The following is a 72,089-nucleotide window of genomic DNA, read 5'->3' on the forward strand; positions in this document are numbered from 1 at the left end:
TATAAGATACTTATTCAGCTCTTATTCATGCTTATGTTAAACATGTGGGAATAGCTGAAGTGCGACGCAAGTAAAACGTTAGTACGTCTTTTGAATATCCTTTTATACATATACATTTGTTTAGTGGAATATTGGCTTTTTAATTGAGGGAAACATGTCTTGTCCAGCTCATTTGTAGAACAATCTTGATTAGTCGAATGAGAATCTTTGGAAACGTTTAATAAGTGGCGATTCAACTTTTGTTCATTCTAATGCATAACGTTGAACATTGATCTAAGTTTGTGTTAAAAAAGCACCTTCTCAGCTCTTTATAGAGCAAATTTTTTATTCAGCTGCCATTACCATTATTGAACAATAATTAAACATGCATGCTTGTTTGTGGCTGTGAATTGTTAGTTGGGTATGCAACATGCTTTTTAATCTATCCATGTAAAACTTAGTTCTGCAGGTGGGGAAGATTTTATGTTATCTACTGGTAACATCAACCATAGAAACCGAGTAGAAACATGCCAAGAAAGTGAAGTGAACGTCATCACTAACAAAAATGTGATCAGCGCCATTCATATGTCAAGCTAGTTTTTCGAACAATAACAATAGGCCTATTCACATGACGTCTCAAATCAGCTGATCGGGAAGCACTTTGACAGTTCGTCTATGAAAATGACAGGCCCGTGTTAGCACCGGTCCTCCACTGATGTAAACAAATGCATAGACGGATCTGTCACATGAAAAGGCCTATGAGCGGCTCGCCAGACAACGTCATCCGAACGTCTCGTAGAATGGCTTTTACCCGCATTATAGTTATAGTTGACAGTCGTATATCCACCCTGGGACGAACTGAAGCTGCTTCAATTTTGCTTGGTTTGTGGTTCCGTGTGGGGTCAACGTTTTTCTTACCCTTTTGTACGAACCTTGGAATTGATTTTTTGGATGCGGTCGTCGCCCATTTTCTCACCCCTTGTTAAAATGTCATAGCCATCGCCGAGTTTGCTGCTGTCGTATCCGTGAAGTGAAAATATTATGGATCGAGATAAATTTGGTCAAATTCAGTGAATTTTCGCGTAAAAGTGGATTAAAAGGTTACATATATTGATCATAACGTGTAATTAGTTCAAAGACAGCGACAGGAATTGATAAATTACGTTGAATTTTATGTAAGGATTGTCATTTTTTTTTCCTTTCTAAGTGCACTGGTTTCTGGAAAATACAAACCATTCAAGATGGATGACGAATCAGTAGTATAATTAATGTTATTTTCCCGTTTTTCGTTTGTTTTCGTGACATAAAATATATTGTTGGACTTTTAAATTGAATTTCATTGTTACTTCTTAAATTTCACCGATCCAATTAACGGTACTCTCTTCTATGTGCCGCAAGTGTGCATTTAAATTGCTTTTCTCCTTAATTTTCCGTCGCGTTTGATTTCTACGCATTTCAAAGTGCAGTTTTCATTTACAGCTGGCAGATGATTGTTAATAAACTGAAATTCATGTTAAATCTCGGCTTTTATCCTATAAAGTATGTAACATCGGGCATATTCATACGTGATTTTTCATTTATTTTATATTTTTTGCATTATGGAAACACACACATTACACTTGACATCCATAAACAATACCAATACATTCTAAATGGTGCGTAATCAACTCGTAAATATTTATTTACACATCCCAATGATTAGATCATACACCGCAATTTTGTCTCTCTAGTGACACCCACAACATCAATGTCTGAAACAAAAAAAAAACCAAGGGTGGAACTGGCGGCTCTTTATTGCTACCCCGACGTGTCGCTGGCAAGGGTGGAACTGGCGGCTCTTTATTGCTACCCCGACGTGTCGCTGGTTCTAAAATGTAAACAACCATACAAAATAACGACCAAACAATGGTGACGGCGTAATCAATTTTCTCGCAAACATCTTTTTTTGGGAATTTAGCAGAATTTTCTGATTAAATTGCCAACAGCGCACTGCTGTAGCACGTAGCAAATAACTGCTTGCAAACAATTTCTTTCAAGCGCATTGATTACCTGTAATTTTGCGAAGAATGATTTTTACTTTTCCGCGTTAAGCCTTAAAACTGGTTCTGGACTTAGGTTGGCGGCTTTTCAATTTTACTCCCAGTTGACAGCCGCCCTCCACCCTTGGTCGCTGGTTCTAAAATGTAAACAACCATACAAAATAACGACCAAACAATGGTGACGGCGTAATCAATTTTCTCGCAAACATCTTTTTTTGGGAATTTAGCAGAATTTTCTGATTAAATTGCCAACAGCGCACTGCTGTAGCACGTAGCAAATAACTGCTTGCAAACAATTTCTTTCAAGCGCATTGATTACCTGTAATTTTGCGAAGAATGATTTTTACTTTTCCGCGTTAAGCCTTAAAACTGGTTCTGGACTTAGGTTGGCGGCTTTTCAATTTTACTCCCAGTTGACAGCCGCCCTCCACCCTTGAAAAAAACACGTTCCTTGAATCAAACTGAATTCTTTTTTTCTTTTTCTGATTGCAGGTTGAAATTTTAACTTGTGTAGAGTGTTTGGTGATCTATACAAAGATGCCATCAGTGAAAAGTGTGTGCTGATATAAAATAGCAGTAAATGCAGTATATTCATAAAAAGTGCAAGAATACATCAAAAGACATTCCAAATAATCCCAGTCATAAAATCATACAAAAAATAAGTGAGCAAGGATGGCCTATCATAAGCCAACGGATATCGATGGATTCATCACACAGATGGCCAAAGCGGACATGCGAGTAAAAGCACAACTTGCGGAAGATCTTGTGCTATATCTCAACGATTCGGAGAACTCGATAGAATGCGTTGATCTAGGACTTCTCATAGATGGATTAATCCCCTGGATGATAGGAAGTCATTTCAAGGTATGGAGTTATCTTATATTCTCTCATCACTTTTGGTTGTACATTTGTGCCGTGTTGTTTATGCTTTACCTCTAACTGCATGCTTGGGTGGTGCCGATCCTAGTCTACCTTCCATCTGTCTGTTCGAACGATACACTGACTTATTAATTCCAAAGCAATTCAGATTTAGGGCGTTGGCCAAAGCATCTGTTTGAAGTTATCATCGAAATATATGATGCGCTATGGTAATATTTAGAAAGGTCAGACAAACGTCCATTCTTAGAGGAAAACGGGTTGAGGTGGACCACACCTTCAGTTTGGCATGAAAATGACTTTCCTTGAAAAATATTGCTGATTATTCTACTTAGCTGCACTATTTATTGTCAGTTCGAAGCATTTTCAGTGATGTGCTTGGTGATGTTAATTTGATTGATTTGAATAATATTGGGCTAAACATGTACATACATACTTTTGGCATGTAAGCTCATTTTACTACCGTATTTCAGAAGGTATGGTCGACGAACCGTCTCATGACGAAAAGAACAAAACGACTGAAAATATATAAGTTCTAGCATAACTTATGATCTTGCTCTAAAAGCCATTGGTAACCGAGAATGTAGCTTGTTGTTACTGAACATACAAATGGAGTTCCACATTATTTAACAACAGAGATTTATCGAATAGCATTATTCGGCTTTCGGCCGAATACCGAATAGTTGAAATGTCATTATTCGGCCAAACGAATATTGGGCCGAATAACCACTCAATATTCGGTCAAATAAAACCATTAAATTTATTCGAATAACACCCATATGTTCGTTCAATTTCACGAAAACAACATTTTTCATATTAACTGAAACAAAAAAGCTAGTATTTTTTCAATAGGGAAAGCTTTCACGGTGAAGAATTGATTGGAATAATCGTGAGCTTTCAAACCCATTTGGAAAAATTGCAAAAATTGTAAGTTCTGAGGATTTCTATTTCTTAAGTTAGGGAGTTGTATCTTATTGATGGCATTTTTATCCATTTTATTTTTTAAGAAACTAGTGAAATACGTCGCTTGATTCCTCATAGAACTTCTGGAAGTGCTTTATATAATATAGGAGCAAATATACCACAGAAAGAATGTGAATGGTGTCGTAAAAATATCAAAAGTGAGGAAAGTCCCAAGATAATTGATGTAGTTTAACCCGTATAGGCCTGAGTGAAAGCAAAAATACTAAATCCCTCACCGCTCAGCGAATACTAAACGGATTCAAATAATATTTTGTCAGTATACTGGCCCACATATCTAGTTCCTTAAAGTGGCCAAGGGATCTCGGGAATGTTCCTGTGATCGGAGATATTCTGGTGGATCACTGGGTCAAGTCGGGTAAAAAAGGACTATTCTTTGGGACACGCCAAGTTGTCTTTATTTATTTGCAATGGCAATCATTTTCATTTGCATAAATCATTAAGATCTGATATTGAACATTATAAATGAAGAGGTAAGCACCGTTTAGAATGTACTGGATGTGACCACTCGGGCTTAATGCCCTAAAGAACCGGCTATAGATTTGTTGGATACTTAACCATTTCAATTCTCTAACAATAGAGATTAAACATAATAATTTACTGAAATACGTTCCCATGGGCTTGACACATATGTTTAGATACAAATTGGCCAGTTTGTCGTAAATTTGAGGCATCCTGGGGATCCATAATTGTTATTTCAAGGGTCAAACAAATGCAGGACACAAGGTTATCCAATTCAATCGTTTCTCTACAGGTTTACGCTGATGCGTTTTTCTTAAAATTCCTTGATATAGTGGCCACATTATAGCCGATTCAGGCTATTATCTGTAACTTAAAATTTTCCTACCTCCAGGGGCACAGAAGTACAGCACCCTTTTCAGCCGACCTGACCCAGTAACCCACCTGAATAACTCCGGACACATGAACATTCCCGAAATCCTTTGGCCACTTTTAGAAACTAGATATGTGTGCCAGTATACTGACAAAAAATTATTTAAATCCGTTAAGTCCTCGCTGAGCGGTGAGAGTTTTAGTAATTTTTCTTTCACTCAGGCCTATACGGGTTAAAGGAGTATATATTTACAAGCTGTACCTTACAACCCATGCAAGATGAAATGATTTGCGGAGAATGGCTTATGTATTAAGCAGTCTAGTCACCGTAATTCCGAAGAACGAATTTCGCACCACCAATAGGAAAATTCAATGTACATTACTTGAATGAATTAATTGATTTTTTTTTTAATTTTCCTTCGTGTGAAACATAATGTTTTATTACAATTTAGCTTGTTTTGTTATTATTCGGTAACTATTTCGGCAAACCGAATATTCGGCAAAATCAAAATAATCGAGATATTCGGACCGAATATTTGGCCAGCCGTATATTCGATACATCTCTATTTAACAATGCTACGATAAAAAAAATGCTCTTTAAAACACATAGCAATATAATTTTTGATGACATGAATAATTTTGTCAAATGAGCAGCATAATTACGCAAGAGCTGTACTTTTGATCCTATAGTTTTTATGTGTCTTTGCTTTTTTGCTTTTCTTATGATATTTTGCTGTTTTTGTTATGCGATACATAACCGTCAAACGGGGGAACTTGCAACGCTTTTACACTTCAATCATCTATAACCAAGATCTAAGTAACACCTTAAATTATAAATTCCTTCTAAAATTTTTAATGGAATAAGATGATAAAGGCTTGAATCGACTAAGTCTTCCATATCGAAAATCCGGAAATAGATTTTTTTCTAAATGCCTTGCTGCGCCTTGTCCTCGATAGCTTTTTACAACAAAATGTCGAAATTTTCATATGTCGCACTCGATGAGTAACTGATGAGTCCATGGACCAATGCACGAGTTCACTAATTTGACGTTTGAGCGATGCCGAATTCACTTGTTGCCATCGTCACGTAAATAACACGGCACCGCTCAAACGTCAAATAGTGAACTCGTGCATCGGTCCATGATGGTAGTTCACGGTGTATTTTTGACAGTTCACGTTTTCCAGAACGCTTTTTTGAGCGTGTGCTTCCAAACAAGCACAATTATCATGGTTGAATAATCATAGCAGAGTGTCTCAAAAGTTAAACTGTTTGTAAAGCGCCTTCAATTCAAACGTCTGTGTAATGAACGCGATAGAGGCTTATGAAAACAAATGTTTGGAAGGAGCTTAGGGCAGATTGAAAGTCCCAGTATCGCGACAAAAAAAATATAAATAAAAAATAAGCTGGCGGTAGAAGAATCAATGACTGTGAATGATAATTAAGCTAAAGTATGATTAATGAAGACATTCAAATATTAGGTGATTAATGATTTGTTTGTGATTAGACAACACAAGGTCTATTATGATTATTGATTCCTTGTGTCAAATTTGATCGAAATTTTCAATTTCAAAATAATGATTCTCAGTCGTCTTGTAAGGCTAGAGAATCCATCATTCTGATCAAAAAAATAAAAACCAGTGTTTTCGTTCAAATTCACAAGAATATGGTTATTTTCCTCTTAACAAAATTACGTCAATATTTCAGATTCAGAATGTTTCTAGTTTTTAGAACAAGAAAATTTAGTAGGTAATAAAATATGAGATCGCTGTAATTTTTTAATGTAAACGCCATTTTTATAAAACTTACGTGTGGAATGGACAATAATGCAGCCAAAAAATAATTCAAAATTGCTTTCGCGAGGTGCGTATTAGTATCACATAGTAACAGAATCAACCAAAATATTCAGCCTCTTCTAACTTTCAGTCTAATGTACGATTTTTTTTCAATGCATCATTTTTCCTCCCAAGCCCCTTATTGTTTTTAAAATAAAAATTGAAAATATTTGTTTTGAATTGTACCAATACTTGTTATTGTTTGAATTATATTACGAAACATACAAATACTTGAATTAAAAAAAAAAACAACATTATTTTTAACATTATCTTTCTTTACCACAAAAAGTGTGTACTTTGGGTAACCTTAGTCTCTTATTGTTTCACAAATACTTCAAACTGATAAACGAAATCATTCTCTCATATTTTCAGATTGCTCAACGTGCATTGGAGGCATTCACAGAACTGATCGTGCGCCTTGGTCAAGACTTTAACGCGTATACCTCAACAATCCTGCCACATGTTGTGGATCGATTAGGAGACAGTCGTGATACTGTTCGAGAGAAAGCACAGTTGCTGTTGCATAAGCTGATGGAATGTCGAGTGGTTTCACCACAGTCATTACTTGATAAGTTGACTGTTTGCTTCAAACATAAGAATGCTAAAGTTAGGGAGGAGTTTTTGCAAACCATTGTCAACGCTCTTAATGAATATGGCACTCAATCATTGTCTGTAAAAACGTACATACAGCCCATTGTCTTACTTCTTGGAGATCCGGCTCCTACTGTAAGAGATGCAGCAGTGCAAACATTGGTTGAAATCTACAAGCATGTCGGCGATAAACTACGGATCGATCTACGGAAAAGAGACGTGCCGGCTGCAAAGTTTATCATTCTTGAACAAAAATTTGACGAAACGAAAAACGATGGATTACTTCTCCCTTCAGCAATCAGTTCAGCCAATACGAATGATGATGTGGACAACGCCATTGTTGCAAGACCAACCAGACTGGTAAAGAGAACTCCATCAGCAACTCCACGCAAACCGCTATTCGAAACGCAAGGATCGGGGGATTTGTTAGCAGCTGGTGCTGTATCAGTGGAAATATTTGAAAATTCGTTCGAAAATGTCCCTCAATTGACAATATTTTCACAACGAGATATGGATGAACATATGAAATCCATTAATACAATTGTAGGTGACAAAAATATGGACTGGGAAAAGCGAGTCGATGCGCTGAAAAAAATACGATCTCTTCTAATGATCAACGTGCAAAATTCGCCAACATTCACTCAACAGCTTAAAGACTTGTCAATTGCATTCCTTGACATACTGAAAGAACTGAGATCACAAGTTATTCGGGAAGCCTGCATAACTTTGGCTTATATGAGCAAGCTACTGAAAAATCGATTAGATCAGTTTGTGATATACATTTTGCAAGAGTTAATAAATTTAATACAAAACTCTGCGAAAGTCATATCATCGGCAGGAATAATCGCCCTCAAATATGTGATCAAGCATACACATGCTCCAAAAATAGTGCCAATAATCACTCAGAATCTCATGCAATCCAAGTCGAAGGATATCCGCAGTACATTGTGCGAAATAATGATCCTGCTGTTCGACGAATGGCCAACAAAAACATTGGAAAAAAATAGTTCACTACTTAGAGATGCTCTACGCAAAGGAATATCGGATGCAGATAGTGAAGCAAGGAGGCATAGTCGATGGTAGATAATATAATATAATCAAATAATTCATTTAAACATGATTCGTTTTTCGTTTCAGCGCCTTCTGGAGTTTTCGACGGCATTTTCCGGACCTTGCTGATAATTTGTATTCATCGTTAGACCCCGCAACGCAACGTATGATGGAGAGAGACCGAGATAATTTGGGAACAAATGGTACCAATTCTATGAGTGTTAGTTTACGAGGCAGCAATAGTAGCTTGAATTCTGTCCCTGGTGGCGTGATAAGTATGTGTTTAGTTTCTGTCCTGCATTTATAACGTGTGTATTTGTTGGTGCTCGTGTCTTAAAAAAGCTAACAAATCTAACGTCAACATTCATATTTCTATATTTTGAGTAACAGTTTATGTTTGTCGTGATGTTTAATAGAATTATCCTATTTTGTATTTTCTTTGTTACTCTATGCTAACCTCCAGAACGTAGACAATCTTCAGGACTGAGAAGTCCCGCTTCTACACAACCCCCAGGTAATTATTTTGTTTAAACAATGATAATCCGACTGTGCAGAAGCTTGCCAAATACCACATAGCTTGTTCTACATTTTTTGCGAGTAATGTACCATCCAAACGATGAGAAATTCATGAAACCTAGTCAAATATGAAATTGTTTTTACCTTCTTACGCACGCTTACTTTCGGAAATGGTTTCGTACAATACTTGGCAATTTCGGAACAGGCAATGCAACAAGTGTTAGTACCGAAAACCTTTCATGTGGGCAATCCAGTTCTTCAAAGTTGCTAAGAACTCCGTCGCTACCTAGGACATATTCACGTAATCGTAGTGGAATTCCAGTTGCGCATCGAGATAATACAGTGCCAGCGAGAGGTGTTTTTTATTGAATTTATATTTTTATTGTAAATTACACTGCTTCATTAAATTGCAATATAATTGGTGTGCAATCACCCTTTTTCAAAATCCTAATTCCGTTCACACAATTCAAAAATTGCGGCTAGAACGGAAACATGCGCAATAAAAATGTGATTGTATTAGCAGATTAGATTAGTACCTGTAATATTATTTATTATTAGTACCTATAATTAGTTTTTTTAATGGTCTTAATTCCAATAATCTTTTTGACGGTTCTTAATTCCATTCCTTAGTTCGTTTTGTATGCACGGAATTATGAACTGTAAAGGGTCTTGTCGCACATGCCGTGGTTCCAGAACATCATCCACACGGAAGTTTAACCCTCTCTTTCCCATGACAGTGATTTTTTTTTGCCGATTTTGTGATCGAAATAGAATAGCGTCTAAACCGTTGGTTTTAGCGAAAAAGTTTGTTCAGGGAAGTTTCTTGATTTGTAAAAGTGCTTCTTTTGATACTAGCCCACCTGGCGGCTAAAAGTGAGATAAAAAAATATTTTTTTTATCTGTCTTCAGCAAAGTTGTAACACATGTTAATTCAAGACACTGTCGAAGACACCAAATTTCTATCTCTTATACATTACAATATATGTCATTTTTTCTTAAAATGACCCTTGAAAATCAAAATTTTAGTATAGCTTTTTTCTAACATTTTTGAAATTTTTTGTGCCTTCTACAAAGTTGTTCAACTACCAAAAATACATGTTTTTGCTGAACATTGCAACTTGCTATCTCTTATGGTAAAATAGTTATTTTTAAATAATCGATTTTTATGGGGCTTTTTTGGACTAATAGCATTAGTTTGGACGCAAATTGACGCACTTAGCGATTTGTGATTTTGAAAGGGCTATTTTATGACTTTCAAATGACACTAGGAACTTTTGGCCAGAAGCGGTCTATTGATTGTTTTGTTTTAACTAGTTAAACCATAAAAATGCATTTAATTGCAGTTTCACGACTTTTTTCTCATTTTCATTGCGTTATTTCATATGACACATGCTGCATTTGGTACATTATGGTCATTTTCATTATTTTTAATTTATTCCCTCACCTACAGACTTCATTTAGCATGGAAATGTTTTTCTTTTTTATTTTTGTTTTGGTCATAACGTTTGACCCAACTTTTTACTCTCCATAGAGCGTTACGTAATTTGTGAACGATGTCATTTGTTTGTCACGCAACTTTTATTTTTGTTGCTACCATGTAATGTCATTGTTCCTTTCAAAATCTCGCGACACGCAACATAGCTAATAAAAATCGTTTTCGTATTATACAAATTCTTCTATTCTATTTGTTCCTACACAAAATTTAAATTCGTATTCTATTTGTTCCTACACAAAATTTAAACAAAACTTATCGTGAATAACATGTGTTCGAGCCCAGCAGGGTGGGTCGAAAGGCAGCGGACTGTAAAACACTATGGGGGGAACACGGCGGAACAAAACACTTCGCGGCGAAAGGATCACTTCCGCGGGAGGATTGGCAAGGGCCAACTTTTCTTCGGGTGCGAATGAATTGAACGCGAACGGCTACGCTAACAACTATTAACTTTATTCTCTACTTTACATTTGCGATTAATAATTTCACTTCTGGTGCGCAAACGATGCGTACTCGGCGTCGGGTGAAAATTGACTGATGCAGCCGTTGGGACTGCGGTTGGCTTGAGCAGAAAGTGGTGGGAAAATGTAACCGACATACGTTTCGGTGTCGACCACGCTGGCGAACGCGTGTCGCTCACTGATTGGCAATAGGGTGGTGATGGGTATGCATGGGAATAGGGTGGTGCATGATTTGCGCTTCCGTCGGGAGACGGAACATACACCCCCCGTTGAGGGTACTCAACAATCCTTACGTATCGGTTGGTCGGAACCAGGCTGGTTGTCCTCGATAGGTAGCACTGACAGCCTGTTGATTGGGCGGCGGAAGGTGGAACCACTGTGGTAGACGTCGACAGCTCGGACTAAGCCATCGTCACCAGGGTAGACCGCTGTAACACGGCCCATCTTCCAGTAGAGCGGAGGTTGATTTCGATCGTGGAGTAGAACTACCATGCCCTTCCTAATGTTGGGCACAGTTCGGAGATTCTTCTTCCTTGGCTGCAGCGTGTTGAGGTATTCCCGGCTCCAGGCGCGCCAGAAATGTTCTCGCATGAGCTGGAGATGCTGCCATCGAGTCAAGCGGGTTGCGTTGACATTCTCTAGGGAAGGCTCGGCCATGGCGGTGAGCGGACGGCCGATAAGATAGTGGGCCGGTGTAATCACCAGCGGGTCCGCAGGGTCGTTAGAGATGGTGAACAGTGGTCGAGAGTTGAGTACCGCCTCGATCTCAACCAAGACGGTGGTTAGCTCCTCAAACGTTAGCTTGACGTTGCCGACGATGCGCTTGAGATGGGTCTTCGCAGATTTTACTGCGGCCTCCCAGAGGCCGCCGAACTCCGGTGCATCCGGCGGGATGAAATGCCACTCAATCTCACGGGAGCGGCAGAAGTCTTCGATGGTCGATACTGATTGTTGGTCTTGGAATTGTCGGTATAGCTCGTTCAACTCGTGGTGGGCTCCTCGGAAATTGGTGGCGTTATCCGAGTGGAGCTGTTGAACCATGCCTCGTCGTCCGATAAAACGCTTAAGGGACGCCAGGAAAGCATCGGTGCTCAAGTCCGACACTGCTTCCAGGTGGACAGCCTTGGTAGTCATGCACACGTAGACGGAGACGTATGCCTTGATTAACGCTGGACGGCGCGCTCCTTGCTTGATGATGAACGGGCCGGCGTAATCTACGCCGGTGACGGCGAACGGAGGTGATGGTACAACTCTGGCAGCAGGCAGGTTACCCATTAGCTGGCTGTTGTTGCTTGGGTTGACTCGGAAGCATCTCACACATGTACGGGTGATCGAACGAATGGTGGAACGAGCATTCAGGAGCCAGTAACGTTGGCGCAGGGCGTTCATCAGGCCGGTCTGCCCGACGTGAAGCAGTTCGATGTGCATCTGTTGCACCAACAGGCGTACAACCGGATCCTTATCCGGCAAGATGATGGGATGACGATTCTCGAAGGGTAGCAGCGAGCGATCCAAACGGCCGCCCACTCTCAATAGGCCATCAGAGTAAATCGGACGAAGGTTGGCGAGTCTCTTACAGGGTTCGTTGGCTTTCACTCGCTTAATCTCGTCCGCCAAATGAACGAGTTGGATTACGTGGAGGATGGCTTCAGTTGACCGACGAAGTTCACCAACGGTCAGATGCCGGCTTGATACGCGCTGATTGCGAGGGTTTCGGCAGTTGTTGACGAATCGCAGCACGTACCCCATGATACGTTGAATAGTTCGGAAGCTACTGAACCTGGAGAAAAATGGAAACGGTTCGATACTTACAGCCGGACTGGCTATCACTCCTTTGAGTTCGGGCAACTGATCGTCTGGAACGAACTGGGGCAAGTCGACGTCGTAGTCCACCTTTTGGAGAAAGTCAGGGCCATTCCACCAAAGCTGATTGTTCTTCAGTGCTTCGGGTAATTGGCCTCGGGAAACGATGTCAGCGGGGTTTTGCAGGGACCGGACGTACTCCCATCTGTAGTCTCCGGTATTCTCTTGGATTACAGCGATTCGATTTCGTACGAACAGCTGTAGTTGGTTGAGCGGCTTTCGTATCCAGGCCAGGACAATCGTACTATCGCACCACAGCACAATTTCCCGGAACGTCATGTCCAGGGCTGGTAACACCTTTTGCACCAACCGGGTGAGCAGGAGAGCGGCGCACAACTCTTTCCGAGGAATGGAAAGGTCATGCAGAGGAGCCAACTTGGACTTACTGGTGAGGAGTCGTAGTTTCGCCGAACCGTCGGCAAACAAGCTTCGCAGATAGACACAGGCCCCGTACGCCACGGTGGAGGCATCGGAGAACCCGTGCAGCTCATACGCAATCACTTCATTGAAGGTTACGCATCTCGGGATATCGATTTGGTGCAAATGTGACAACGATGTTTGCAATTCTTGCCACTCTTGTTCTGTTGCTTCGTCGACCGGATCGTCCCAGCCGATCTTGAGCTGCCACAGTCGCTGTGCCAGGAGCTTCGCCAATACTATGACCGGCGACACCAAACCCAAAGGGTCGAAGAACTTGGCGATATCCGAATACATCATTCTCTTCGTCACGCGTTGCTGGTCGGCTGCTGTCGTGGCCTTCGGATGGTTGGCGATGAACAAGGTATCAGCACTCGGGTCCCAGAGCAAACCGAGCACCTTGATGGCTTCGTTCACTCCTCGTTCTTCCAATGGCTTCTTCTGCTCGCGATCTTCTTCGGGGATGTGCTCGAGAAATTCTTCGGAGTTCGAGCACCACTTGTGGATGGGGAATCCTCCAAGCTCCAGGAGTTGCTTCAGTTGTTGTTGGGCCTCGATGGCCTCTTCCACCGAGTCTGCGCCGGAGAGCACATCGTCCATATACGTTTCTTCCTTCACGATACGAGAGGCGATTGGGAAGACATCGCCATCTTCTTCCACCAACTGCACCAAGCACCTGGTAGCTAGGAATGGTGCCGATGCGGTACCGTAAGTAACGGTAGACAACTCTAGGACCCGCAGCGGTTGCAACGGGTGAGGTCTCCAAAAGATTCGCAGGAAACGATGGTCTTGCTTCGCATGCAGTACCTGGCGGTACATTTTGGATACGTCTCCGGAGAACGCTATCTTGAACTTCCGGAAGCGCAGGACGATGAAATGCAGATCGTTTTGAACTACAGGTCCTACCTGCAGCACTTCGTTTAGGGACAGCTCGGATGCTGAAGACTTGGCGCTGGCGTCGAATACGACACGACATTTCGTGCTCGAGCTGGAAGGTCGTAACACCGCGTGATGCGGCATGTAGTACGCTAGCTGATTTGGAGAGTCATCGGTTTCACGGACTTCGTGGCAGTGTCCAAGAGCTTCGTACTCCCGGAGGAACTCCACGTACTGCGCCTGCAGTTCAGGGTTGCGAACAAGTCTCTTCTCCAGCATCAGGAACCTCTTGAGTGCTAGAGCGCGGCAGTCGTCTAGCTGGTTGATGTTCTGCTTGAACGGTAGCTTCACGATGAATCGTCCATCTTCATCTCGCTGATAGGTAGACAAGAAGTGGGCTTCACAGGCCAACTCCTCGGACGAAAGCTTGGGAACGTCTGGCACTTCCTCGATTTGCCAGAACTGCTGCATCATTCGCTCGACCTCTTCAACGGTAGCGTGGTTAGATTGCTGGACGGAAACGTTGGTGACTTGAGGCTCGACGATGACGCCGCAAACGATCCACCCAAAGTGAGTGTCTCGCAACATCGGAAGGTTGTCCGCAAGATTCAGCTGACTCGGTTTCAAAATGTCGAAGAATAGTTCCGCGCCGATTAGTAGATCCACCTTGTCGGGTGTGTGGAACTCAGGATCGGCCAGAACCACTCCGTTAGGAATGTCCCAGTGGTTGATGTTGATCTTGGACGATGGAATCGTGCCCGTCACTTTCGGTGTCACTAGGCACTCCAGGCTGGCTTGAAAGCTGGACACTCGGGATCGAATTCTCAGGGTTACCTTGTCGCGGGCCAGAGTGCGCAAGGCGTTGATACCAGTAATCGGGACGTTAGCTGGCTTCTTCGGTAAACCTAGTCGATTTGCTAATTCTTCGGTCACAAAATTTACCTGAGAGCCGCTGTCCAGCAGGACACGACATGGGAATGGCTGATTTCGCTTGTCAAACACCTGCACCACTGCGGTAAGCAGCAGTACCGTCTTGGACGACTGGGCGAAGTTCGACGAACAGGTAGTGGACACAGGCTGGCCCACAGGAGGATTCATCTGCCCCGACTTCGGTTGTTCCGGAGCAGCCGGAACCGGTGGTAGGTTTACCACGGACTCCACGGGAAGGGAAACGTTCGACTTCGTCACTTGGATGGGTGCCCCATCATCATGGAGCAGCGTGTGGTGCCGGCGTTGGCACTTGCGGCACGACTTATCGGATGGACACTCTCGGGAGCGGTGCCCTTTACGCAGGCAGTTGAAGCAAACTCCTGCAGCTCGAACCTTCTCTTGCTTCTGGGAGGCACTCAGCTTGTCCAATGCGGTGCACTGGATGTTCCGATGATCACCACCACAAATCTCGCACGCTTGCGAAATAGTAGTGGAAACTGCATGGCTCTTCTGGGATTGCTTCAAAAGTTGCTGGAATTGCCTCGGCTTCACTGTGGGGTTCGTCGTTGGAAACGCTGCATCGCAGTTTTCCAGGATCTGACACCTGGACTTCAGGAAATCGATGGTCTGCGAGTACTTGGGAAGCTGTCCTTTCTTCTGGGTACTTTCCCAGGCCTTCCGGGTTGACTTGTCCAGCGCTGAGATGATCAGATACACGATGATGTGTTCCGATACTCCGGTCATTTCCTGCTCGAGGTAGCGGAGGCTCTCGACATGACGGGTGGCTTCATTCAGGAGCGCTCGAAGCTCTTTGTGGGTCTCCGAGGTCATCTTCTTGAGGGACAACAACCCACGGATGTGAGTTTCCACAATCACGCGTTCATTCTCGAAGCGGTCCGTCAGAATTTCCCAGGCATGATCGTAATCTCCTTCACTGAGGACTTTGGTATCCAGGACACCTGCTGCCTCGCCAATGAGCGCCTTGTCGAGGTGATAGAGTTTAATGGCATCACTATCCCCTGAATTCTCCATCAAATCTTGGAAGATGGCCTTGAACTTAGGCCAGGCGGCATAGCTCCCATCGAACGTCGGAATAGGTGCCTTCAATGGTTGCTGTTGGATGACCACTTGAGGCGCTGTTGCACTGGTTGGAGGGACAGCAGCTGGCTTTGCTGCCAAAATCAGCGCTTCGACGACGTTGGACGCAGCATAGTGCATCTCCTCGTAATCCGCGTATTCATTTTCTTGCTCCTCCAACGCTTCATCCGGTACCAATCCCACTATGTTGGTATGGAGTTGACTAAACTCGGCGTAGGTGGCGGAAAGTCCTTTGGAAAGCACATTCAGTTGTGCCAATCCAATTTCTTGATTGCTGGCCAGCGTCCGGTTAATTCTTACCAGCTTCATCCTCACTTGGTTGCGCTGCCTTACGGCCTTCTCGAACTCCTTCTTGGTTTCTGGATCCATTCCTGCTTCCCACTCAGCGAATCCGTAAAACGATCCGGAAGTATCGGCAACGGATACCGAATCTTGGCTCTGCTGCTGCTGATTAGCGTTCTTTTCTTCGGCTTGCTTCGACCGCGTCACAGGCGGCATTTAGCACTGTTTTTCTTCGCGCTCTTCTTATTCAGGATCACGCACAGTTCAAACACTTTCGGACGCGTTTCGAAATTTAACTCGTCGCGAAAACACTTTTACGCAGCGCACCAATTTGTGCACACTTTTTCTCGAACGCGCGAAAACTTTTCGGTCGAAACTTGCGACGCAGTTTTTCAGTTCAAAGTTTTTGCTCGGGCACTCACAGCAGAGGGAGCAAACTTGTTTTGGTTCACTTTCCACTTTGTTCCAATTTCGCGTAGCTCGTCTCGCACAAACACGTTTGGACATGCACAGCGTGTGCAAACTTTTTCACTTTCGCACGCCGACGACGCGGGCGGACGACGGCTCGATCCGGCTGGATCGTCACAACACTTTTTCTTCGCTTGCGCCACTCGGGCGGCGGCACAATGCAGGAGGGATTTTCACGGGTTTTTCTTCTCCGGATTTACCACTCGGCCGGCGGTCAAATCCGGCAGAATCTTCACAAGAAATCACTACACGGCACTAGTGATCCGGTTCGGAACGGACCAGATGTTCGAGCCCAGCAGGGTGGGTCGAAAGGCAGCGGACTGTAAAACACTATGGGGGGAACACGGCGGAACAAAACACTTCGCGGCGAAAGGATCACTTCCGCGGGAGGATTGGCAAGGGCCAACTTTTCTTCGGGTGCGAATGAATTGAACGCGAACGGCTACGCTAACAACTATTAACTTTATTCTCTACTTTACATTTGCGATTAATAATTTCACTTCTGGTGCGCAAACGATGCGTACTCGGCGTCGGGTGAAAATTGACTGATGCAGCCGTTGGGACTGCGGTTGGCTTGAGCAGAAAGTGGTGGGAAAATGTAACCGACATACGTTTCGGTGTCGACCACGCTGGCGAACGCGTGTCGCTCACTGATTGGCAATAGGGTGGTGATGGGTATGCATGGGAATAGGGTGGTGCATGATTTGCGCTTCCGTCGGGAGACGGAACAACATGTGTGCCGACATTTCACTTATACTAATGCAGACAAAGTATTTGCTGATTTAAAATAAAACTGTACCAGTGAGCCTGCACATGAATCAGAACTTTAACTTCAGTGCATGTTTTTGAATTCTGTTATAACCAGGGCAGTTGAATGTCATGAATATCAAGTGACTTTGACATTTGAATATTGCTAATATCATCCTATCCTGTGGAAAAAGTCATCGGAAGATGTTTTTCCCTGTGACTTTTTCCGAATTACTATTGATTGGCAATATTTGCTGATGCTAAATTTCAAGTGGAAACGTGCTATAAGCATTTTAATTTTTCAAAAATTTTGACATTTGACAGAACTGGTCATAACTGTTAAAAACGCCGTGAATTTAGTGAGAGCTGATGAAAAATGTCTGGTTTAACAAATACAACTATAAATTGAATTATAAATTAGTTGTACCATTCCTTATTGCAATGATTAATCATTTTTATTTGTTTGTTTAATTTGTTTACCGGCAAAACAGACCGATGCTTGAAGTAGAAGGGAACGTGGAAAAGAAAGCAGTGAGGATTGTTTATCAGCCATGTTGCGTATCGCGAGATTTTGAAATGAGCAAGTTTGTTACGCTCTTCCACTAACAAATAATAGTTGCATGACAAACAAATGGCATCGTTCACAAATTACGTAACGCTCTATGAAGATGCAAAAGTTGGTGAAACGTTATGACTCAAACAATAATAAAAAAGAAAAACATTCCCATGCCAAATGAAGTCTGTAGTTGAGGGAGTTAATAAAAATATATTGAAAATGACCATAACGTATCAAATGCAACATGTTTCATATGAAATAACGTAATGAAAACGATAAAATGTCGTGAAACCGCAATTAAATGCATTTTTATGGTTTAAATAGTTAAAACATAACAATCAATAGACCGCTTCTGGCCAAAAGTTCTTAGTGTCATTTGAAAGTCATAAAATAGCCCTTTCAAAATCGCAAATCGCCAAGTGCGTCAATCTGCGTCCAAACTAATGCTTTTAGTACAAAAAAGCCCCATAAAAATCGATTATTTAAAAATAACTATTTTGCACTAAGAGATAGCAAGTTGCAATGTTCAGCAAAAACTTGTATTTTTGGTAGTAGAACAACTTTGTAGAAGGCACAAAAAATGTCAAAAATGTTAGAAAAAAGTTATACTAAAATTTTGATTTGATTGATTGATTTGACTTTATTAACGAGATTTTTAGCCCTGGGCTAGTTCATCTCGGGACCAACGGCTTTACTTCCCTTCCGAAGGAAGTCGTCACTATAACTTTTTACGTCATAAATGACTATGTCGGGGATGGGATTCGATCCCAGGTCCTCGGCGTGAGTAAAATTTTGATTTTTAAGGGTCATTTTAAGAAAAAAAAAATACATATCTTGTAATGTATAAGAGATAGAAATTTGGTGTCTTCGACAAAGTGTCTTGATTTAACATGTGCTACAACTTTGCTGAAGACACCGACCGTCTATCTTCAACAGATAAAAAATATATTAGTTTATCTCACTTTTAGGTGATTTAATCACCTGACCGCTAGTATCAAAAGAAGCGCTTTTACAAATCAAGAAACTTCCCTGAACAAACTTTTTCGCTAAAACCAACGGTTTAGACGCTATTCTATTTCGATCACAAAATCGACAAAAAAAATCACTGTGCCATGGTAGCACAGGTGATCCACCGATTTTCAACGAACGCGGGCTAAACCGAATTGGTACGAGTAGCTCAATAATAATTGAAATAAATTTATACGCTCATTTGTCTTATCAAACATCGAAATAAGTGACCTAAAGGTCAAACTATTGAAAAACAATCAACTAACTATTGAAAAACAATCATTTTTTTATTGTGGTTTTGAATAATATAGCTTATTTGAAACAACTTTTGTTCAAGCACTTATTTTTGAAACGCGATTTTGATAGCTAAATTGTCGAATAAAGCTGTGGGAAAAAAGGGTTAAATTATCCCTTTTTATTTGATGCTAAATCAGAAATGATCTGTCATAAAATTCCATACATACGCGGCATGTTGCGCTTTAAAAAGTTTGCCTGGAATTGGGGCACATCACAGTAGATCAATTTATCTTGGCACCAAAAGGAAGGAGCCAGTCATTTTGTTTTGTTCCTGTTTGAAAAAACGAAGTTCTTGTATAAAACACAGTGTAGTAGTTAAACAATCAATTTTATGATAGTGTATTGCTTTGTAGGTTTTCGAAAACATGTAATTTAAAACAGAAACTCCGGGAAATGGATTTTCGGGACATATTTTTCCGATAAATGAAACACAACTAAACAATGCAGTGTAAACGTAAAGATTTGCTGTTCATTTTGCTTGGCTACAACGTTGTTTAGATTTTCATCAAACTTTGTTCTTCTTATGTGTTATATGTGGTTTCTTATTCTATGTCCAAATGTTTTGTGTCCAACATTTCACATTAAAATACACATGAATCATAAATGTATCAATTATAGTTATTGTGCGATGATTGTGAATGATTGGATTCATATTTTGTGAATTATAAAGTTTTCATTAGTTGAATATTGAACTCGCCAAGGGCGAAAAGCTACTATAATGAAGTAAATAGAATTATTGCATTTACCTCTACTTATACTTGGTACAACATTATAACTTTGTCTCTTATTTTGATGTTTTGTTTATTCTGAGTTAAATGTGTACATTTTAAACAAGACATCCACATTACATTACATTAAAACTTTTGATTTTTTTTCTTACACTACAGTTTGAACAACACACTTTTTAAAATACCAAAAAAAAAAACGCTGTATACATACAGTGTCAAGCATGTCGTAAGACAATAATTTAACTTAACACGTTAAAGGAGTACATTTTTTTTTTGAATAATGTTATGTGTTATACAATGTAATGAATGCTCAAAGCCTTGTACTAAAAATATATAAATTTCTTTCAATTTAGCTGGCTTACGTAGCGTTTCTGCGGTTGATACTGCTGCAGCCCAACGAGCTCGTGCAAGAGCCCAGTACTCCAATATGGCACGTATGAAAATATCATCAGGATCAGCATCATTGCGTAAGTACATTCGATTTATGATTTTATTGTTGTTGTAAGTAAATGTAACATTAAATTCGACGGTTATTGCATTGAATTCGTGAAGAACAAATTCACAATTGAATTTCACATTAAGGCGAAGTAGACCGTCATTGAAATTTGTACGTGTCGTTGATGATTGTTGCTAATTCATCTTACAATTTCGAATAATTAAAAAATAGTAAGTTTTGCACTGACATAGCTGTAAAAGTATCAGCATAATTTCTGCATATAAGCGCATACAGTGATACTTTTTCAAATCAATATGAACTATGAGAGATAAGTTTTTATTATTTTGGAATTGTAAGCTGTTAAGTCAGCATGGCTGCCAAAAAGAATGGCAAGCTACTTAGTCTCAATAAAGACAAAAAATGCTTCCATAAGCTTGAAAAAGAAACCAATTGGAATTAATATTATTAAAATCAACATGTATGGTTCAACAATTCGGTAGAGTTTGAGATGATAGTTTGAACTGCAAAATTTGATCCAATAAATCAAATCATTATTTAAATGTGCAGTCCGCCTAATGATGCACATCACAAAATAGTTGCTTTCAAACTAAATAATAATAATTCTTTTTTATCTTTATCTATTCATATATTCATCTACCACGCAGAAGGCCAATACGCTCAGCAAGGTAAGTATTGGAAAACAATATTTTCAACATATTCTCATTTCTATTTTTAAGACTATTAGACGAAAAAACGAGCATCTGTTTGAGCTTTGTGTTAGTTTTAAATACCGCAGTCTGTCCTAGTTTTGTGCTTTAAAATATAGTATACACGCTCCCCACCAAGAGTATGAAATCGCTTGCAATACCGTTAGACCGATTTCACACTTTCGAAAATTTAAATACCTATACTTACGCATTAGAAGTACTTACCTACCCAAACCCCCTATTGTGCGATTATCTTATTATCCCAAATGGTGAATGAATCCAAAAAAAAGGCAAAAAACATAAAAGGATCAATTAATTGCAAATCAAATTTAGTTTAATATTTTTGCAGTTTTGCCATTAAAATTTACAGAGCTTTGTTTAACTATTTTTGGTGGAATAATGGAAACTTAAAAATGTATGACTCAATATAGCAGAGATTGATAAAACTCAGTGATAGATGTATCGTTTGTTAGTTCTGCTTTCGTTTTCATTGAAGGCCTTCTTTCCGCCCAATAATTATGATTGTTTTGTTTTTATTTCAGCGCGGGCTAAAAAGATACCACTTTCGAACACTCCACAGCAGCCTCCAACTCCTGATCGAAAAATTCGCTCTAGATCTGGCGTTTCCCAGTCTCAACGTAAACATAAATGTTAATATATTATTAAGGTGTATATGTCTTATAATTCCATTTTGTTTTCAGCAACTTCGAGAAGTACATCCCCCTCAAGTAAACTGCGTGACAACTTTGGCATTGCTTCAATTTATAAACAGACCGGTACTATTCCAAAGAAACATTCTGGCATTCCTCGCTCTTTGGTTAATTCACGTGAAACAAGTCCTACAAGGTGAGTTAAACATTACGAAAGAAACATAAAAATCAAATCAAGAATCAAGTAAATAAAAATCAATGAATTATATTTCCCATTTGTATATTTTTCCAGAGGAACACAATTTGGATCGCTGCGCCGTAACGCATACGGAACAAATAGTCCCAGAAGATTAGATAGACCTCCGGTGAATCCAGCTCGTCCTGTTTTAGCACAGAAGATATTACAACAAAGCAGAGAAGCCGAGAGTGCTTTAGCAGACGCACTTTCGCCGGATGATCATGATATATCTACGGACTTTTCTCGTTTAGGACTGCATAGGAAAATATCACGTGACGAATCGGATGAAAGTGAAGCCTCATCTGTTTGTTCTGAGAGAAGTTTTGACTCCTACAGAAGAGGAAATGATGTATGTATAATTGTTTAAATTTGTTATCCTTGTCCCTTTTTTAATAGACTGTTTTCAATATTATTCCATTTTTGTGTAATTTTGCCTTTCGTAAAAATGCACTTTTCAAGAATTAATGCCCTTCGAAACGTTACACGTTCATATTTTGACTTTCAAACTCTCTTCTCAAAGAATCTACCTTTACCTTCTACCCTGGTTTAAGCCGTAATAGACATGACAACCCTAGTTGAGTAATCTACCTTTTGTTTTTTGTTCTTTCAAATCTTGCATCTGATTTGAACATGTTGAAATCAAATCTTAATTTAGATGTTGTGAATGTGTGAATTTAACTTAACAAAAATGTATTTTGAGTTCATTATAATTTTTGTTTCTGAATTTCAGTCGTTTTCGTGGAATGGCTCACGAACTCGTTTGGACAGCTCACGAACTATGATTGAGGATATCGACACAATTATCCAGTTATGTGCATCCACACATTGGTCCGAGCGCAAAGACGGTCTTATAAACCTCACACAATATCTGAGTGAAGGAAAAATGCTAACTTCACAGCAACTACAAGTATAATGAGCTAAAAAATCACATTCCAATCTCGTTACATTTTATTTATTTTTACAGTGTGTGTTGGATTTGTTTAGAAAAATGTTTATGGATCCGCACATCAAAGTGTATGCACTATTCTTGGATACAGTAAATGAATTGATTCTATCCCATTCAAATGATTTGCACGACTGGCTGTTCATACTACTTACGCGACTATTCCAAAAGCTTGGTGGAGACTTATTAGGATCAATGCACGGGAAAATCTGGAAAACTCTACAGTTGATCTACGAATATTTTCCAGCAGAACTTCAAATGCAATGTGTCTTTAGGTAAGTAGACAATTGAAGGTGTACAATATTTTATGGTAAAGTAAGTGCATTTTATGGGTCTACCCCGTTTGGCATAATGCCGTATGGCATAATGCCGTTTGGCATACAGTCGTTTGGCATAATAGCTGTTTCGCATAATGCCATTTGGCATAACGGTCGTTTGGCATAATCGCCATTTGGCATAATAGCCGTTTGGCATAATTGTGAAAAACATTGATATCCATCCAGGATATTATGGCGCATCTTTAACAAAAATATATCCAACGCCTAAGTTATTCGATGTCATTTGAAAAAATAAAGGAACATGGAATTTTATGACGCTTCTTATGGTACGGCATATGACTGTACCACTGCAGTATCTTCCTTTTTCAAATTATGCCAAACGACCATTATGCCAAACGACTATTATGCCAAACGACTGTTATGCCAAACGACTATTATGCCAAACGACTGTATGCCAAACGGCATTATGCCAAATGGCATTATGCCAAACGGGGTAGACCCCATTTTATGATATTTCCCATTTTTGATCTTGTTCATCCCATTGAAGAAAAGGTCATAGAGATAAGAAAAAATCAAAGATCTAATCATCTAAAAGATTTAACTCGTATCTTGCACACTCGCCGAAAACACTGAGTAACATATTCAACGTAACACTTGTGCTCTACAAAACGGGATGGAAAACAAGCTTTGTAGAATAAGTGGACGCAGTGAAAAATTACACTATATATAAGTATTGCATTTTTGTAGCGTAGTAGATTATTGTTGAATATTGCGTTCGATTAAAAGAGAACATCTTTTCCATTGTACGGCCAAACAGCCGACTGGTAATTTGTAATTTGTGATCCTGAAGAAACGACGCGTAGTGTTTGTTTTCTAAAGTCATTGCAGCGTTAAATTTTAATTAAAGAACTTTTTCAAATTTCGTAAAATGTTGTACACTTCTAGCGTATATTTCTCAGAGCAATTTTTAATGTTTTACTGTTTTTTTCTTCAAGAATTCTTATTGATGCTGCCCAGACTCCAAATACCAAAACACGACAAGCGACGTTAAAATTTTTGACTACGTTAGCAACTACATATTGCACTGCGGCACAGTTTGTAACACATAGTCAGACACAACAGTTAGTCGATAGAGCAATCTTAAAGATTGTCCAAACTTCTCTTGATCAAAAAAGTCTCGAATTAAAGTCACAGGCTCGATCCTGCATCGTAGCTTTGTATAATTGCAATCCATCACAGGTAAGTTATCAGATCTTGTTTTTTTTTTTCGTACCTTATATCATTTTCTTTTTAGATGACAATGACATTAGCGAATCTTCCTAAACAATATCAGGACACGGCAAAGGCAATCATACAGCACCATATGAGACGAAGTACCTCAGGTATTTAAAACTTTTTTTTTGCAAATCAGTAAAACTACTTTTAGGTAAGGCACAGTGGAGTGAGCGAAAAGTGAACGACAGATACGGGTTTTCACCCTAGCTTTTTCTCTTAATTTCCCAAGACTAGTTTTGCATTAAAAACCTTGGAGTATATGCCATGTTTCAGATCACGTTGATGAAAAAACTATCAATTTCGAATTCAAAATTGTCATCTATTATTCGACCATCATTTTTTTTTTTTTCAACTTAAGAGTAATGGAGAAGTATTGAATTTGCGTCTTGAATTGATACAATTTTATAACTATACCCATCAACAGTGAAACAGATCTACAAAATAACAATTTCAACAAATTCTTCAGGCTGTCAGCAACGTTTTGCTTAAAGTCATCAAATTGTACTGAAATTCCAGCTTCAACTTGGCAAAAATCAGCGAAATATTGCTTAATGGGTTTAACGTGTAATGATAATACCAACGAAGTAATAATGACCTTTGAAAAGGAATGCCAATATTGTTTGTTGGTTTGTTGTTAAATCGATCAAAATATTATATTATAGAGTTATCTATAACGATGATATCACAACACCAAAAAAAAGTTTTCAATTGGCTATCTACTAATTCAAATAAGGTTATTTATTATTATAAAATCAATGGATAGAAATGGCGCTGTGGATAGCATGGTATACGGTAGTTGTCGTATGAAATAGATTTAATCTTTTTCCACAATCAAGTTTGAAATTCATAATTTTAACCGAAACTCTGTCAGTGCCCACAACTAACATTCTTATAGAACAATCTAAGAACTGTCTATCTGTCTGTCTACTAACTGAAGGGTATAAGAACTGGCTCCCTAATAAATTTTACAAATGATTTCTCCTACAACTGAACGATGTTACAAAGGGCTAGATCAATCGTAGAGAAAATTACATGTAAATACCGCTCAAATTTTGAATCTTTCAAAAGATTTGCACTTTTTTTTGTGATGTGAAAACATAGATGATCCGACTTTTGCCCCTTTTTCAAAACATTGTTGGGCTGTCCCTAGAAATGCAAACAATTTATCTGTGTTATTTACAGACTTCTTTGTTGTCAAGTGCTCGTTAAAATGTTAAATCCAATACAGCATGTTTTTTTTAATAATTAAGATTATTTCAAATTACGACGTTATTTTCTTGTGATGTCGTTAAAATATAAATACAGTCAGTTTTTTTTACGCGGTCCAAATAAAATAAATCAAAATGGTCTTATGTTTTGATGATTCTTCGAGAACAACCGAGGCTTTTTTCAAGCGGTTGAACCGAGTTTTTCACTCGATACTTGTCCCCCGCGTTAAAAAAAAAACCTGACTGTAAACGCCACATTTAATTTGAACTATCTGCTATTTGTTTTACAGGAACTGACAGTCCGTCGTCGCCGCTTTCATCATCAAGTCCAAAACCTCTACTGAGTCCGCAACAGGGGTTGTATAGTTTACAAGGCGGTTGTAGTAAGTGTTTATTTTTTTAAATCATTCAATAATTACATTTAAGTACATAAATTTACATTTTCTATCTGTAACAACGCCAGTGCCCATACAATCTTCAACCCTTCAGTTTGCCTTTCTTTACTAACGTTGATAAAAATTTGTAAATTTATGTTTAACCTATTTGACTCGTCTTTTCATTACAACTTTGATGATGGTCACATATATGAAGCATTACCTTTCCACCAGATATAGTGTGTTCCCAATACTTATGAACATTTTTTCATTCTCGTTCTTGAACTTCTTTCATGATAACCCAATCGCACCCGATTCAGTTTCTGCACGGATTTTTTTTAAAAGGCCGTGCAAAAAAGTTTCCATACATATTTTTCCGCCAAAAACCTTATTTTTGCATGAAACGCCGAGAAATGGCGTTACTTTTTTTGCACGGTTTTTGAAATTTTGAACCGAAAACTTTTTTTGCACGGTACGCACGTACTTGCACCCGTGCAAAAACATAATCGGGTGTAATGTTTCTATTTTTATACCTCCAACCTCTTTTTACGACCGTCTTTTACCGACGGTTCTTTTTCCGATCACTTTTTTACGACCGAAATTCAGATTAATGACCGTTTTTATAAATTATTATCATTATCTTAAAAAGTATTCAAAATAGAGGATCATGATGTTCAACAAAATTGATCAGTAGTTCAAGGGCTAACATATGGTGGTCATTGAATTGTGAAATTCTGCCACTAGGTGGCGTTAGTGAGCATAGAAATTTTGTTTTGCGGATATCTTAGGATCCTGGCCACTTAGAAAGATGGCGCCTTCGACAAAGTTGTTCAGTAGCTCAAGGATCATCATTATAAACGATATGAGGTTCAAAATGTTGCCACCAGGCGGCGCTAGTGGGCATGAAACTTTTGTTTTGCGGCTATCTTAGGATCCTGGCCACTTAGAAAGATGACGCCTTCGGCGAATTTGTTCAGTAGCTCAAGCGCTATCATTATAAAAGCTATGAGATTCAAAATTCCGCCACCAGGCGGCGCTAGTGAGCATAGAACTTTTGTTTTGCGGATAGCTCAGGATCCTGTCCAATTAGAGAGATGGCGTCTTCGGCAAAGTTGTTCAGTAGCTCAAGTAGCTCAAGCGCTATCAAAATGCTTGACGTCAAATGAATAAAAAAAAATATATATAAAAAAACAATATAAAAAAAAACGATTGTTCAGTAGCTCAAGGACTATCATTATAAACGCTATGAGGTTCAAAATTTTGCCACCAGGCAGCGCTAATGGGCATGAAACTTTTGTTTTGTGGTTATCTTAGGATCCTGGCCACTTAGAAAGATGGCGCCTTCGGCAAAGTTGTTTAGTAGCTCAAGCGCTATCATTATAAAAGTTATGAGATTCGAAATTTTGCCACCAGGCGGCGTTAGTGAGCATAGAATTTTTGTTTTGCGTATAGCTCAGGCTCCAGACCACTTAGAAAGATACCGTCTTCGGCAAAGTTGTTCAGTAGCTCAAGCGCTATCATTATAAAAGTTATGAGATTCGAAATTTTGCCACCAGGCGGCGTTAGTGAGCATAGAATTTTTGTTTTGCGGATAGCTCAGGATCCAGACCACTTAGAAAGATGGCGTCTTCGGCAAAGTTGTTCAGTAGCTCAAGGACTATCATTATAAAAGCTATGAGATTCAAAATTTTGCCACCAGGCGGCGCTAGTGAGCATGACACTTTTGTTTTGCGGATATCTCAGGCAAGCATGGGAAAGATTCACTCGAATATTGCGTTTCTCTCGCTCACTTCCACAAGCGTTCAAGAACGAGATTGCCGTTTCTCCAACCAAGCTGAGTGTTCCAATTTCCAATGCGCTTTCTTCTTGTTCGCCGAGCGACAAGTTAGACAAAAACGGCAACAGAATGATTCATTACCGACTCCTTGTGCCGAAGGCATCCGATTGCTGTAGCGAATAATTCTTTACATTCCGATTCCGCACGAATGGCATTCGTGTTTGAGAGCTGAAGAGCGTTCACTGACTGGGAGTTCACAAGGCGAAATGATTCAGTGAACGCAAAATCTGTACATTTCGCAGAAAGCATTCATTTGCCACCAGGCGACGTTAGTGAGCATAGAATTTTTGTTTTGCGTATAGCTCAGGATCCAGACCACTTAGAAAGATGCCGTCTTCGGCAAAGTTGTTCAGTAGCTCAAGCGCTATCATTATAAAAGTTATGTGATTCGAATTTTTGCCACCAGGCGGCGCTAGTGAGCATAGAATTTTTGTTTTGAGGATAGCTCAGGATCCAGACCACTTAGAAAGATGGCGTCTTCGGCAAAGTTGTTCAGTAGCTCAAGGACTATCATTATAGAAGCTATGAGATTCAAAATTTTGCCACCAGGCGGCGCTAGTGAGCATGAAACTTTTGTTTTGCGGATATCTCAGGATCCTGGCCACTTAGAAAGATGGCGCCTTCGGCAAAGTAGTTCAGTAGCTCAAGCGCTATCATTATAAAAGTTATGAGATTCGAAATTTTGCCACCAGGCGGCGCTAGTGAACATAGATTTTTTGTTTTCGGGAAGGCTCAGGATCCTGACCACTTAGATAGATGACCTCTTCGGCAAAGTTGTTCAGTAGCTCAAGCGCTATCATTATAAAAGTTATGAGATTCGATTCGATTCCCAAGCGGCGCTAGTGAGCATAGAATTTTTGTTTTGCGGATAGCTCAGGATCCAGACCACTTAGAAAGATGGCGTCTTCGGCAAAGTTGTTCAGTAGCTCAAGGACTATCATTATAGAAGCTATGAGATTCAAAATTTTGCCACCAGGCGGCGCTAGTGAGCATGAAACTTTTGTTTTGCGGATATCTCAGGATCCAGACCACTTAGAAAGATGGCGTCTACGGCAAAGTTGTTCAGTAGCTCAAGTAGCTCAAGCGCTATCAAAATGCTTGACGTCAAATGAATAAAAAAAAAAATATAAAAAAAAAACAATATAAAAAAAACAATATAAACAAATATAACATAAGTTATGAGATTCGAAATTTTGCCACCAGGCGGCGCTAGTGAGCATGAAACTTTTGTTTTGCGGATATCTCAGGATCCTGGCCACTTAGAAAGATGGCGCCTTCGGCAAAGTTGTTCAGTAGCTCAAGCGCTATCATTATAAAAGTTATGAGATTCTAAATTTTGCCACCAGGCGGCGCTAGTGAGCATAGAATTTTTGTTTTGCGTATAGCTCAAGATCCAGACCGCTTAGAAAGATGGCGTCTTCGGCAAAGTTGTTCAGTAGCTCAAGGACTATCATTATAAACGCTATGATATTCAAAATTTTGCCTCAACAAGTTTACCGAAGACTCCATCTTTCTTAGTGGTCAGGATCCTGAGATATCCGCAAAACAAAAGTTCCATACTCACTAGCGCCACCTGGTGGCAACATTTTCAATCTCATGGCTTTTATAATGATAGCGCTTGAACTACTGGACAACTTTGCCAAAGACGCCATCTTTCTAAGTGGTCAGGATCCTGAGATATTCGCAAAAAAATCATGCTCACTAGCACCGCCTGGTGGCAAAATTTCAAATCTCATAAATTTTATAATGATACACTGAAAACATTCTACAAGCTGGATCAATGTGTTTCACACGTGAATTTTCACTATTTGTAAAACTCATCAAACGATGGTGTAAAACCAGTCGCTATCGGCTCCCAATTCAAATTTAAAACACGTAAATTTACAATTTTCAGTAAACTTTGCAGTAGGATTTAATAGCGATTGCTCGATTTCCTGATTCCAGGCACCCATTACGGGCACCCCGTTTCTCCTAAAATAACATGTCTTCCCGAGCAGAAGAAAATAACTACTGTATACCAAATTGAGATATTCCATACCAGATAATTTCCAATACTTACAACCTGAATGAGGTATGAATGAGCCCTGCATAAGAGGTAAAATACCTCAAATAATACCTTATGCATATTCTACAAATACCAAGCTGATAGTTAGATCAGGTATTGCAATACCTAAATAATACGTGATGGATTTTCATATAAAAGTGATTTTTTCCAATAATAGTTCAATACCTCCAGCAGTCCTCAGTCCGAATACCAAAATGAAGTATTTTTAATTGTTTCAAACATGTTTTTCAAATACCATTATAATACCAAAATGAGGTATTGACAACTGAACAATACCTTATTATGGTATGATACCAAAATATGGTATGCATAAGTTATTGAGGAGTTATTCTTTCCTCCTCGGGTTGTCACGCGTGAACGGCAAATGTGAGTCATTGTCATGATAGGAAAACTAGTTCTACTAGTGATGTATATCGCCATTGTAAAAAACGTTCAAATCATGTGTAAAACACTTTGCTATCGAACCAAAGTCAATCCTTCACAGATTTGAAAAAAAAGAAAAATAATTAGGATCGAACGTGTGGATTATTTTCAGTGTAGCGCTTGAGCTACTGAACAACTTTGACGAAGGCGCCATCTTTCTAAGTGGCTAGGATCCTAAGATATCCACAAAACAAATGTTTCATGCTCACTAGCGCCGCCTGGTGGCAAAATCTCGAATCTCTTGGCTAGAATAATGATAGTCCTTGAGCTACTGAACAACTTTGCCGAAGACGCCATCTAAGTGGTCAGGATCCTGAGATAACCGCAAAACAAAATTTCGATGCTCACTAGCACCGCCTGGTGGCAAAATTTTGAATCTCATAGCTTTTATAATGATAGTCCTTGAGCTAATGAACAACTTTGCCGAAGGCGTCATCATTCTTAATGGTCAGGATCCTGAGATATCCGCAAAATAAACGTTCTATGCTCACTAGCGACGCCTGGTGGCAAAATTTCGAATCTCATAACTTTTATAATGATAACGCTTGAGCTACTGAGCAACTCTGCCGAAGTCGCCATCTTTCTAAGTGGCCAGGATCCTAAGATATCCGCAAAACAAATGTTTCATGCTCACTAGCGTCGTCTGGTGGCAAAATCTTGAATCTCTTGGCTAGAATAATGATAGTCCTTGAGCTACTGAACAACTTTGCCGAAGACGCCATCTTTCTAAGAGGTCAGGATGTTGAGCTATCCGCAAAACAAAAATTCTATGCTCCCTAGCGCCGCCTGGTGGCAAAATTTCGAATCTCATAACTTTCATACTGATAGCGCTTGAGCTACTGAACAACTTTGCCGAAGGCGCCATCTTTCTAAGTGGCCAGGATCCTGAGATATCCGCAAAATAAAAGTTTCATGCTCACTACCGCCGCCTGGTGGCAAAATTTCGAACCTCATAGCGTTTATAATGATAGTCCTTAAGCTACTGAACAACTTTGACGAAGACGCCATCTTTCTAAGCGGTCAGGATCCTGAGCTATCCGCGAAACAAAAGTTCTATACTCACTAGCGCCGCCTGGTGGCGGAATTTTGAATCTCATAGCGTTTATAATGATAGCGCTTGAGCTACTGCACAAATTTGCCGAAGGCGCCATCTTTCAAAGTGGCCAGGATCCTAAGATAACTGCAAAACAAAAGTTTCATGCTCACTAGCGCTGCCTGGGTGCAAAAGTTTTAACCTCAGCGTTTATAATGATGGTCCTTGAGCTACTGAACAACTTTGCCGAAGGCGCCATCTTTCTAAGTGGCCAGGATCCTGAGATATCCGCAAAATAAAAGTTTCATGCTCACTACCGCCGCCTGATGGCAAAATTTCGAACCTCATAGCGTTTATAATGATAGCGCTTGAGCTACTGAACAACTATGCCGAAGACGCCATCTTTCTAAGTGGCCAGGATCCGGTTATCTGCAAAACAAAATTTTCATGCTCACTAGCAGTGGCAAAATTTTGAATCTCATAGCTGAGCTACTGAACAACTTTGCCGAAGACGCCATCTTTCTAAGTGGTCAGGATCCTGAGATATCCGCAAAACAATAGTTGCATGCACTTGTACTGCCTGGTGGCGCAATTTCACTTAAGCAGTGTTGCCAGCTACGATAAAAAATTTTGAACCCTTCATGAAAAACTGGATTACAGTTGAAGAGTATTGCTATGTTGCTAAGCATTATATTTTTCTGTTCCGTTCAAGTTTGATGGTTTTGATCTTTACTTTATTATTCTTAAACAGTGTTGCCAGCCACATTAACATTTGTGATTCGGCCGACTGTATGGCACGCAACACTTCCTTCAACTTTGGTGAACATTCGGCATCGTTATCTTTAATTTTTTTTGGTATTTGCATATCACACACCCATAAAATTGGCTCTTTTGATAACAATCGAGCAGTGTTGCCATCTATTACCAAAATATGAGAACTTGAGCGGCCATTTTGGAAAGTTCTCAACCCATGCTTCAACTTTGCCGAATATCTTGAATCAGTATTTCCGCATCTAGACGTTGCATTTTTCAAAAATATAATTATAACCCTGATATTTTTACGACCGATTTTTTTTACGACCCCCCGATAACGGTCGTAAAAAGAGGTTGGGGTGTATCTCTATCACCTTGCTTTCTGGTAAGAAAGTGATTGCATTCATAAAGATTATGGCAAATTGGCTCCTATTATATTGCATTCACGATGAATGTTTTCTTTTTAAATTTAATTGAAACAATGGATGTTTACGTTATTATTTTTTTCAGATTCTAGATCCAGACAAATTTCAATTGATGTGGCAGATTCCATGAATTCAGAGGAGGTTTATAAAAACCTACGTAAAACTACTGCCGAGATACAAAATTACAGTTTTGAGGCAAAACTTGACAGAGATGCTAACAGTAAAGATTCAGGAATAAGTCAAATGGGAGAAGTACAAATACAAAACAATGAGAATTATATATTGGGATCGAATGGTCTAAACGGACATGTTGGGTAATTTATATCGACGTATTCAATGTATACGTGATAATTATATCGAAATATTCACAGTATTGACAAGGATGACTCGTGTAATGGATCTAAAACGCAATCAGCTACTACCACTGAGTCCAATACTCCAGAAAACACAGTGCGTCTAGATAGTATCGACCTGAATCAAAAACCAACAATTCATTCGCAGCGACAACATCAATATACCTTAACAGACACGGGAGAACTTATTGTAGAAGGTGAGTAAAATGTCTTTTAAAGTAAATGGCTCAATAACAATTATCATTATGATTAAATTTCATTCACAGGTGGCATTAAAGAGAATGACGTCATTAAGGCAGCGATAGTTCTGTCGCACGAAACCAGTCCTGAAACATGTGTACAAGTTTTAGAGAATTTGCAAACTTGCATTAAACATGGAAACTGTGAATTGCCAATCAAAAATTTTAAGTATGCAGTTATTTCAGTTAATCATTTCCCTATCGTAACCGTTCATTTTTGTATTATTTTAGAGCTATTATGAAAATGTTACTCAATCTCATGGAATCGCAAAATTTCGCAGTATTGATCGTAGCTTTGCATACGCTCGGTCGGATCGTTCGTAGTGCTGAAATGAAGTCGTGTTGGAGTAATTTTTTGGAGTTAATTTTATTAAAAATAATCGACTGTTATAAAATCAGCAAAGAGGTACATTTATTGCATATTGTAAAATATTCGATAATTATTATTTATTGTTTCACAGGTATCACGAGAAATCGACATAATTGTAGTCAAAATTGCAAGTGTTTTACCGTTAGATATTTCTGTAAATATCCTCAATCCGGTTATCGCAACTGGGGACTTTCCTGCAAACCTATGCGCATTGAAAATTTTAAAAGAATTAGCGCACAAACAGGGCAAAGATTTAACAGATAATCATCTGGACAGCATAATGCCAAACATAGCTAGGGTATGGTTTATAAATTTGTAGTTTTGCAATTATCCGAATTTAACATTCAATATTCATTACATTCCAGTTAGCTGACGACAGTCAATCCATGGTACGAAAAGCAGCAGTATTTTGCATGGTTGAGTTATATATTGTGATGGGCGAGGAAAAGGTTAAACCGAAATTTGCACTTCTTAATGCTAGTAAAATAAGGTACGTTTTTAAATTGCAAAGTTTTACCCATAAAACATTACTTTTGTATTTGTAGGTTGCTTAACGTTTATATTGCGAAATCGATGAGCAGTAATAAGGGATCGAGCTCATGATCAAAACAGGCCATGTGATTTCTGTTCAAAGGACGCAAAATCGCAAAAATTCTATGTAAATTTGGTAGAAATATTTCGATTATTCATGAATAATATTTATTTGACATTTACCACTTGAAGTTTTGCTATTTGTATGGAAAATATCATTAATACTATAATATAAAGTAGGTCATCTAGTGTTGAGGGTCACAAAAAGTGGGGTGCAAAAAGATACCTTCTCTACATCCTGAATAACTGAAGATAATGTATCGTTTTGATTCATATTACGAAAAGCTTCATATTCCGTACACTACACGAAGCGTTTCCATTTTTGCCGTTCAAAAGTTCTCTTTCGAGGCTCGTTTTACTAAGCATATATCCGGCGTGTATATGGGAAAGGTTTATCACTAAAAATAGGCATCGCTAAATCTTTCACCATTCAAAAATATAGGTTTTTAGCTTTCATTTGACGTGTTCCCCAAAAAATCCACCGAGGGATCCCGAACATTTTTTTTTTCAAATTTAAAGTTTTGTTCCTTAGAGTACATTATTTTTAAATGTTACGAGGTCGAATGTTATGGAGTGGTCACGGAGCACAATTTGACTCGCGCAGACATCATTTCGGAAGCTGGTGGGTTTAAAAATCGTGCCGTTCCGCTGGCTCCTGTTCTTGATGCCAATCAAATGAACAAAGTGTTGCCTGATGGCTCAAAACAGCCGTCAAATTCGTTCCATGTAACCTTCTCCGGTTCGGCCTTACCAAGCGTCCTCGTGATTGGACGTCTTCGGTTACCTGTTCGTCTCTATGTACCGACGGTTATGCACTGTGAAAAGTGCCGGCAGTTGGGCTACACTGCATCTTACTACAGCAACAAACCACGTTGTAGTAAGTGTGGCGAACAACATGCCGAAGGTTCCTGCAATATGGAGCCAAAATGTACCTCTTGTGGACAAGCTCTTCACGAACTCACTGCATGCACGAAGTACATAGAGCGGGAGAAACATACCAAAAACTCCCTGAAACAGCGGTCTAGGCGTTCTTATGCAGACATGCTGAAAAAGATCGCTCCGACTGTTGCTCCCTCGGCCCATACCCTTCAAAGTAACAATATCTTCGCATCCCTGCCGGATAACGATCAATGTCCTGACGCTGAGGATGGAGAAGAGTATACAATAATTGAGACAGGGACGAAAAGGAAGCGTGCGGTTACAAAACGGCGCTTGAAGCAACAGGCTTCTCAGAACGTCCCTATTGATCAAAACGCTTCTTCGAAGCCTTTGACAAAATCAAGAAATGGCGGAAATACCAAAAAGGGGTCACCTCCAGGCTTCAAGTCACTGAACCAAGAAATATCATAAACAGTATTAAAAACGTCACATACATTCGGAATAATTGAAATCCTATCAATGTTATATGTATCCATTAAAATTCATGCAATAAGCACATAGAACATATTAAAATACCCTATCATATTTATTGATCAATACTGTAAATTGTATCTGAACATAATCCATGTACGTCATCCGATAATGTTCATGTGATTTTCAGATATGAAAATTTAGGATTTCAAAACAGTGTTTTCAAGATGGCGTATTCAGTTTATTGAATTTCAGCAGGCTTAGGACTTTTGAAAGTTTTCTCACAACTTTTTCAATGTTTTTGTGCAAAGTCAATGTGAATTATGTCAAAGGAAGGTAAGTTTGATGACTACATATAAGATAGTTAAATATTAATCCGTTGTTTGAATCTGAATTTCACAGAATAATTATGAAATAAATCAACCAAACTTTCACAAATCGCAGATGATGGGCCATGGCAGGAAGAAACAGACGTGGAATTGGATAGTTCAAATTTCTTTGTTGAAATAATGTGGAAGCCGAAGATTAGGTCTATGAACGAAGTTATATCTAAAGTTCAAATTATATTATATAAAACATTTACTGCTCATGAAGTTAAGTTGTATAAGGTACATTGATGCTTTCGAATAATATCAAACTTAATCTTTATCTACTGCAAAAAGGTGTTACGGAGAAACGCAGATAATGTATTAAATAAATAATTTTAAACATGAATTATATTTTTCTTTTATTGTTGTAGAACAAACCCATTAAACTGAAATATAATTATTAAAAATCATTAAACGATCATATGAGAATCACGAACAAAAATAATAATTTTCACCTGAATTTCGCATGAAATTCATTAACAAAATCCAATAACTCACATAAGTATTTCTAATTAAATGTATGTGCTTTTCTGATGAATTTAATCAAAAGGAAATAGCTATAGTTCATGTTGTAAACTGATGAAAGTTATGTGAAAAGCTATATGGAAAAAAACTATATGTGTTTTCAGATAAATCTTACATGAATACTTGGTTCAGTGTATTCAGCTGGAGAATTTCCGTCACTTCCGGGAACATCTAAAACCCCAGTTGTCCCAGTTTTTTGCCCAGAAGAACAACCAATTCGTCAGCAGGAGCAAAATAATGCTTCCGAAAAACTGACTCTTTCTGGGATAGTGGATTTCATTTTCGAGATGTTTCAATTCTCACCCGAAACGAGGAACCTGCTCAACATGGCGCTTTCCTTGGTGAAACCTTTTCTGAAGCAAATAGCTTCAAAGTGGCCGATTCTTGACTCGTTCATATCTTTCGATGGCTAATATGGTCAATGAGGTCGGAGATATGATCGAAGTACTACAGTGGAATTGTAGAAGTCTTATGAATAATATGGAGGCATTCAAAATTTTAGCACACAGCACTCGCTGCGACATATTTGCTCTCTGTGAAACATGGCTCACTTCTGATAAAAATATCTCTTTCCACGATTTCAATATTATTCGTCTGGATCGAGGGGATGGATAGGCAGGTGTGCTCTTAGGGATTAGCAAGCTTCACTCCTTTTACAGAATCGATTTCTCCTTGATGACAGGCATTGAAGTAGTAGCATGTCATATTACAGCCCGAGGTAAAAACCGCAGCATAGCCAGTGTGTACATACCGCCAAACGCTAGAATGTCTCGCAGAGACTTCCCAGTGAACCACGTATCGTATAAGAATGTGCATCCAGAATCACATATTCGTACGCCAAAAATCAGAATCGCACGAAATGCCAAATAAGGCGTAATCAATGTCAACAAAAGTTGTATATAAATCCCCGATACGATGCATAAACGACAATCTGTGTTGACAGCAAAGCATGTCGTAAATAGCGCATCGCAAAATCGCGTTTAGTTGTATAAACTGACAGATCATATATCAATCCAGAAAGCATCATATGAAATCGCAATAACTTAGCAAAAATTGCCACCCAAACTTGGTAGCTGCTGACGATGAGCCTTAAAGAACAACACAAAAAGTGTTGTTGTACATGAAACATGCATTAATATTGGCAAATAATCGAGTGTTTGCTAAGTACCCATTTGTGGTGCAGTGGTAAAGTGTCCGATTCCCAATCCAGAGGTCCCGTGTTCGAGGATTGATGGAAACCTTTTTTTTTATTTTCATCCAAATATTGAGGCATCGTATTTCTGGTCGCAGAAAGTCTGAAAAAGTCGTGCCAAGTACGTATATAGCCTCCACTTTGGTAGGTATATAGCTTTTTCATGCATTCTATACGATTGATTTGATTCATATAGAATGATGTATAACAAAAGTTATACCAACCAAAATGTTGACTGGGTTAGCGGCAATATGCGCCATGGTTGGTCCTAGGAGATTTTAATTCTCACGGTACAGCCTGGGGGTCACCGAGGGACGACAATCACGCAACCTACTACTTCAATCTGACAATTTTGAACACTGGGGAAGCAACACGAATAAAACCTCCAGATCCCCCTAGTATGTTAGACCTCTCAATCTGTTCGAATTCATTATCATTGGATTGCATGTGGAAAGTAATTCAGGATCCCCATGGTAATGATCACCTGCCTATCAAAATTTCAGTTACCAATAATTCGTGTCGAACACACCAGATCGACGTAGCGTATGATCTCACAAAGCATATCGACTGGGGAAAATACGCTGAAGCGATCTCCGTAGGTGAGCAATCGGTCGATATACTTCCTCCGCTGGAAGAATATCAATTCTTATCCGCGTTGATTATAATCAGTGTTCTTTAAGCTCAACGTAAACCGGTTCCAGGATCTTCAGTACGACGTCGGCCGCCCACCCCATGGTGGCATGGCGAATGCACCGGAGTCTATCGTGAAAGATCAGATGCGTTTAAAGAATATCAGAAACGTGGCACGCGCGACAACTACGATCGGTATTGTTCTCTTGACCGAAAGTTCAAGAGCCTCGTGAAAGCGAAGAAACGCGGTTACCGGAGAAACTTCGCCTACGGATTATCACGGGAAACGTCGATGCGAATCCTGTGGACGGTCGGTAGAAGAATGTGGAACGTACAATCGGTAAACGAGGATCGTGAAACCTCTTCTCGATGGATATTTGATTTCGCGAAAAAAGTTTGTCCGGACTCTGTCCAAGTTCAAATGACTATTCGTGATTATCCAGAAGAAAGGAATGCAATGGACTCAACTTTTTCGATGGTAGAATTCTCACTTGCTCTCTTTTCATGTAATAATTCTGCCCGGGTATGGATAAAATTAAGTTCAACTTGCTGAAAAACCTCCCAGACGTCGCAAAGAGGCGCTTGTTGAACTCATTCAATGTATTCTTGGAGAGCAACATTGTTCCGGATGATTGGAGACAAGTGAGAGTTATTGCCATCCAAAAGCCAGGAAAGCCTGCGTCGGATTACAACTCGTACCGTCCTATTGCTATGTTGTCGTGTCTCTGACAGTTGTTAGAGAAGATGATTCTCTTTCGACTGGACAAATTGACGGGAACGACAAAGGAACGAGCGATTGTCTTGCGTTGCTTTCTACTGAAATCCAACTGGCCTACGCTCAAAAAGAACAAATGGGCTCAGTCTTTTTGGATATTAAGGGGGCTTTTGATGCAGTTTGCGTTGATGTCCTTTCAGACAAACTCCACGAGTGTGGACTTGCCCCGATTTTGAATAACTACTTGTACAATTTGTTGTCTGAGAAGCACATGTGTTTCTCACATGGAAACTCAACAACCTTTCGAATAAGTTAAATGGGTCTCCCCAGGGCTCATGTTTAAGCCCTCTTCTTTACAACTTTTACGTAAGAGATATTGATGATTGTCTCATGGGAAATTGCTCGCTAAGACAGCTTGCGGATGACGCCGTTGTTTCTGTTACAGGACCATTGCGGACAATCTGCAAGGACCATTGCAAGATACTCTGGACAATTTGTCCGCTACGGCTGTGAAGCTGGGTATCGAATTCTCTCCGGAGAAAACCGAGTTAGTTGTCTTTTCTAGAAAGCGTGATCTAGGTTCTAGCGCAGCTAGAACTTCAGTTTATGGGTAAGGCACTGATTCAAGGTTTATCGCATATGTATTTAGGGGTCTGGTTTGATTCTAAATGCACCTGGGGAAAACAAATTAGGTATCTGTATCAGAAGTGCCAGCAACGAATCAACTTCATGCGTACACTCACAGGAACATGGTGGGGAGCCCACCCGGACGATCTGATAAAGCTATATCGCACAACGATTTTGTCGGTTCTTGAATACGGTAGTTTTTGCTTCCAATCCGCCGCGAAAACACACATTCTGAAGCTTCAGCGTATTCAGTATCGCTGTCTTCGGATCGCATGAACTCGACTCATACCATGAGTTTAGAGGTATTAGCAGGAATACTGCACAGTTCGAACGAAACATGTAAATTTCTGAGACATATAATGCACATAATTGGAGCGTGGTATATAATGGATATTTACATGACATGTCATGTAAACTTCAATTATATGTCATGTAATCCAGCAGGATTCTGTGTGATTACATGACATATAACACAAATTTACATGATTGCAGCCTTAAATTTACATGACGTCATGTTTACATCGCATAAATGAAGTTAACATGACGTGTAATCTTCATTATTTTTAACTGTGTGCCTTTATCAGATCGGTTCGTGGAATTGTCGTTAAGGTTCCTCATCCGCTGTGAAGTGTTGAACCTGTTGCTAATTGAAAATTTTGAGAAGCTAATCGAACGAAATCCTTAAACAAGATTTATGACATTGTACTACGCGTACATGACTGGAGGTTAACCCTTCTTTGAATCTTCCCAATTACGGTTGCTTCCATGACTTCTCAAGTTCCGCTGTAGTTTTTGATCTGACCATGAGACAAGACATCCGTGGAATCTGCTTCGTTCGGAGCAAATGCCAAAAATTTTTGCTAGCAAGTTCGGTCACATCTTCTGCGAGAGAAGGTTTTACACCGACGGGTCAAAAACGAATGATTCCGCTGGATTTGGTATGTACAATGAGTTTCATAGCGCCGCGAATTGCCTCTCTTCCCTCTGATCAATATTTCATTTTTACGGATAGCCTTAGCTCCATAGAGGCTATACGTTCAATGAGGCCGGTGAAGCACTCCCCGTATTTTCTCAGTGAAATACGATCTAAATTGAGTGCTCTATCGAATGATTCATACACTATCACCTTGGTTTGGGTCCCTTCACATTGCTCGATCCCGGGCAATGAGAAAGCGAAATCACTCGCCAAGGTGAGCGCTATGGAAGGTGATATTTTTGACCGACAAATTGCCTTCAACATGCATTGGTCAGCTGGCAACAAAAATGGGATGCCGGAGAATTGGGCAGGTGGTTACATTCCATTCTCCCGCAGGTATCGAAGAAGCCGTGGTTCAAGGGGTTGGACTTAAGTCGAGACTTTATTAAGGTAATGTGTCGACTTATGTCCAACCACTACTCTCTAGGCTCTCACTTCTATCGAATAGGGCTCACAGATAGCAATCACTGCAGCTGCGGTACAGGTTACCAAGATATCAACCACGTAGTTTGGGAGTGCCTCGAATACGGTATTGCCAGATCTAATTTTTGTGCATCCCTCAGGGCCCAAGGGAAACCAGAAAAGGAAGACATTAGAAATGTGTTGGGTAAACTTGACCTTGTGTACATGAAGCTTTTGTACGATTTTTTGAAACAAGCTATCATCTGTGTTTGATTCCCCCATCTCGTCGGTCTACTTGTCCACCTTGTGTCCTCTCGAAATTCGTCTTGTTGTATCGTTACAGGTTGTCATTGTCCACTCCACGTTCGACCAGCAGCAAAGCAAACACGTCACATCTTCCAGCTGCTGAATGTCAACGATCCCATTGTCCTATCCCTTCTTTGAAATTATTGTTACCCCTAACCTCGACCAAACCGCGAGTTTTACGGTTTCCCAAAGTTAACATAGTATATTAAGAAGACATCATGAAATTGTTAAAACAATCAAAAGAAGTCGGCTCCGTAATGCGCATGAGCCTAATAAATAAATGATTAAGCAAAAAAAAAATGTTATCATTGTGAAAGCCAGTTTCTTTGGTATTTAGCTCGATGAAAACTCCAATCCCAAACAAAAGTTTATAAACTAAATATGTATACATATATATATATTTCATTTTGTAAAAAAACAAAACAGTCCTATGTGATTTTGAGGATTCAATGAGCATGGACACTTATTCGATAAGATGTGTTAGAAGTTAAAGTATCAATCCGAGCACTGTTTCCTTTTATGGTTAGAATACACCAAATTTCTTCTTCTTCCGTCTGGCATTACACCTCTGCTGGGACATAACCTGCTTCCCAGCTTAGAGTTCGTTGAGCACTTGAGTTATTAATTGAGAGTTTTCTTTGCCAATAACCGCAATTTCATAAATTATTGTCCGTATTCATGTATTATGAGGTTTACAACAAGTAGAATGGATCAATATTACAACAGTCTGCAAAAGGAGACGAAATTTGCTTAAACGCCCTATACCACAAGCCTTAGCAAAAAGCTTCAGAAATACATATTATTGAGGCACGCCGGAGTAAGTGACAATCCAAAAACTTTTTTAATAAAATTGAAATGATTTTGATGTTGTTAACATAGAATTTTAAAATTTAACAAGAATATAATGGAAGATATTTCTTGTCCAATCACATTTTAAAAATAATTCCACCGTGAACGTGTTTTTCTGACAAGTATAACAACAATAAAACAATTTTTATAATTACTACAGTAAGCAGCCACGTAAACAAAGTTTTACCATTTTATATTCCTTTTAGATTGATACCATATTCAAATGGAATATGGTTAATTGTGTGATTGATGGCAACGGTAAGTATTATGGTTAAGGTAGATTAACAAGTTAAATTTCATGTGGCCCAATTACCCTGCAGAGTAGAGTTACTGCAACTTATAGTAGATTTTTAAGACATTTTTTAAGGGTTCCAATATCTCGAAAAGATACCTCCCCATTCGTGCGTACATCAGCAAATATGCTATCACAAGGTCCTGGGGCTGGTAGTGTTCACAATAAGCAATTTTGAAAATCGATTAAAAAATTCATAAAAAGCAAAAAGAAGGCAATCTTAAGAAATCTGGACGTTCTTCTTCTTTCACCATTGTTCTTTTTTATAATTTTCCTTTTTTTATTTAACATAGAAACAATACTACACTATTCTTCATCTGAGTTAACTTCTATACCGTTTTGATTCATATTACGGACACTTAAGGCCTCAGTGAAGTAAAAGTCATCATATAGCATATAGAATAAATCATTCTGCAAGATTCCTCCACGTTATCGAGCCTTTAAAACACTTAACTTTCGAATGATGGGTGAAGATTTAGATTCCGCAACATGAATAATTTAAAATAAATAGAAATGTGTGGACTTTTAATGATTCTTATTCCGGACGCTACCTTACTTTTGCCTCATATTCCGGACACTTTGATTCGAATTCCGGACTGCTCAATTAAAACATAGATTGAAAAGCCAAATGATCAATTGAATTCGTCAAACCACTAAAGAGATGTCTAAGGCAGTTGGGCATTATAAATTTCAATAGATATCTATGGAAAATGCTTATTAAAACAAGCCTGGAAAGTGAGAACTTTTGATCGGCACAAATTGAAACATTTCGTGTGAAATGTTTCCCATACAAAGCAGAGTGTCCGGAATTTGAAGATGTCCGTAATATGAATCAAAACGGTATCATCCACAAAATTTTCGTCAATTTTATCGACGACGACCATCAGATCATCTAAGATGTCACCAGATAAATCGCATTTGGAATCCTCGAATATCATAAAATTTCGCACTATTTCAGGGTGTTCAGGGTGCTCACGGATTTTTTGTTTATTTTCGTTTCGTTACCAAAAAAATGGACGTGACTCATGCAAAGCGCGAAGAGAAACGTCATGCAAGCTGGTCTCTCTGAATCGTTTTCTTGCATGGTGGGTCCTAACTTTTTTTTTAAGGTTTATGATGACATTTGGCAGCTTCTTCAGACAGTGAACCTAAAGGTGCAGGTGAGTGAATTATTCTTTCACCAGCATGGGCCAGAACATTATGAACAGTTGCTAGAATTTTGTACCAGCTATACAAATTAAAATAATGTTCGTAAGTAGCTCTACAACACTCATCAAATTTTTCTGGGTTTATTGGCTCTCCACAGTTAATTACTATCAGAATATTATGCAACCTTTTAATAATTCTTTAATACGATAAGTTTCCTTCCGCTTTGTTTCAAATTAACACTCTAATTTATATAACTTATCTTTGAAGTTATCGTAATTATCTTCTACTCGCAAATCCCGACACGAATGCCAAACGAATGGTAAAGTGTCGCTAATAAAAAATAATAATAATAGTCTTCTACTATTCTATAATTGGCACAAATATGTTTGAAAGCATTTTCAACTTTCTCCATATGATTTAATTTTACATCGAAAAGTGAAATAACAGTGCGATTATCCATAGCTTCATTTGTCCCTTTTATTTATGGTGTTCATATTGTTTCTAGTTTTTCAACAATAGCATCATTTTCAACTGAAGCACTGACAGTTAAATACTCTACCCTTATATAAAATTCAATTGCCAGTATTAGATACTAACTGTTGTTCGTAGCACCTACTTCCAGCACAGCCTTCCGTACCGATACACCTGGAGATCACCACAGCAGACAGAATCGCAAATCGACCACGTTCTGATTGATGGTCGGCACTTCTCCGACATTATCGACGTCAGGACCTATCGTGGCGCTAACATCGACTCTGACCACTATCTGGTGATGGTCAAACTGCGCCCAAAACTCTCCGTCGTTAACAACGTACGGTACCGACGGCCGCCCCGGTATGACCTAGAGCGGCTCAAGCAACCGGATGTCGCAGCGGCATACGCGCAGCAACTCGAGGCTGCATTACCGGAAGAGGGTGAGCTGGACGAAGCCCCTCTTGAGGACTGCTGGAGAACAGTAAAAGTAGCCATCAACGATGCAGCTGAGAGCAACGTCGGGTACGTAGGACGGAGTCGTCGGAACGATTGGTTCGACGAGGAGTGCCAGGAGGTTTTGAAGGAGAAGAATGCAGCGCGGGCGGTCATGCTGCAGCAAGGGACCCGGCAGAACGTGGAACGCTATAAACGGAAACGGCAACAGCAGACCCGCCTCTTTCGGGAAAAAAAACGCCGCCTGGAGGAGACGGAGTGCGAGGAGATGGAACAGCTGTGCCGGTCTCAGGAAACGCGTAGGTTCTATCAGAAGCTCAACGCATCCCGCAACGGCTTCGTGCCGCGAGCCGAGATGTGCAGGGATAAGGATGGGAGCATTCTGACGGACGAGCGTGAGGTGATCGAAAGGTGGAAGCAGCACTTCGACGAGCACCTGAATGGTGCTGAAAGCACAGGCAATGAAGGACGGGACAACGGAGGAAATGCCTTCGTCAGTACTGCGGAAGATGGAAACCAACCAGCCCCCACTTTGAGGGAGGTTAAGGATGCCATTCACCAGCTCAAGAACAATAAAGCTGCTGGTAAGGATGGTATCGGAGCTGAACTCATAAAGATGAGTCCGGAAAGGCTGGCCATTTGTCTGCACCGGCTGATAGGCACAATCTGGGAAACAGAACAGCTACCGGAGGAGTGGAAGGAAGGGGTAATCTGCCCTATCTACAAGAAAGGCGACAAGGTAGATTGTGAGAACTTTCGAGCGATCACCATTCTAAATGCGGCCTACAAAGTATTATCCCAGATCATCTTTCGTCGTCTGTCACCTGTAGTAAACGAGTTCGTGGGAAGTTATCAAGCCGGCTTCGTTGACGGCCGATCGACAACGGACCAGATCTTTACTGTACGGCAAATCCTCCAAAAATGTCGTGAATACCAGGTCCCAACGCATCACCTTTTCATCGATTTCAAGGCGGCATACGACAGTATCGACCGCGTAGAGCTATGGAAAATCATGGACGAGAACAGCTTTCCCGGGAAGCTCACGAGACTGATAAGAGCAACGATGGAAGGTGTGCAAAATTGTGTGAAGGTTTCAGGCGAACACTCCAGTTCGTTTGGATCCCACCGTGGACTACGACAAGGTGATGGACTTTCGTGCCTGTTGTTCAATATTGCGCTAGAAGGTGTTATGCGGAGAGCCGGGCTTAACAGCCGGGGTACGATTTTTACGAGATCCAGTCAATTTGTTTGCTTCGCGGATGATATGGACATCGTCGGCCGAACATTTGAAAAGGTGGCAGACCTGTACACCCGCCTGAAACGCGAGGCAGCAAAAGTTGGACTGGTGGTGAATGCGGCCAAGACAAAGTACATGCTAGCTGGTAGGGCCGAGCGCGAAAGGGCTCGCCTAGGTAGCAGTGTTACGATAGACGGGGATACGTTCGAGGTGGTCGACGAGTTCGTCTACCTTGGATCCTTGCTGACGGCTGACAATAACGTTAGCCGTGAAATACGGAGGGCATCATCAGTGGAAGTCGGGCCTACTATGGCCTCCAGAAGAAGCTGCGGTAAAAAAAGATTCACGCCCGCACCAAATGTACCATGTACAAAACGCTCATAAGGCCGCTAGTCCTCTACGGGCATGAAACGTGGACGATGCTCGAGGAGGACCTGCAAGCACTTGGAGTCTTCGAACGTCGGGTGCTTAGGACGATCTTCGGCGGTGTGCAGGAGAACGGTGTGTGGCGGCGAAGGATGAACCACGAACTCGCCCAACTCTACGGCGAACCCAGTATCCAGAAGGTGGCCAAAGCTGGAAGGATACGATGGGCAGGGCATGTTGCAAGAATGCCGGACAGCAACCCTGCAAAGATGGTATTCGCTTCGGATCCGGTTGGTACAAGAAGGCGTGGAGCGCAGCGAGCTAGGTGGGCGGATCAAGTGCGTATCGATTTGGCGAGCGTGGGGCAGAACCGAGGATGGAGAGATGCGGCCACGAACCGAGTATTGTGGCGTGAAATTGTTGATTCAGTGTTATCTGTGTAGATGTTAACTAAATAAATGAATGTTGTCAAAGAAATCAATCAAGCATATTTTTGTTCGTGCTCCACATGATGATGTTTCCTACAGGTACACAATGGAGAAATATTATTCCGAAACTCATGGTGACGGTGGTGATCGTGGGTATGAGTAAACAAATAAAAACACGAATTTACTACCTATGGTTTAAAAATAAGGGCTTATTCACAAAATTCATAACGCTGGAGGGGGTCGGTGGGTGTCCCAAGGATGTTACAGCTCATACAAAATTCAAAAAACATTCATACAAAATGTGTAACAAGGGGGTAGGTGGGTATCAGAAATGTCCATTTTCGACGTTATGAAATTTGTGAATTAACTCTTAACAGATTGAAAATCGCTTCAATATCTGGCCACCCTATTCTGAAGATGGCTACCCTAAGGGCAAAATGAAATATTGACCCGAAATAAAACAAACACTTGTAGGCCAACTAAAAATATCGAGATTCTGACCATCTGTAAACTTTGTTAATGAAACTTATTTTAAGCATGCACGGTAAAAAATTCAAATGACAAAAAAATAAAAATGATATATCTTTTAAAGTTGCAAGATTTATCTGCAGGACATGTTTGTAGAAGTTTCAAGCTTGATTTATATCTAAACAGAAGTGTGGGGAAATGCGAGGAAAAAAAGTTCTTGACTATCAAAGTTCAAATTTGGCATTATTTTCTAAAATTTTCAGTTTATTTCATTTTTAATATTTTTTCTATTAGTGATATGACACTATTTTAGTAGTACAGCAGAAAGCTTATGTAAAAACCTTTCTGGAAACGTATGTAGTTGAAGACATTAAATGAAAAATGTAACTGTTTAATGAATTTGAAGAAAACATTTTTTTTTTCGCCGAAAAGTGTAAATTTTGCATCTATTTTTGACTTAAATACTGTATAACTAAAGCACGTAGCATCTTCAAATTTTGATTTTTTTCTTATAGTGTTGTTAGTAATAAGTAAAAAATAACCAAAACAAAACTTTTTCGATTTATGACCACCTGATCCCCCATAGTGCAGTACACCGGCGGCCTGTTCTCTCTGGGAGGGGCTTTTCTCGACATGGAAGTGATATCACAGCAACGGATCATTAAAATAACCAAAACGGCCGCTATGGAGAGCATAGATAGCGCCACCGTAGCCTTGTGTGTTTGACAGAACAGCAATGCTGTCACAATGTTAAATCCCATATACAGTGGCGCCTTTGTTTTGATTCGATGAGCACTTGTAAAAACCAGGGGGGGGGGGGGTGTATACGCAACGAGGTTCGCCTACCGTTCATGTGTTGTGGGTGTATTCGTTTGGCTCACAACGCTGCTAGGCATCCCGCTGTTTGAGTATTGAAATGCATCAGCATTTGCTGTCTGGCATGACCCGCGTTCGACCTGTGCTGTTTGGATCGGCCCGCGTGAGAGATGATGCTGTTTGGGACGGCCCGCCCGAGAGATGATTGTTAGGCGAGCTTTGTTTGTAGTTGACAGCCGCACACCCACCCTGGTAAAAACTACCTTTAATGATCCACTAGCTCTTCACCGTTTAGGTCCTGAGTGTTCCGTACGCGCCTACACTCAGGCAAATCGGCTATCGATAAACATAGGAACCCCTTATGAAAATTCGCCACAAGAAATTGGGTTGAAATTCATAAATTTGCCTTATCAGGGTGTCGACTAGCTGGAAAAACCTGGAAAGTCAGGGAATGTCAGGGAATTCAATTTTTGACCTGGAATGTCAGGGAAAGTCAGGGAATTTCACTTAAGATCAGGGAAAAATTATCTATCGATACTATACTACAACATTAAACGAGTTGCTTATCTGCAAAGTTATCGATTAAGCCAACTCAGCAATACAATAGTTAATAATCATGATGTTTACATTGAATATAATAGATTTTCTGGACGAAATGGGTTATAAATCTTTTAAAATAGCAGTTAACCATTGAAAAAACGCTGCTGTTCGTAGTATAGTGAACTATATTTGGCTATATATATAAACCCTTCGAATTTCAAAATTTAAAAATGTGATGAATTAGGGTCCAAGCGTTACTTCAGGATTTTTATCAGGAGCTTACTTATAGTGATGTCCAGGTTAATTAAAATAAACTCAGAAAATTCTCCAGAAATTCTGGAGATTCTTATGAAATTTTGCTAATAATTTCCTCAAGTATATAGTCTGCAATTCCTTCAGAACTTGTTGACCACAGCATTTATAGGACGTTGCGACCTTCTTATGGATTCGGTCATCATTAGTTTTCTTCCTGATTTACACTTCCTATAGATTATACTAAAAGATTATTATTTTAATAATTCGTCTAAAGGAAATTTCAAGGAATTTGATTTTCAGAAATTTCTTCTGTGATACATTGAAATTTTGTGAGATTTCTTGAAGATACTCTTTGAAGAATGGATTGTAGAATTCTTGGATCAATTCCTCAGAGAATTGCTAGAGGCACGACACATTAAAGAAACGCATCTGACAACTTATAGTTAGAGCAATAATGAGTCTCTGAATAAATTTATAAAGAATATTCAGTTATCGCAAGCCTAAAATATTAATTAAAACAAATAAGTTGTAACGAAGCATCTCAAACAATCATTTGAAAAAAAATCGAAATAAAAAATGCATTTTATTAAAAAAAAAATCAGAGATTTAGAAAAAAAGCTTTTAAGATATTCCTAATGGAATTATTCAACAATTTTTAGAGACAAATCTGGAGATAATATTAGTGAAATGATTGGAGATATATTTGCATTAAATTATGGAGGAATAATGTAAGATTTCCTGGAATAGTTCATAAATAGTATTTTCTGGCATTAAAGTAATATGTATAAAGAAAAACTTTGAGGAGCTTATGGTGGAAATCTTAGAAGAGTTCCTTGAGGAATATCGGAAAAATACGTTTCAGAATTTCAAGAGGGAAGTTACTGTTGAATTCTTTGAAGCAATTCTCCGAGGAACTTTGACAATGCCTGCAATTTTACCACTAAAAAGAATGGTGGATCTTAATGGTTTGCATCTTATATAAAATTTTGTATATACAGGTAGCGGAAGGTGTAAAATTTTTCATTTATATTTGAAACTAGTGGTCCCGGCAAACTTCGTCTTGCCATCAAGTAGGCTGTTGAAAAGCGCTATGATTCGTCCCATACAACATGACATTTCCGTTCACTCTCATTTTTTCAACTTTCTCGATGAATATCCTGAGATTTTTATACACACAAACACGTCAGAACCCTTGACGAACAAAACGGAGAAGGAATCATTCAAATCCGTTGACCCGTTCGTAAGCCATTTCGTGACATACAAACACCATTCCATTTTTATTTATATAGATAGATTTAAAAAAACATTTTTATAGCAGTTCAGTATCTAACTTTTGCGCTTGAAGATTTCAACGGAGTATGATTAGTTGATGACTTAGGATTTACTATTTTCCATAGGAATATTTAATCATAAAACATTAAAAGAAAACGCACAACTGCTCAGTTTAATCACTAGCTTCAAAAAATGCTCCAGAAAATTATGATAACAGGCGTTTATTTTAGTAAAGTAAAAGATTTAGCCCAGTTCATTCATACGACTTATAAATTTTAATAAGCATCATGAAAAAATAGTCAGACATGTATCTTCTTGTACATATCGCAAACAATGGCGAAATAAAGACCTGTTCTTTACAGTTGCTCAGAATTTTATGGTTCTTGTACTACTAGATGTGGTACCTGATTATTCTGAGCCCAACTACTATATCTTTATTAAGTCTTTGGCAAATCAACCTCTGGAATTTTTCTGGAAAACGACTGGAAGGTCAGGGAAAGTCAGGGAATTTCATTTTCAAAATTGAGTCGACACCCTGCTTATGAAACCAGAATTTGAAAACAAAAAACGTTTTCGCGGCAACCTGGAATCGAACCAAGAACCTTGCGATCGATAGATCCGAGTGTACACCACGCGCCTATCGACGCCTTGATGAGGAGTGATGTTAAAACGATGTATAAAGCGTTCGTATTGCAATAATCGTTCCACCTTTCATAAGGCAAAATGTATGAAATTCGATAGTCCAGTTCGCTGCGTGTAAGAGCTTCAGTGAATACTTCGTCGTCGAAGTATTACAACCTCGGGCTTGGGTCGAGTTACATCGCACTGCCCTCCGCTCGCCTGGTATTATACTATAGCGAATTGATTGATGAACGCTATGAGTATAACCGTCACCAACGCGCCAGTTGAATCTAAAAGGTTAGGACTACATGACTAGGACTAATGGACAAATTGATGTAAAATTTGCGGTCTTTTCGGTGAAAATCGAACCCACGACTCCCTGTTTCTTAGATAGGGCGCGTTATACCTACACCACGAGAGGACGCATGGGCGCAGAAGTTAACCTGAATTCGATTTAAACTCAATAATCACGTAGTGCTCTTTTGCTGACTACACCTCTTTCGGAAGAAAATATCTGAGTAGGACAGTCAAAGGACTGTTCTACCCATGATTTTACATGAACTAAAAAAAAAAGACAAACGAACTGTGCAACATTCGAGAGTAGGGGGACACGGGGCAGTATGGACACCCTAAGGAATTTGCCTATTTTGACTGTGAGGACATGAATATTATACTGTTTTTTATGTGCAGTATGCTTTTTAGAGTTCTTAAGCATTTGTTAAACATGGTTGCATAATTGGGAAAAAAATATTTTGTTTTCAAAAATAGGTTTTAAAAAAGCCTATATTTGGTAGTCTCCATCAAGCTAGCGGGGCAAAGTGGACACCCCCATGGGGCAGTATGGACACCCTAATGTTTATAGGAAAATTGTCCCGCGATCGTTCTCAAAACCTCGAAAAATGAAGTTCATATTCAGGAAACCATAGTGACAGGTCACTGTGCCACTGGAAACACGATTAAAACCAATTTACGACATTTTTCGTAGAGATGCTTTCAATATTGCCTCCAGGTTAGTTTTAATCAAGAATTGACGATTTTCAACTGATTTGTGGTTCCGCTTCACAATCATTGCATTAAATGCTAAATATTTTTGGATGATTTTGTATTTGAAGTTATATTTTTTTCTCTTTGAAGTGTCAGCTCTACTTTGTCACCCGGTGTCCATATTGCCCCAACAGTATAAGAAATTTTTATATAAGTTTTTCAATATCTTAAAGTACCAGAAAAAAATCTACTATATTTTTGAATACAGCATAAATAATTGAAGATTCAATCAAGAGCTACATTATCGGTCAACTTGCAGTCATTTGCCTCTGAAACCTTATTTGGTGAGGTGTGAATATTATAATTTTCGAACCAAATAAAAACATGCTCAATTATTCTATTTAAAATCAATGTTTTGAAATTTTTTTCTGAAATTTTAGTGGATAATTTACTCCTCCGACAGGCAACTGAAATATTGTTTGCATTTAAAGTGTAAAAGTATTCGCTTATGCAAAGATACAGGGGGTGTCCATTCTGCCCCGGGTGTCCATACTGCCCCCGGTACCCCTATTTGATAGTAAAAACTTAAACAATTAGTTCGCCAATATTAATGTTTATACAAACATTGTTAACTTAGGTGGCTTCTAGAGTTTTGATTTTTTTTACCATCAGCGCACCAGTAGCCGCTCATGTATTTATTACCGATTATTACTGATTTTTCGTGCAAAATACAAACTTTTTCGCATGAATATCTTCTAACAACATTCAAATAAAGTCGTCTGATATTATTTTCATTTGTTAAAATAATTCTTTATATTGAAAATGCAAGACCCTGAGAGCGGCTATTGGATCAGTAGATAATTTTGTGTGTTCCAATAAACGCTCATACGAAAAAAATGACGATTTTATTATATAGTTTTCATAATTGCAGTTTAGCTATGGTTGCACCATCAAAAATAGCAGGGTAAATAACGAAATTCGATATAATGCATATTTCAGTATGTTCGTCATAAAATCTGTTAACCGTGAGCGGAAATAGGAATACTTAGATGCAGTAACAAACGCAATTAAGTCAGCAACTGAATTTCAACTGATATATCAGCAAAAAAATCAAGTTTGTTCATAGCAGCCTCTTTGGGGTCATGCACAAATTACGTCACGCTCCGAGGGGGTCAAGCCAAGCGTGACAAGCCTTACAAAAATTTTGGAGGACTCAAACGTGACAAGGGGGGGAGGGGGTCAAAAAAGTTGAAATTTAGCGTGACATAATTTGTGTATCATCCCGTCGCAGACGATGTCAGCAAACGAAATTTAACCGATATCTGCACATCTGATCTCACACATTTGAGATCGGCATTTTGATTTAAAGGTGTACTTCGAGTGATTTTTAAAACCAATCCTTCAACAATTAACCCACAAATTATCCCAGGAATAGCTCCATAAATTATTCCATGGATTATTCCACAAAATGTATTAGGAATTCTTCCACGAATTTCGCAATAAGTTCAACCGGGGTTCCAAATAAATTTCTTCAAAAACTTAGAGGTCTTTCAAAGATTCCTTGAGCTATTTTGTAGTAAATTTTTCTTGCATTCTTCAATTTAAATAAATTTAAGATTTAAAACCACACAATGCTACAGAAATTATTCTTTTGAGTTCCACTAGAGATTTTCCAGGAGTCTCCTTTTTAAATTCCTTTATAAATCCTGTAAGAATTCGTTGAGGACTTCTTTGTAAAGTTTTCTGAAGACATTATTGGAAAAAAAAATCTTCAAGGTAACTCGAAAAAAATCCTGGTGGAAATGTCTTGGAAAGTTTGTGAATAAATCGCTCAATGAACTCTTCAAAATAATTGCTGAAGGGAATTTTGTGAAAAAATGTACCTGAATAATATTTTGATGAAATTTCTGAAAACAATTATTCAACTGTGGTAGCTAGAGTTGATGTAGAAAAAATGTTGATTGCCTTTATATGAGCGTGCATGATTCATTTGAGCGTGCATGCTTGATGGGAATGGGTGTATTTTATCCAATCGTGCATGTTTTATTTGGGCGTGTCAGAATTGACAGATAGAGCTCGGAAAGGCGCGCACGGGATTTTGCACTGAACGAAATCTCCCGCCATACATTGAATGATTTTTGCCTCATCCGAGCCCCATTCCTATTTTCAGACACATTCAAGATGATTTTCATCTGCATGAAAATCATCTGTTTACAAATCACACTGAATGAAAATCATCCAATCATGGAATGAATTGTCTGTTTCCAAAAGCGATCGATAATTGAATGATCATCATACATCTAAATGTAAACATATTGAATGAAATACCAATAAGATATTTAAATAATTGCAAATCGAAGAGCAAGGCTTCTTAATTGTTCAATGCACATAATTATTTATTTCCACGAACTGTTTAGCTGCATTAAAAGTATAAACATTATCAATCTTGAATCGACGACCATCGTGACTTGGCGTGAGGTGCCTATTTGAATAACGAGTCCTTGATCCAGCCAACAATCCTTCATCTTTAGCTACAAATGATGTTTGGTGCTCCTAAATATAATAATCAGTTTGTACAGATAACAATAAGGCCATCAAAAAGTCCAATTACCTGTTAAATCAAATCGAAAAACTCCGAACTCTGCACGCGGGAACTGTTGCAACCGCCATTTTTTACTACAGTTGACAAGGATGATATTATGTCTAGCATCATTAGTCTTAAATATGACATTCAGAACATAATTGAATGATTTTTGATTTGGGACATGGTGGAAATTATTATCTTTTAAAATAAGCACATTATTCATTCATGTTGCCATAATTCAAATATCAACATATTTTCATACGGATTCATGCTGAATGCCATCACAGAATCGGATGATTTTTGTTCAACAAATAGTGGATGCATCATATTCACTCAAAATCATTCAAAATAAGGAATTTTGAGATATGCAGCCTTGTGAATTACGAATCATTCAATTCAAGGCGGGAGATTTTGTTCAGTGTGTACACTGAACGAAATCTCCCGCCATACATTGAATGATTTTTGCCTCATCCGAGCCCCATTCCTATTTTCAGACACATTCAAGATGATTTTCATCTGCATGAAAATCATCTGTTTACAAATCACACTGAATGAAAATCATCCAATCATGGAATGAATTGTCTGTTTCCAAAAGCGATCGATAATTGAATGATCATCATACATCTAAATGTAAACATATTGAATGAAATACCAATAAGATATTTAAATAATTGCAAATCGAAGAGCAAGGCTTCTTAATTGTTCAATGCACATAATTATTTATTTCCACGAACTGTTTAGCTGCATTAAAAGTATAAAAATTATCAATCTTGAATCGACGACCATCGTGACTTGGCGTGAGGTGCCTATTTGAATAACGAGTCCTTGATCCAGCCAACAATCCTTCATCTTTAGCTACAAATGATGTTTGGTGCTCCTAAATATAATAATCAGTTTGTACAGATAACAATAAGGCCATCAAAAAGTCCAATTACCTGTTAAATCAAATCGAAAAACTCCGAACTCTGCACGCGGGAACTGTTGCAACCGCCATTTTTTACTACAGTTGACAAGGATGATATTATGTCTAGCATCATTAGTCTTAAATATGACATTCAGAACATAATTGAATGATTTTTGATTTGGGACATGGTGGAAATTATTATCTTTTAAAATAAGCACATTATTCATTCATGTTGCCATAATTCAAATATCAACATATTTTCATACGGATTCATGCTGAATGCCATCACAGAATCGGATGATTTTTGTTCAACAAATAGTGGATGCATCATATTCACTCAAAATCATTCAAAATAAGGAATTTTGAGATATGCAGCCTTGTGAATTACGAATCATTCAATTCAAGGCGGGAGATTTTGTTCAGTGTATGCGTATCGAATGATCGATCCCGACAGTTTAGTGAAGATTGCTGAAGTGGAAAGTTGATACTGAAGACAGCAGTGCAATTTTCAGCCGTCAGAATTCGGCTGATGGCGGAATTGGTCGAAAGCAGTGTGGATCAAGCGTGGACACTACAATGGCGCAGATGGTAGGAAAGGTTTGATATTGTGAAACATTCAAGTGACGAATGGAGAAATAACGTGAAAGCGTCCCCAGTAGGCTCCCTGACGGAAGGGCAGAGGAGTAGGCTGGCGGATGAAAATAAACAAGGCAGTAAAAAAAAACATGAACCCAGTAGGCTCCCTGACGGAAGGTCAGCGGGGTAGGCTGGTGGAAAAAAAGAGATATGGGAGAAGAAAAAAAAAATGTCCCCAGTAGGCTCCCTGACGGGAGGTCAGCGGAGTAGGCTGGCGAAAAAAAAAAGGGATGGTAGAAGGAAAAAAAAACCAGTAACGTGCAAGCGTCCCCAGTAGGCTCCCTGACGGAAGGGCAGAGGAGTAGGCTGGCGGATGGAAATATACAAGGCAGTAAAAAAAAAACATGAACCCAGTAGGCTCCCTGACGGAAGGTCAGCGGGGTAGGCTGGTGGGAAAAAAAAGAGAGATGGTAGAAGAAAAGAAATGTCCGCAGTAGGCTCCCTGACGGAAGGTCAGCGGAGTAGGCTGGCGGATGGAAAAAAATTCATGATGATGATGATGATGATGATGATGATGATGATGATGATGATGATGATGATGATGATGATGATGATGATGATGATGATGATGATGATGATGATGATGATGATGATGATGATGATGATGATGATGATGATGATGATGATGATGATGATGATGATGATGATGATGATGATGATGATGATGATGATGATGATGATGATGATGATGATGATGATGATGATGATGATGATGATGATGATGATGAATGATGATGATGATGATGATGATGATGATGATGATGATGATGATGATGATGATGATGATGATGATGATGATGAGATGATGATGATGATGATGATGATGATGATGATGATGATGATGATGATGATGATGATGATGATGATGATGATGATGATGATGATGATGATGATGATGATGATGATGATGATGATGATGATGATGATGATGATGATGATGATGATGATGATGATGATGATGATGATGATGATGATGATGATGATGATGATGATGATGATGATGATGATGATGATGATGATGATGATGATGATGATGATGATGATGATGATGATGATGATGATGATGATGATGATGATGATGATGATGATGATGATGATGATGATGATGATGATGATGATGATGATGATGATGATGATGATGATGATGATGATGATGATGATGATGATGATGATGATGATGATGATGATGATGATGATGATGATGATGATGATGATGATGATGATGATGATGATGATGATGATGATGATGATGATGATGATGATGATGATGATGATGATGATGATGATGATGATGATGATGATGATGATGATGATGATGATGATGATGATGATGATGATGATGATGATGATGATGATGATGATGATGATGATGATGATGATGATGATGATGATGATGATGATGATGATGATGATGATGATGATGATGATGATGATGATGATGATGATGATGATGATGATGATGATGATGATGATGATGATGATGATGATGATGATGATGATGATGATGATGATGATGATGATGATGATGATGATGATGATGATGATGATGATGATGATGATGATGATGATGATGATGATGATGATGATGATGATGATGATGATGATGATGATGATGATGATGATGATGATGATGATGATGATGATGATGATGATGATGATGATGATGATGATGATGATGATGATGATGATGATGATGATGATGATGATGATGATGATGATGATGATGATGATGATGATGATGATGATGATGATGATGATGATGATGATGATGATGATGATGATGATGATGATGATGATGATGATGATGATGATGATGATGATGATGATGATGATGATGATGATGATGATGATGATGATGATGATGATGATGATGATGATGATGATGATGATGATGATGATGATGATGATGATGATGATGATGATGATGATGATGATGATGATGATGATGATGATGATGATGATGAGATGATGATGATGATGATGATGATGATGATGAATGATGATGATGAATGATGATGATGATGATGATGATGATGATGATGATGATGATGATGAGATGATGATGTGATGATGATGATGATGATGATGATGATTGATGATGATGATGATGATGGATGATGATGATGATGATGATGATGATGATGATGATGATGATGATGATGATGATGATGATGATGATGATGATGAATGATGATGATGATGATGATGATGATGATGATGATGATGATGATGATGATGATGATGATGATGATGATGATGATGATGATGAGATGATGATGATGATGATGATGATGATGATGATGATGATGATGATGATGATGATGATGATGATGATGATGATGATGATGATGATGATGATGATGATGATGATGATGATGATGATGATGATGATGATGATGATGATGATGATGATGATGATGATGATGATGATGATGATGATGATGATGATGATGTTGATCATTGATTTTGAAGGAGAAAATTGCTTTTGAAAATTCCGAAATCAATGATGGATCCTGCCCCCTTAATAGAGTAGAGACGAAGGCGGATGTGGTAGCTAGAGTTGATGTAGAAAAAATGTTGATTGCCTTTATATGAGCGTGCATGATTCATTTGAGCGTGCATGCTTGATGGGAATGGGTGTATTTTATCCAATCGTGCATGTTTTATTTGGGCGTGTCAGAATTGACAGCTAGAGCTCGGAAAGGCGCGCACGGGATTTTGTATGCGTATCGAATGATCGATCCCGACAGTTTAGTGAAGATTGCTGAAGTGGAAAGTTGATACTGAAGACAGCAGTGCAATTTTCAGCCGTCAGAATCCGGCTGATGGCGGAATTGGTCGAAAGCAGTGTGGATCAAGCGTGGACACTACACACATGACATGAATCATTTGGATATAAAGCGAATCATATCTGAATAAATTGAACAAGAAGTTAATCGGTTCTGAATTACTTGTATATGAAGTGAATATTACCTCAACTGTAAGGCCGTCTTCAGTGTCGTGTACTAGACTCGACTTCAATCACTTCAATCACTTGGATATTGAACTAATCAAACCTGAAACACGTACATAAAGTGATTCAAGCATGAATCACTTGAAAATGCAGTGAATCAGCCCTAACCTGCTTGAACATGAAGTCATATCTGAAAAAGTGGAAAATTCTAGATGAATCAAACCCGAACCACTTGAATATCAAGAAATTCGTTCTTGAAACAGGTGAATATGAAGTGATTCAGACCTGCAGCACTTGAATATAAAGCGAATCAAACCTGAATCACTTGAATATGGAGCTAATCCGACATGAATCACTTGGATATGAAGCGAATACAACATATATCACTGGAAATTAATCCTTAATATCTTGAATATGAAATCAATCAGACTTGTATCACTTGTACATAAAGTGAATCAAACTTGAAACATTTGAAAATAAAGTGAATCAAACCTGAAACAGTCGAATATTAGTGAATCAGATAAGAATCACTAGGATATGGAGCGAACTGAATCACTTGAATATGAAATGAATCAATTCTAAATCGCTTAATAATAAAGTGAATCTGACGTGAAACACTTGCGGGTATGGAGCGAAAAAAAACTTGAATCTTTTGAATATAAAATAAATCAATCCTGAGTCACTTGAACATGGAGTGAATTTGACATGATTTTGTTCAATTGTTCAACAATTTTTAACATAACATCAAGAGGAATCCCCACAGATACTTTTAGAAAGACGCCCTAAGAGATGTCTTTTCAGATTCTTTGAGAATTTCTTTTTAAGAGTGGAGGAACCACGTATCAGTCTCTTTCATGCTTAGCTTGTCAGGCATGGGGCCTCTGAAGTTCTTATTGTTGACCTTAGCCGCTATCAATTCTAAAGTCGTATCGACATATTACTCTTCATTAATTGTCATTTTGATCACTATATCACGGAGGAAAAAATACAGTAATTACAAATCAATTTTTATTTACCTATTTTAACCAAAACTTAAGGTCAAGTTTATGCACAAACGTAAAACCAATTTGAATTAACTAATCGCGTTGTTTGAAATAAACTAACATTAAGCCTTAAATATTCAACAACGTCTTAGTTTAAATCCACAGACATTTGTAATACATAAATAATTTGTGGATTGTTTGATTTTGACAGTTCTCAAAACAAACGAAAAAAATAGTTAAATCAAACCTTTTTTCTAGTTTGAATCCACCAAAAATTAGTTTGAAACAAACAACAAATTTATTGAAATTGCGTTCTGGTTATATTTTCTCTTTTCTTGTATTATATTAAATATATTCCCTCCTCTCTTCATTTTAAAGCCAAAATTATAAATAATCCAAATCGCAACTACATATTATATATTTGCCTATGTTAATTAAAAGTACGTCTATGTAACAAATTAATTTAATATCATTGACAAAATCTAAGCTCGGGGACTGCATCCGGCGGATTCGTCCATGTAGCCAATAATGTTGCTAATGTTTGTCACTAGGCTCCACGCCAAATCTTTCTTACTAGTGAACATTTTATCAACAGTAATACTATAATAGGAAAATGATTGCCATTTCAAAAAAACGTAAACGAAAATTGATGAAAGAAATACCTCTAAAAACTTCAAATCTCTGTGCTTGTCGGCTCACGTACATGGTGTTCAAAGCGTTCTGCAAACAAAATAATTCAATCGAGCAACGTTAACTAAGATATGCACCATTTTACGCAAAGTAATAATTATCTGATCTATCGATATTGTCGTGACGCCTAATTAATTTTATTCGGCATCTGCCGAACCAACTATCCGCTGGCGGATTGGGAAATCTTCAGCCCAAAAAACACCACGTCCAATCTTGTCAATAGACTTGGATGTATATATCTACTACATATATGACATTCAGCATCTTATAATATTTAGACTCTGGTTGCATCATTCATTAAGCGGTTTCGTATTTTTATATAACAGTTTTGCTCACAGACACAACACGAAATTATGATGATTTTAGAAATTCGGTCAAGTTATGTACAAACTGAAATTTGGTATTAATAAATAAAATTGTATTTGCTAACAACTAATATATTAGTTTGATACAACGTTGATCATTGTTCTAAAATCAAAAATATATAAGGTGGAAACAAATAATCTAAATAGTTTGTTTCAAACAAATTGTAGGGTTACAAACAACGGATTTTAGTTTCGAAACAACAAAAGTTTTAGTTTAAAAATCAATAAATTTTGTTATTGTTTCAAACTAGCTTGTTTTTTCTCCGCTTAAAACGACTTCAACAATGAATAAACACAAGGTTCATTATTTTCAATCACATGTCCTAATATTTGTTGAATGTATATTATTATTTCGTTGAATTTACATGCACAGCTGCAAATTTAAATTTATTTTCATGCGCATATTTGGAGCATAAAAAATAAACAAGAAAGTCAACGATTATTCTCTTATTTTTAAATTTAAAAGTACATTAATTTACACGATCATGTAAAATTCAAGCATCTTTAGATGAAAATTGATCATAATGCTGTAATAATAGACGAAATTGATTTATTTTTACTATATTCTGCAATTTACACTAAATGAAATTTAAATATTTTTATGTCTGTGCCTCATATCGATTGTATGTTGGCTTAGCGGCACACGCTTCTATTTTAAAAGGCCCTCGAATCTAACTCCGTACCGGGCCCCGAAAAACCTAGCTATGCGTCTGGCGATAGATGTTCCTCTATTTTCGATAAACCTGTACGATTTTTTTGTTATTTCAATAGAAAATAAAATTAATTGTTCCTAATGTAGCGATTATGTGTTTCATTATTATTTGAATGTATAACATATAACGCAAATAACAGTATATTTGTTTACAATAAACTTAACCTAGGCTTTTTCAATCTAACTTGGTGGAATAATGGCTACCGTTTCGGCTTGGTAAGCAGAAGATTTATGGGTTCAGTCCCAGACCCCGTCCGTAGGTAGACTACTTTGTAGATGTGTATTTTGGATGTACAATCGGTATCTATCGATATCTTTCACTCATCCATTTAGCCTTCCTTCCTCGCTAATTCGTATGTTATAGCAAGCGGTAGAACAAGAAACGGACATTACCGTTTCTCTCTCGCATTCTACCATTATTATAACCTTCCATACTTCAACGCTATATATTATGCATACCTGTGCTAATACTATTTACGGGTGGGACATAGGCAGGACAGTTCGTGGGATGGATGAGGAAGTCGTGGATACCAGGTCCGAATCATGGAGAAGAATCATTCATTCTTCTTCAACCTCGCCCGCTGCGAGTGTCTGAAAATCAAACCGCCAGACGAAAATCATAATATCAATCAGGAGGACGACATGGCAAGTCCTGCACTGGTAGTGACTAGAAATCACAATACATACATACAACTTTAAGATTGGCATTTTAAAACTAATGTTCCTTGTTCGAAACAACCTAAAGCGTAGGATGTTTTTAGAACTATCAAAATGAACAATCAATTTCTTAATAAATCTTCAAGCTGTTTAGTGGAATACCTATAAATAAATGAAAACCCGAATTTCATACTATACCATTTAATTCCAATAGAATTTGTATCCTAACAGAGAGCATCGAGTCTCAGATTAACCAATAACGATAAATGTGTTCACCACTGTTAACATCATTCGGTTTCAATTCTATAGAGTAAAGTGGGGCAAAAGTTCGAGTGGGGTAAGAGTTTCTTTTTAAGATTTCTAGCTCAATTCAAAACAAATCTTATAAATGTCATTGTGGTTCGAATGCTATTCAAGTAAGAGACTTTTACTCCAAATATCATAAAAATCGATTGAGATTTGGAAAAGTTATGGCTATTTGTTGTTTTTCGACGTGAATATTGTAATTTTGACGTAGAAGTACGTCTTTCTTCTCTATACAGGAGTGAAATTGGAATTTCAAAACCAGGAGCGTTACGTTGGCATGAAATATTTTAAACGTTTATAACTTTGCACTGGCTTAACGGAATTTCTTGATTAGCACCTCAATCGAAAGCCAAGACATCAAAGCTTCATGTCGTTTACTTACTGAATCCCACATACCTGTCTAAATAGTTTAATAACTGTTTTAAAAGAGAACGTTGATTTCAAGCAAATCTATAAATAGGGGTGGCTAGAGAAAATTTGACGTCATTTGCTTTTCACTCTCCGATTGGCTCGCATCTCAGCAGGCGACAGATCGGCTTGCTCTGACCGGACGTGCTTTTCAAGCACAGACATCGATAGCGAAGGACGCCCCCGTTTGTCTTGCTTCGCTCAAATCAAACTGTCGAGCGAGCGAGAGAAGATGCCGTCCGAAGCTAAAGCCATCACCGCTGCCGCCGCCTAGAAGAAGAGGAAGCAGTCCACAGGAGAAATTGCGGTCGAACTGTGAACACGGTCGGGCGAGTCATTCTCGCTTTGTGGTTCACCGCTTGTTTGCGTTCACCCAGCCATCGTCATCGCCGCCGCAAATTTAATCGGCCGAGAAGCTGTTGACCCGCGCTTCAAAATTTCGACTCGTGATGAAATCATCATTGGTGGTCAAGAAGCAATCCCGTTAGGAGCAAATACCAGAAGCCCCCTGAGTTTTGCTGGTCCGAGCAGTGTTTTTATCCGTAACAACATCGAAGCTAACAAAGCCATCGGTTCTTTTCAGAGCCATCAAATTTGTGGAAAAGAGTTAAAAGAGAAATATTTCCGATTTTATATATAACTTCTAATATTCCTAAATCAATTTCACAGCTTCATACAAAATTTCATTTGTCACGAATAATTTATGACTCAACCATTTGAGATTGTACTCGTGGACGCTGCTGCAGTGCCGTCGGGGTGAGTGCTCAACATTTCACAACGATTGCAAAATAGAGTGGCTTTTCCAACAGCGCCTTTTATGTTCCATATTTTATGGGAACACTTTGATTAGGAAAATTATCCCATGTGACAAAATTGCGACATGTTTAGAATGCTTTTGAAAAGACATTCTCATTGAACAATTGTAATAATTTTGGCACTCATGGATCAGAAATTTACCGTCATAATAAAGAAAACTATTAATTATCAATAGCTCGTATTGAATATTTAGGGAATGCCAATCATTCCAACAATTCATGTTCGACCAATTTCTCACGTAATAGTATTCTCCGCAATTTTCAAGTAATTCCAAGCCCAACACATTATTGGCACATACCCATTTCCCAGATTGGTCGTTCAGAAAGCGAAGAGCACAAAAGGGAGGAGCATCATCTGCTATTCCAAGGTTATAAAACATGCTGCCTTCGTTGGATTCAGTTTCATTCCATTTCCGCTTTCGAGCTGGTAAGAGCTCCTCCGAACTTGCTTAGCGAGAAGTACCTCGCTGCTAGAAGCTTGCTGAGCTGTTAATCCAGAATCTGGTTTGTGAAATCACTCAAGATTTCAAGATTGAGCTACGTTTCCAGATTTCAACTAAATCCCTGTGATCCGCTACCCTGTTTCTGTTGTGCACCCATGAATTATTCAGCTGGTTTGTCGAATAAACTGAGAACTTATTCACATCTTCTTCTTCTTGGCATAACGTCCTCACTGGAACAGAGCCTGCTTCTCAGCTTAGTGTTCTTATGACACTTCCACAGTTATTAACTGAGAGCTTTCTTTGCCAAAGTTTCCATTTTTGCATTCGTATATCGTGTGACAGGTACGATTATACTCTATGCCAAGGGAAGTCATAAAAATTCCCATTCCGAAAAGATCCTGGACCGACCGGGAATCGAACCAAGATACCTTCAGCATGGCTTTGCTTTGTAGCCGCGGACACTAACCACTCGGCTAAGGAAGGCCCCAACTTATTCGCATGCATTTGCAACTTTTTCGATTTTCCATACAAAATGACCAACTTTGGTAAGTTAGATCTCAGTTATCATGGAAATATTTTCGAATGAAACTTTCACAGAACATCAGATGTAACTTGAATTTTAACATATATTTTTGAATAATTTTTCCAATCACAAGTTTATAAGTAACGGTTTGACTAAACTGTAATTTTCGACGAAAAATTCAAAACTTTTTATCTTAAAATTTCATAGCCTTACACAAAAACTGTCTTCAGCAAACTTATTCATCTCGTCAAAGTCTACAACTTTGCTGAAGATACCATGAAGCTATTCCTTCAATATGTTTAGTTATGTCAATTATAAAAAATCGTCAAAAAATTCACTTTAGTCAAACCGTAACTGCTTTTCAACGTGTGATTGGAAAAATCACTCAAAAACATATGTTAAAATTTAAGTTATGTCTGATATTCTGTGAAAATTTCATTCAAATCGGTCCATAAATAACTGAGATATAGTTTATCAAAGTCGGTCATTTTGCATGAAAAATCAATAGAGTTGCCTTTTTTTTCTCAGCGAAGAATTACACCATCAACGAAAATAGCGCGAAAGCAATGACCAATCGCGTGCGAGTAGCGAACGGAGTGACGAAACAACCAAGCGAGAACCCCACCACTCGCCATCGGTGAACGGAGCTCGAGCAAATAAAACCACTGGTTGTTCTGCTCCCAGCTCATTCACAAATCGAACGGCATAATGAACGGATCAAGCAGCGGAGCAGCAAAGAAGAGCGCGTGAAAGCCACAGCAGTGTGCGAGTAGCGAACGGAACCAGAGATCAACGAAGCGAAAGCAACAACTGAAAATCATTCAGTGGACGGATTAGTAGTCAGCGCGAACCGGCGACCTGTTGGAAAGTAACGCCAGCGAAATATACACCATCTGCCTCTCCTTACCATTCATATTCTTGTACATGATGAATTCAATGAAATGGTTTGGTTTGGCGATGAAGCAAAGAGTCATTAAGGATGATTTTACTTAACAAAGAGTTGTTGATAAATATTCCAATCAATAAGAGTTGTTTTGAAAAAGTTCACTTTTATCAGAATTTTCCTCGGAAAATTTCTGCTTTACCAAAGAGTTGTTAATGAAATTCCTGCAGTAAAGGGTCGAGTTTCTCCCCACGAATATATCCAGCCAGGACCAGTCATGGAGGACAATCCATCCAGAGCATCACGGCCCCCGCTTCCAAAATTCTCGAGTACGGAAATTGGAAAATGTATTAAAATTGCGACATTAAAATCAATAAATTGTTTCTTGACCAATTGTAATGAGCAACTATTGATCTGAATTGATTTTTCTACATGTTGTCTATTGCGTTAATCTGAAAAATAGGCTATATGAAATTGATTTCTTGGCAAGGGATGTACAAGATGAGCATTATGCTGTTATTGCATCCCGACGGCACTGCAGCAGCGTTCTTGGAACATCCTCAAATTGTCGTATTGTCGATTATTCGTGATAAATCAGATATTGTATGATGCTACGAGATGAATTAAGAGATTATAGCAAGTTTTTGGTAAGCACATTAAGAAATATTACTAGCTATATTATCACGAGAAGTTCTTACTAGCTCGAAAGTGTAAATGAAATGAACCGAATCCTGTTGTTGTTACAGAGGGATTTTAATCCGAAGGTCATTCGTCCCTTAAATGAACCGAATCTGTCAAAGATAGTATGTTTTACATAATTTGAATTGCAGATGATGCTCCTCCCTTTCGTATTCTTCGCCTTCTTCTGATTGACCAATCTAGGATAAGGTACATGAAGTTGATGTCTTGGTTAGGGATTTACATATCTTGGAAAATTCACATGCGCGTTCGTATGGACAGTAAAAATATCAACATTATTTTAATAGCTTACAATCACGCATGATATTCAATAGTTTTCTTTATTATGACGGTAAATTTCTGATCCATGGGTGCCAAAATTATTACAATTGTTCAATGAGAATGTCTATTCGAATGCATTCTTAAAATGTCGCAATTTTGTTACATGTGATAATTTTGCTAATCAAAGTGTTCCCACAAAATATGGAACATCAAAGACGCTGTTGGAAATGCCACTCTATTTTACAATTGTTGTGGAATGTTGAGCACTCACCCCGACGGCACTGAAGCAGAGTCCGCGAGTACAATCTCAAATGGTTGAGTCATAAATTATTCATGACAAATGAAATTTAGTATGAAGCTGTGAAATTGATTTAGCAATATAAGAAGTCATATATAAAGTCGGAAATATTTCTCTTTTAACTCTTTTCCACCAACTTGATGGCCCTGAAAAGGGCCGATGGCTTTGTTAGCTTTGATGCTCTTACAGATAAATAACACTGCGGGATGTTATCAGTTGATTGCCATGGTCAAACGGGGAATCCTCAACTCAAATGTATAAATTTGAGCAAGTTATTTGCTTATACGACGAACCGAAAGATTCGTGGCGTGGATGACGCACAACAATAACAGGTAGTGGATCACCGGGCTTAAGTTGAAATCTGATGATGGCGGCGATGACAATGGCTGGGTGAATGCAAACAAGCGGTGAAGCACAAAGCCAGAATGACTTGCCCGACCGTGTTCACAGTTCGACCGCAAATTTTCCTTTGGACTACTTCCTCTTCTTCTTCTTCTTGGCGGCGGCAGCGGTGATGACTTTGGCTTCGGACGGCATCTTCTCTCGCTCGCTCGACAGTTTGATTTGAGCGAAGCAAGACAAACGGGGAAGTCCTTCGCTATCGATGTCTGTGCCTGAGAAGCACGCCCGGTCAGAGCAAGACGATCTGTCGCCTGCTGAGATGCGATCCAAGCGGAGAATGGAAAGCAAATGAGGTCAAATTTTCTCTAGCCACCCCTATTTATAGATTTGCTTGAAATCAACGTTCTCTTCTAAAACAGTTATTAAACTATTTAGACAGTTATGTGGGATTCAGTAAGTAAACGACATGACCCTTTGATGTCTTGTCTTTCAATTGAGGTGCCATTCAAGGAATTTCGTTAAACCAGAAAACAGTTATAAGAGTTCAAAATATTTCATGCCAACGTAAGGCTCTTGGTTTTGAAACTCCAATTTCACTCCTGTATAGAGAATTTTTATTTTACTTTCAAACTGTGCGGCATAATCAAATGCAAACGCATTCAGTTCCCGATGGTTAGCGCCTGTGCTTTTACTGTTCATAAGTCGCAAGGTGGAACTTTCCCCGAGGTCGTGTACGACTATGACAAAAGCCAGGATCAGCAATTGGTATATGTTGGTTTGTCGCGGGTTACTTCACTGCAAGGGCTATTTTTGACAAACTCTTCCAATTTTTTGACGTTGGATAACGTCTTACGGCAACATACTGGGGTACAATTTCGAAAAACGAAAAATAGCTCGCGTCACGAAAAGTTGTTAGATTTTGACTTTTAATAACTTACTAACGCCTAGATAGATTTTCAAGATTCTTGCACCAATCGATTGGAAATCTTTCGAATCTACTCCAACAATGAAAACTATTGATTATCATGACTAAACTATTGAAAAATTGGGAAATATCTAAGCATGTCTTATTTTTTATAGAAAAGCACATTTTTCTTGTGTATTCCTGACACAGACATCATTGCGCGATATCTTAGCCACTTTCGTCATTCAAAGGGAAACGCCCCTTTCGGTCTTCTTCTTACTTCTCTTTATTATCTCGTGTTCAGTCGAAGCCAACCAAACTCGACTTCACGCGCGCATCAGTCAATCGTTGACCAGCAACCGGAGAAGGACTCATATCGGAATAAAATTTACACGTTCGTCGCTGCTGCTGCTGTTTATTCCCAAGCTAAAAGCTGCGGGTTCCGTGTAATCGCTCATCATGGCCCTTGGCATCCAGCTAGCCCATCGAATTCGTGGAGAATGCGTCCAGAAACCTTGATAATTACCGTCGGAGGAGTGAGCAAACCATCGAATACAAGGATGGACAAGAGAGCACAAAATTACCGACCGCATTTTAATTTAATCGTTTTCGGTGATCTTTTGGTGTGTTTCTGTCTAACAATGGAATGAAAACCCAGTTTGATCGACGGTGACTACCACCAACCGTCCTTTTCAGGACGACAATTTCATTTTAAAAGAGTTGTGAGAATTTTCCACCGTGAAGAGCGACATTACTGATGATTGAATGTGATTGATTCAGATTTTGGTCAGTCATTTGCACGCAACCATAAATGGGAAATAAATTTCCCATTGTGCGCGCGCGGGGCGATCCTCGACAGTGTGTGCATGAGTCGGATAAATTGCGAACGGCACTTGAATGAAGAATTCCTCCCGGTTTGTTTCGCATTTAGAGATGATCGCATAATGCCGTTGTCGCCATCGCTACCTAAATGATACTAGAGCGATCAGTATCAACTCGTCGAACACAGAGCTAAAACTAATAAGAAACAGCTTTGTTGTCTTTCGATTTGGTAAGACATTGTCGAACGAATGGAAATACGCACACAGAAAAGACTGCTACCACCGCCCGACCCGAACGACGGGAACCTATGTTAAACTTTGTTTGCCATTTGTCTCCGTTGAAAACTAATCATCCGAAACTATAATTGATAACTAAATAAATTATTGAATCAATTGAGGCCCTGAAAAGGGCAGTTGTTTGAAATTGTGCTGCAATGCAATTTCAGCACGTTCGCCACGGATACGACGAGTATCGAAAGGCTTCGGAACCCACTTAAGCAATCAATCTTAGTGGATCATGCGTGGACCTTCAAGCGGAATATTTATTGGTAGAGCAAAAGTTATCGCTCATGCTTCTTCTTCCATCGACCGGTTGAAGAGTTAATCGAACCAACCAAATAATAACACAAAATGTTCATAATAGGTCAACAATGGCAACAAATGCAACAAATAGTGTGAAAATTGATTAGAAGAGCACTTATTTTCGACCTACAAGAATTCCATGCCAATTTTCGGATTTTCATACAAAGTAGGCCAAAACCGTATCGAAAATCGGTCGAAAGTTAGTGTTGAGTCGAAAATTGGTGCTGTTCTCTCAGAAATCTTTCATAAGTTCGTGACGGTCTCAAGCCAGGAAATAGAAGATGCTAATGTTATCCAACGTCACTTTGGCGGTCGTATCTCGGAAACAACCTCTTACTTTTTAAGTTCAATCACGCCAAAGGTAGCAATTCTACCAAGAGGGTTGACTTGAGGAATGAGCTGCAGCGCTTAGGCAATCATCGATTAGTGACGCTTTGAGACGAACTGCGTGAAATACTGGATCATAGCGGCCAAGCCTGCATATTGATGAGTATCAATGTACAGAGCCTAAATGCTCATGCAATGGATATTGCTACAGACCAAAGCACTGGACCGATTCTATCGATTATCACGATCGAAGCACCCGAGCTATCAAACATCTAATCTACTGGAGGAGTTTGGCGAAACCGGCCAGAAACCGATCACCCAACCAAGCAACACAAGGAAGCAACGACCAAACAAACAAATTCAATCATCTGGCATTATTCCTGGAACACCAAACACTGGTTCTCGGAACCACAGAACGACAAATGGTTCTTTTCAGGACTACCAAAATAAGTCCAAAAAGAGTTAACTTCTGAAAACTTCATCCGATCAATAACAACACAAAACTAGTACACTTACAAATTCATACACTTGACACTTCTACGTCAACCCCGCGGTAATGTAATATACATTACCCACCCCAAATTTTTTGGTCAAACTTTCGTTGCATGGAACCAATTGAAGATAAAATCTTTTTCAATATTTTATGTAAGGGCGTTTCTAGGCCTATCATAAGGTTGCTTTGACGTGTATTAGATTTTGCATAAATGCTTGAAAACAATTTTTGGCCCATAGTGGGGCAAAAGTTCGAATCAGCGGGGCAAAAGTTCGACCCATGTATTAGATCACGGAAAAAAAATCAAATTGCCTCAAATCCACATATTATCTTCAAATTTAGTTAAATTTGTCTGATCGTGTGAAAACTGTCACCAAAATTTTACATTTCCACTTAGTTTTGCGAAAAACTGCTATTTTTGAGTATATTACAATTAACCCGGTTTTGGGCAATTTTTTGATGAAAATTTAGTGTGTATTTTTCGGCAAATTTAAGTTTACGGCTGGTATAAAGTATGCCTGTCATTAAAGGATCGATATTTAGTGTTTTAGCCAGCGAACTTTTGCCCCACACAAGATTCGAACTCTTGCCCCACCGGTGGGGCAAAAGTTCGAATAAGACAATAAATTTTGAAACTGTTATAACTAAAAATGGGTAAATATTTGGACACAAGTTTGTTTAGCACAATTATAGCCAATATGTTGTAGGTTCACTGTATGGTATTTGTTTTGTTTAAACTGCTATTATTTTCCTGGAAACTTTGATTATACCACTAAGGTCGAACTTTTGCCCCACCTTACTCTACTACTGAAGTGAGATCGATATCGCTTTTTGGTATTTTCTTTATTTCATTCACTGCTGCACCTTCCCAAATATTGGAAGTGTGACGGACGCGTAACTTGTCACTTTTAATTTCAAACTACAGCATGACAAACGACGTACCTCTTTCGAATGTCAATGACATGGTATATGAAGAGATCGCGATTTACACAATCTACGTAAACTGGTTTCAGTTCGAAGATATCTTAGCAAATGAATGATCGTGATTTGATCATTTTTATCTGGAGTAAAAACGAAGGATGACGAAGAACACATTTGCGAACTTTTTGATCGTGCCAATAGATGTTTATTTGGTCGTGAATAAATGTTAGAATATGGAGGAGCAATATTAATGCTTTTTATATCGAAACGTTTGAAGTTTGTTGTGACTAATGGATAGGTATATTTTGTCTAGGACTAACTAACATAGTACCCTATCTTCATCTCGACCATCTGCTTTTATTGATACTAATATGTATTTTATTTCTCCCCTTTTTGTAGATGGTTAGTATAATTTTAAAATCCTCAAAATATCCATCAAAATTTTAAAATTTTCACAAAATTTAAGGGAACATGGTCCATTTCGGACCTAGTAACAGTTTTTTGGCCATATCTTTTCAGCACGATGAACTGCATGACAAGTTTTATGTTTTCGTGAAAGCCTGATTTAGCGCGCACACTTTTCGATGAGAGAGTTTTGTGATATCTCCTACTAGGACACGACTAGTCATGTTTGAACAAAACTATCCAAGAGGTCCGAATTGGACCAACCCTGTTCCAATTCGGCCCACCATGTTCTAATTCGGAACTCCGATAACTCCGATTTATTTGGTATCAAAGCTTATTGAACGGACCATAGTGTATGGTAGATAGCGAGATAAAGAACACATATTTTCAACCTTCTTGCTTTTTGTTATTTTGACAAAATAAAAAAGGTCATTTTAACTTTGAATATAGTAAAATTTCAACACATTGAGTCTGCTGACATTATTGTTTAACTCCCCCTTCTTGTCGGTCCACTTGTCCATCTTATGTCCCCTCGAAACCCGTCTTTTTGTATCGATACAGGTTGTCGTTGTCCACTCTACGTTCGACCAGCAGCAAAGCAAATACGTCACAGCTTAAAGCTGCTGAATGTCAACGGAACGATCCCATTGTGCTATCCCTTCCTTGAAATTATTGTTACCCCTAACCTCGACCAAACCGCGAGTTTTTCAGTTCCCCAAAGCTAACATAGAAAATTAAGAAAACACAATGAATTTGTAAATA

The 72,089-nt window shown here is 38.8% G+C and overlaps 1 protein-coding gene and 1 long non-coding RNA gene across 10 annotated transcripts; one reads left to right on the forward strand and one right to left on the reverse strand.

Moving 5' to 3' along the window:
• The first annotated feature begins 949 nt into the window (after nucleotides 1–949).
• LOC5566106 (CLIP-associating protein) lies at nucleotides 950–34,248 on the forward strand. 9 transcript variants are annotated; one of them, XM_021839583.1, is made up of 24 exons: nucleotides 956–1,154; nucleotides 1,459–1,518; nucleotides 2,511–2,882; nucleotides 6,912–8,209; nucleotides 8,268–8,455; nucleotides 8,644–8,694; nucleotides 8,902–9,051; nucleotides 20,273–20,386; nucleotides 21,021–21,041; nucleotides 21,605–21,700; nucleotides 21,764–21,908; nucleotides 22,005–22,299; nucleotides 22,681–22,857; nucleotides 22,915–23,168; nucleotides 24,167–24,410; nucleotides 24,466–24,553; nucleotides 25,945–26,037; nucleotides 32,650–32,878; nucleotides 32,936–33,114; nucleotides 33,184–33,325; nucleotides 33,388–33,562; nucleotides 33,618–33,824; nucleotides 33,892–34,016; nucleotides 34,072–34,248. In XM_021839583.1, exons 3-24 carry the CDS (start codon nucleotides 2,691–2,693, stop codon nucleotides 34,127–34,129), a joined length of 4,521 nt encoding a protein of 1,506 aa, XP_021695275.1. In that variant the 5' UTR covers nucleotides 956–1,154; nucleotides 1,459–1,518; nucleotides 2,511–2,690; the 3' UTR covers nucleotides 34,130–34,248. The 9 variants fall into 9 exon arrangements, with proteins under 9 accessions (XP_021695274.1, XP_021695277.1, XP_021695281.1 ...); XM_021839582.1 differs by lacking the exon at nucleotides 1,459–1,518 and having other exon boundaries at nucleotides 950–1,154; XM_021839585.1 differs by lacking the exon at nucleotides 1,459–1,518 and having other exon boundaries at nucleotides 950–1,154; nucleotides 8,268–8,383.
• Nucleotides 34,249–54,746: 20,498 nt separating this feature from the next.
• On the reverse strand, nucleotides 54,747–55,325 carry LOC110676255. Its single transcript, XR_002500211.1, has 2 exons — nucleotides 54,932–55,325; nucleotides 54,747–54,873 (listed from the first exon to the last, which is right to left on the reverse strand). It is a non-coding gene; the product is annotated as an uncharacterized LOC110676255 (long non-coding RNA).
• Nucleotides 55,326–72,089: the final 16,764 nt, after the last annotated feature.

This window comes from Aedes aegypti, chromosome 2, assembly GCF_002204515.2.
Source record: "Aedes aegypti strain LVP_AGWG chromosome 2, AaegL5.0 Primary Assembly, whole genome shotgun sequence".
NCBI lineage: Eukaryota > Metazoa > Arthropoda > Insecta > Diptera > Culicidae > Aedes > Aedes aegypti.

Coding starts and splice junctions, on each gene's coding strand:
- LOC5566106 (XM_021839582.1), top strand. CDS start 2,691: ATGGCCTATCATAAGCCAACGGATATCGATGGATTCATCACACAGATG. Junction 8,456..8,643: donor TGTCCCTGGTGGCGTGATAA/GTATGTGTTTAG, acceptor GCTAACCTCCAG/AACGTAGACAATCTTCAGGA. Junction 33,326..33,387: donor TTGCCAATCAAAAATTTTAA/GTATGCAGTTAT, acceptor GTATTATTTTAG/AGCTATTATGAAAATGTTAC.